Source organism: Acomys minous (assembly GCF_964271855.1).
Source record: "Acomys minous genome assembly, chromosome: 1".
Taxonomy (NCBI): domain Eukaryota; kingdom Metazoa; phylum Chordata; class Mammalia; order Rodentia; family Muridae; genus Acomys; species Acomys minous.
Genome location: NC_140483.1, coordinates 28444527 through 28505474, shown reverse-complemented (window position 1 = coordinate 28505474; position 60948 = coordinate 28444527). Strand labels below are relative to the sequence as shown.

Here is a 60948-nt window from a genome sequence, read left to right as displayed (position 1 = left end):
AATAAAAGCATTGAAAATGCAGCTACTGTATAAAAGTAAGAAAGGCCTTGTTATACTTCATATCAACAGCAGTGTAATAAACAATGGGTTAAGGCCTCAGTTGCAGTTGACATTTGACATTTGTCCATGGGGTCTCCTGGGTAAATCCTAAAGGATCTGCCTAGCATTGCATGCACTCATTTTTCCTAGCTTGTGACTAAAACATTTCAATATCTGTCTGTCACATATCTGTCTGTCAGTCCCACCTCCAGCATTGGCTGCCTATATCTTTCCATTCAGCTCTGTGGTTTTCATGAGATAGTTTACAGGTGTTCTGACCACACTTTATGATCACTCAGTGCTTTATACATTATGAGACACTGTCTACTTTGAGCCCACTACTAAGAGTCTTTGCAGAATGCCAATGGCAGCCTCAACCTAGAGTGGTCAGGCCAGCACCGCAGCAATGTATGGAGTCAAAGTCATGAGTTTTACAGGGATCAGTTTAATGTAGAAGATTAAAAATTATACATGTACATGAACATGTGAGTACTCATACGCAGAGAAACACATGTGCACAGACAGACACATATACACTCATGTGTACACATGCGTGCATGTTTGTGTGCGCGTACGCACACGCACGCACACACACACACACACACACACACACACACACACACACACACATGCACTTCTGTCCAAGTATGATAGAAAAGAAAGCAGCTAAGGCCTATCTTACATGGGGGAGTACCAAAACATACCGAATGGTATTAAATCCAGGGAAACACTGTGTACGCAAAGGCAGACCATCTGAAAAGACTTTAACTCATAGCCTTTGGTTCCAAGTTCACATTTTTTTCTCTCACCCTTTGCTGTAATTTTACGGTTTGCCCATTCAAAGCAGGCATGGCTCGTGTAATATTTAACCATAGTCCAATGACTTTCCTCTGCTCCAAAGGCATTTAATTGGGGTGACAGAGACACGTGATTACCCGAATAGCTCTAAAGTTCACAGAATCACAGGCTTCTGCAACAATAGCCTTATGTTATCAGGATAAGCAGCTAAGAAGAGGAAGGTAGGCTTTTCCCTCACGTCTCTAGAAACTTTCAGAAGTCCCTAGCTTTTCTGAGCCTCAATGTGGTAAAGTAACCAGCATTGCCTGATCCTTTTCCCAGGCCTCTTCTTAAATTATCCATCAACACCGGCCAACCATTGTCTCACAAAGATACGTATACGTCACAAGGGATTCTGGTGTGAGCATGTTGCAAAGATGTGATGTTTAAGTCGTAATTGTTCACAGTGGCTCAATGGAGGTAAATTTTAGTCCCTTAGGCACAGAGTTTACAAAAACTGCAATCTTCTGATTCATAAAGATGACCTCTATATTGTAATTTGAAGTGTTCTGCTGCCCAGGAGAGGAGAGAGACATCCTTGTTGTCAGTGGAGGTTTAGGCAGCAGCTGTTCCATCCAGTGTGGTGCCACGGTGATGCTGACTCACCTACTGGCTGATTGATTGACCTGCTGGTGGTGATTGGCTGTTTGGGCTGGGAGGAAGCGGTGACCGTTTTGTTTTTGTAAGTCAGGAAAGCAACACATGGCGCTTCTGCATGAGGTGTTTGCCCCTATTGGGTCTGAGTCTTTTCCACCCTGCGGCAGGGAGGAATCAGCCTGCCGGTTGAGGATGTAGATAGGACCACCTCTGGTTTTCTTTTTCTCCTGTATGCCACAGTGGTAGGCAGAGGGCAGGTGGCAGGGGCCAGTGCTTGCTGCCAGGGAAAGGGTAGCTTCCAGAACTCAATACGGGTCTAGGAACTAGGACAAAGCTTGTCCTTGAATATGTCCTGTTTGTTTTATCCAAGAAACATGGTTATTCAGAGGACAAGAGTTCCAAGGCCCTGCAAAGTGAGCACTCAGTCAACAACTTCATGACCAAGAAGGAAAGGGACAAAGTGAGTGGCAGTGGGCAGTTTTTGCCAGGAGTCCCCATAACAAGCCCTTTTATTTCTGAGCCTTCACATTGCCATGGTAACCAACATGGGCAGCCTCTGTGTGTACTGTTTACCCCTCTTTACAGGGCTCAGCACAGTGCCAACACATAACAGAAAATCGATGAACACGGTCGAATGACCTTTGTAACTATCTATTTGTGGTGAAATCTCATTAAACCATTTCTTTCTCTACATCCCCCCCCAAATCATTCAGACTTAACACTTGAGTAAACAAACAGTGGGTGAACAGGCAAAAGGACAGATCAAAATCCCAAGCATTTTTGAGAAATGGGAATATATTCATTTCTCTCTATTATGCTATTGTTTAACTTTCTGTTATTCCTAAGTTTCTTTTGTTTGTCTGTTTTTTTCTCTTATGTAAGACAAGTTCTCACTATGTAGTTGAAGTTACCCTAGGACTTACTATGTAGCCCAGGCTGACCCCAATTCAAAACTTCCCCATCTTAATCTCCCCAGTGCTGGAATTAAAGGCATGTGTCTCTGTGCTCAGCTTTATTTAACTTTCTATAATTAAAAACGTGTGCTGACTTTTATAGCGAAGAAACCATAGCAAACTTTCCAAAGATGTAAAATCCTGTTTAAAAAAAAAATCATCTGTCTCCTAAAGCAGCACCAAGTATCTCCTGATTTTGGAATGTTTGGTTGAGGGGTGGGCAGGGGCAGACTCACATGCATGTGTATGTGTCTAGCTGAGGTACATCATTCTTTAACAGGAAGGGGGTGTACCTGCTAAGTTTTTCAACATAAAATCATGACGCGGTTCTTACCTGAACATCCAGAGGAGTGATTTTTTCTATCCAATTAATTCCATCGCTTCATCTCTGTCTGGGCTCATCTCCTCATATCCCCTGGGCCTTAGCCTATTTTCTGTTACTATAACTGAATATTCCTGGTTGAGTCTTTTTTGTGTGTGTGTGCATTTTGAGACAGGGTTTCTCTGTTTAGCCTTGACTGTCCTGGACTTGCTGTATAGACCAGGCTGGCCTTGAACTCACAGCGATCTGCCTGTCTTTGCCTCCTGAATGCTGGCATTAAAGGCATTCACCACCAAAGCATAGAGATTTACTTAGCTCTGGTTCTGAGGGCTAGGAAATCCATAGGGAGGGTCTTCTCATTTGGGCATCACCGCATGGTTGAGAGCAGCCAGCAGTAAGATAGAAGCAGTGTCCTGGCTGGTCCCTTTCTCTTCTTTGACAAGTGTTAGCGCTATCACAGGGCTGTCAGTCTGTGACCTCATCTAAACGTAATCACCTCCCAAAGGCTTCACCTTCAAATGCTAGTGACATGAACTTGGGAACTGAGTTTCCACATGTGAACTTTGGGAGAGAGCATTCAGAAAATAGCACCCTGGGTCCTCCAAGTTACTCCCTGATGAGGGGGTGGGGTTGGTCTGTTGCTGTGTCTTTGTGCTTTGTCATTCCACAGCTATTCCTCTCTTGTTCTTCTGGCCCCTGAGGACGTACAGCCCCAACCACTCCTTGGCACCTTGAAAGGCTTCAAAATGTATTTGATGTATGACTCAAAGAAGAAAACTGGACACTTTTGGTTAGTTCTGATAATGAGCTCAGGGAAACTGATGACACAGTGGAAAAGAAAGCATGGGGAAATGGGTACTAAAATTTTAATGGAAGCCAGAGAAAAAAATGACAGCTCATTGCAACCAACTTTAGAGGTGTAAACTACTTTTCCATTTCCTTGGTGTCTCCAGAGCATTCTTTTGCTGTTTTGTTTTTTGTTTTTTGTTTTGGTCTGGAAATGTCATCTGAGGTGATTTTGTTTATATCTTCTCTGCCACATTTTATTTTTGCTTCAAAAGCAAAAACACATAAACCAGTTTCTATGCTGCTATTTGAATCTTTGTCTGCAAAATACAACATGAAACAACTTTTCCCTTGAATTTATAAAAAAAAAAAACCAAAAACAAAAAACTTGGAGGTGTTGCTGTTATGCCCAAAATTTGAGAGATTACCTGAACAGATCATCCAAGAGCTGAATCCAAATGCAATTGCAAGGAAGTCTTTATTACAGGTTCGAATCAGGGCCATAGCTCCAATGCGTTGACACAGCAGTTGCAAGGAAGCAGCCTCAAGTCTCAATTGAGAGGGTTTTCTTTTTATAGGTTTAGACAAAGAAATGGGTTTTTACAGTATATGATTGGATGGCATTTGGACAGAAATGTTGCAAGCAGGGAGTTACTAGCCTTGGCATTTCATGGTTGGGTAATAGGTGTTAGGGCAAGTTGACCTATAGAAAAAATTGGTTGGAGCAGTCACAGGGGCGTTAGGAACTTTGGCCTGGCTTTTCTTAACTGGTTGTTGCTATGTGCCAGATCACCTGCTGGTCAGCTTGACCAGCAGAGAGTATATTTGGACTTTTCCAAGGTGAGCTGATTATGTTGCTAGGGGAACATTTTTCTATGTAGACTACTTTGTGGTTTTTCCTGGAATCTTGGTTCAGCCCTTGACCAGGTTTAACATGAAATGGAGTTTCTTTTTCAAAATGTAGTTTGTCTGGTCCTTACAATGCCTAACGTAGGTGTGAGTATTTCACTCCAAAGTCCCCAAGATAGCTACGAAAATGACATTCATGGCGTTCACAAACTCTTGCAAAGCATCGTCCATGTGTCAGACATTGTGTAGATCCTGACATGCCTCTTAGTATGGAGACAAGGAATCTTTTCCACCATGGCACTGCTGGAGTGGAGCATCATTCCATCACTCCATCATTCATGCAGTGCCATAATTGGCTCCAGCCCAGGAGGGTAGGGCATTTAGTTCCTTCCTGACTGTGTGGGAGAGGTACCTCTTCCCTCGGCTGGGTGAGTAGGGTACACTACTAACCATATCCTTTTGAGAATGGGGCGACCAGAACCAGAGGAAGGCACAAGGGTCAGAGGATTTCATTTTCTTTAGGGAATGAGAAGGAAGTGAGATAAAAGATGAAACAATGAAAACCGCAGGGAGAAGAGATCAAGGCGAGGGATATGTCAAAGGGAAGAAACAGAAGAAAGAGGGGGGGAATGTACAGATGAGAGTGGGGAAGGAGCAAGGAATGAGAGACCAGGCACTGGAGTAAGTCCAGTGGGAGGAGGATCTGTGTGACCTCGTTTCTGGCATGTTTATTTCTGTGGGGAAATCTAGTAACTTCTTGTATAGTCAAGTGGTCTCTCTCTCTCTCTCTCTCTCTCTCTCTCTCTCTCTCTCTCTCTCTCTCTCTCTCTCTCTCTCTCTCTCTCTCTCTCCCTCCTCTGTCACACGCCTGCACACACACTTCAATCATTTGGTTAATTCTCTTCCCAAAATGCAACCTATCTAACTTAAATCTGAAGAAAATTCTTTTCTTGAAATTCCAGGACCTCTCTGGGTTGGGGACATCATCTAGTTTGTGCCTTGTTCTCCAACTTCCTTTCTTCCTGTTTATCTGCCAGCTCCCTCTGTACAAGGAGCCTCGTTTATTGCATCAACACACCCAACATCCTTCTCAGGCATTCGAGCTGAACACGATTTGTTCTTTCATGGTAGGATGCTATTCAGCAGATATTTATATGGTTCTGTCCCTTAGTTTGCTCGGATCTCTGTTCAAATGTTATTTTTTTCCCTCCAAAAGACAAGTCAAGCAAATACTCTGAAATCTGTATCTGTAGATCTTTATGTCCCTTTCTGATTGATTCAATCAGTTGCTGTCTAATTCCATGCATCCACCATCTATCCATTTACCCATGCAATTGGCTATATGGGCTGGCCAGCGAGTCCCCAGGAAACTCCCGCCTCTGCCTCCCAACACTTGGGTTACAGGCACATGTTGGCGTGCCTCTCTTTCTATATAGATGTCAGGGATCTGAACTTGGGTCTTCATGCCTGTGCAGAAAATATTCTCCACTCCCTGCCCATGGCCATTTTTAAAGAGCTAACACTCAGCTAAGTTTTTATATCTGTCCCCAGTGAAACACCCCAAAGGCCTAATCAGGCCTTGGCATATAATGGCGGAGGGACTTCCCCAACCAATGGATCTGATCTCTGATCTCCCCTATCCCCAGCTCTGCGCACGAAAAGCCAGTTTAGGTAACTCCCTGACTTTCTCTCATGCCTCACAGAACTTGGATTTTTGTCTGTCACAGTTATTTATAGAGCTGAGAATTTATAAGGCTGTTTTTGGTACCTCACTGATCCTCAGCTGTTTTCAGAATCTTTGATTCATAGGGCCATGTTGTGGCTAATGCTACTGGGTTTGTTTATTTTGCTTTACTTATCCTATGTTTTTAAAGAGATAAAATTTATTATTCACAGTAGTAATAGAGGCACAGGCATTAAACATTATCCCCAAAGGTCTTGTGCAATTTTATCTTTATAGATCAATTTGTATTTTTTCATTCAATTACATTATGGTTTTAGCGATAATAGTATTTGTTATTGCTTAATGTCAAACAATTGGAAGTAGTTAGTGCATCTATTGTCATTCCTTAGATGTTCATTATGTATCTATTATGTCTGAAGTATGGTGTTAGGCTAGCAATATAACAGGAAAACAAGTACACCCTAATTACACTGGACCATAATGCATGCCTTAAGTACAAACAGGATGTCAAGTATTAGCATAGGAAAAGTGCTATAATGACTTCTGAAAACAGACAGACTGGGTGTTAGGTCAGTGTGTAGCATCACGTATGAGTCTGAGTCCACACCAAGTCATAAGTAAATTCTTGTTTAATCAAAAGCAGGGAAGATAATAAGGAAAGACCTTGTTGGGATGATAACTGATTTTATGAAATAAATGTTATTTCATATATATGTTGCAAAGCAGGCATGTGAATGCATACACCCGGTAGGGAGGGTAATGATTTAGAAGAGTGCAGCGGTAAGAAGGTAGCCAGGCGTGATGGTGCATGTCGGTTATCCTAACAGTCAGGAGGTGGAGGAGGCAAGAGGCTCAGGAGCTCCAGGCCAGCCTGGGATACACAGTAAGACACTAACTCAGAGACATGCACGCACACACACACATGTGTACACACACGTGTACACACACACATGCACACACACATACACATGCACACATGCGTGCACACACACATACACATGCACACACAAGCAAGAGCACACAAACATACGTACACACACTCACACATAGAAACACAGAGAGGTTGAGGTTGGGGAAGGGAGGGAGGAAGAATAGGTTTTAAAACCAACTTTTAACTATCCTGTTTTCCTCTTTGCTTTAGTACTAAACAGCGTTGGGAATTATATTTCTTTCCTAGGTAACACATATTCTGGAGCGCAGTTACTTATATTCCTGGAGACCATTCCATGTCCTCAGTTCTTTCAGAGCCCATTGCTAGTCTTCAGCTAACTTGCTTTATACAAATGACCAAACAGTTGCATTGTAATCACTTGCTTTTCTCTGATTATGCATCCAGACACAGTAGCATGGGGTCAGTATGAAACTCAAAGTCTTATTTATTTATTTTTTTAAATTTAATTTTATTAATTTATTTTTATTACATCTCAATGATTATCCCATCCCTTGTATCCTCCCATTCCTCCCTCCCTCCCATATCCCCCTTACTCCCCTTCCCTTTGACTGTGACTAAGGGGGACCTCCTCCCCCTTTATATGCTCATAGGGTATCAGGTCTCTTCTTGGTAGCCTGCTGTCCTTCCTCTGAGTGCCACCAGGCCTCCTCATCCAGGGGACGTGGTCAAATATGAGGCAACTAGTCTGATGCAGTGAAGCAGGCAAGCTTCCACCATGGAGGGTTCAGTGGCTTAAGTTAGGAGCATCTATCCAGGAGTAAGGGTCCTGCATGGTCCTTTGACTCAAAAGCTCCTCTTGATGCTTTTACTTTTAGGAGCAAATAAGTGCAAAGTGAACACACTGGATCAAAGCTTTGGAGCAAAAGCCCTAGAGGCTCATGGATTTTCTGTCTGACATGTTTACTCTTCTCAGGCCACACATTAATGGTGCTGACCTTTTTAGTAATTTGATTGCAACAGTGGCACAGCAGCAACTGTGCTCGACATCTGTCTACCTGGTGTGAGTCAGGGAGGCAAGTACTGCTTTAAATCAGCGAACAAACCTGCATCCAGAACAGGGAGTTCCACAGCAGACAGGCCTTTTCCATCCTCCAGACTGTAAAACAGCCAGCATCCCTTTCTGGGCTTGTTTCTCAAAGCTCAGAGGACCTGGCTTACCATTTGCACCTCCACCTGTAACACTGTAACATGCAGGTCCATGGCTCTTTAATTCTTCAATTGCATTTTAGGTATGAAGGAGTCGTTACCTACTATCCCCTGTCCCTTCTTTCTCAGAGTAGTTAAGCACTGAAGTGGGTAACCCTATTCCGTGGATGCTTCATTGCTGGGGAACACAGTCCCTCACTCAGTCAAGGGAGGATCCAATGCTTGAATTTATGTGTGTGTGTGTGTGTGTGTGTGTGTGTGTGTGTGTGTGTGTGTGTGTGTGTGTGTACGTACAATTTTTAATGTCATTCCTCAGGCATCAACTCCTTTCTTTCTTTTTTCCTTTTCCTTTTTCTCACTGGCCTGGGAATTACCAAATAGGTAGGCTAGGCTAGCCCCAGTGATCAAGTTCCTGGGTTTGCAAACTTTCACCAACACACTGGGCTTCAAATTGAGTCATCATACTTGCAATGTGAACTCTTACCTGACTGGGTTTCTCAGCCCAGGCATCTTCAGCAGGGAACTCAAGATGACTTTACTGATCATAAAAATTACAAGCTCAGCTTCCAGAGCGTCAGTTCCTTCTTCCTTACTTTTTATGTATTACTCCAAAGTATATAATTTTCCCAATTTTCTTTAATTTTTATTTAAATTATAGTTTTACCCGTTCTTCCCTCCCTTTCTCTTTCCCCTCTAACTCCTCTCATTTTCCCTCTGTGCTCTAAGCATCCAAAACTGATTCTGTTTAGTGATGTATGCACGTGTGTATGTATGTATATGTATATTTTTAGGGGGTATATGACCCCTTGGTATTGGATAGGCAGTTAAGAGGTTTACCCATGAGGAGACTAACTCTCCCACTCTGAGCAGCTGTTAATCGCCTATAGCTCTTTTTCTAGGTAAGGGACCTATGGCATTTCCCCTGTCCATGCTGGCATGCCAACTGGTGCTACCATTGCTTGGGTTTTATGTAGGCTACCATATTGTTGATGTTCCATGGGTGCGACTTACCTGTCATATCTGCGATACACAATCCCACCGCAAAATTTCTGGTCCCCCAGCTCCTACACTCCTCTTGTCATTCCACACCGTTCCCTGAGCCTTACATGTAGGCTTGTAGATGTATTTAGCAAGAGGGAAATTATGCCTGATACTATAAGCCTAACCAATTCCCTTTGGCTAGTGAGGTCTTAGAGGTGAACCCATTAGTGCCACTTACCTAAGCAAGTACAATTTCTAACTGCCATCTCAATACTTATGCCCAGACCCTCAGTTAAGTGCGGCTCTCACTCCTCATCAAAGAAACTTCTTTTTGCAGCAGACAGAGACCACTACGGGAAACCACAACTGGCCAAAAGGCAGAGAATAAGTGATTATGGAGTGCCTAACCCCAATTAGTAAGATGCAAATTATAAAAGTATACACTGAGCATCTAACAGGAAGATTCAAAGTAACTGTAAGCTCCCATGGCTAAACAATAGTCAGGCTACACTTTGATGTAGGGATTCTTTTCAGCTTAAAAAGTGTGAGCCAACTCACGTTGGAAAAGGCTAATTCGCTTCTCTGTTTAGCCATTCCCTATTTCCCTATGGCACCCAACTTTTTCCTGGAACAATTAGATCAGGCTGGACAATTTAGCTCTTGGTATGAAAGCCGATTCATTTCCTGTCCCTCATGTGTGTTTTTTTTTTTTTAAATCAGAGTTTGCTTTCAAAACAGAGAAGGGTGGAAACCAGCTTTCCCACACTGACAGCCAAGATTTCAAACTATTTTTTCTAGTCATTGACTGGTCTAATGATCAGATTCATTTCTCGTGCACTGTACAAGTTCATTTAAAACTGTCTATCTGATTTCTGTTGATAGATCTGAAGGACAGAGTCGAGATGTGGACTTATCGCCCCTACTTACCGAACTTCCTTATTCTTGGTAATGACTTACACTTAATTTCCACCAGTATAGGACAATCATTAACCTATAAGTAACTCTTTGCTATTTTGGCAAAATATCCCATCAGAACATAGTGGTACAGCCTAGCTGACTAAGGGGTATTTTCTGAGAAGCAAAAATATCTTCCGATCTTTGAGTGACCATTGCTTCCATCCCATACTCTAGCTTTGTGCCATTTACCTGTAGTAGTAGCTGACCGGTTCTAACAAGAAGGCTCGAGGTGACCACAGAAATCACCCTGTAGGTCACACTGCAGTTAATCATCAACCTCCAATAAACATACAGAACATGGCAGAAGATGGGGGCCAACCTGCAAGTGTTTCTCAAATATGTAATTAGATTTAGATATCTATATGATCATGCCTGATAGTAAGTGACTTACCATTAAAGTTTCTGCAAACATAATTTGTTTCACATTTTAAAACTGCTTTTTAACATGCATCAAAATAATTTCTCTATGTAATTCAGACAGAAGTACAATCCTAACTTGCTAAATAAATATTATACTGCTGTGTTTCCTTTTTTTTTTTCTTTTTTTCTTTTTTTGAGACCGGGTCTTCAACTTGTAGCCCAGGCTGCCTTCCAGTTCTCAATAGTCCTCTTGAGTGCTAATATCGTTTGTACTGCTGTCACTCGACTTTTAAACCTTTGATGACTGATTTACTACCATAGAAACTAAAAATCTAGCCTGTTAATCATTCCTTACAAATTCATATCAAATATATTCGCTAGCTTTTGCTACTATGGTGAAATACTGGCTCAATTTCACAATACTTTAAGTTCCTGGTTGGTTGGCTCCATTGTCTTTGAGCCCACGTCAGGACAGTGTGACATGGTGGTAGTGTAGGTCAGAGGATGCCTATTTACCTCGCAGAAACAAGGAGGCAAAAAGGAGACTGACAGGAAGTAGTCAAGGTCTCAGTATTTTGTCAAGGACATGGCCCTGCTGAGGTAAATTCTAGTAGACTCCAAATCCTAAAGGTTCCAATAGCTCCCAATAGCACCATGGGTGTAGGACCTTACTTTCAACACATGAGCCATTGTGGGAAAGTAAGGATTGAAATCGTAGTAGTAATGTTCACATCCCAGATTTTACCTGTACCAACATGCAGGCCTGCCATTGCTCTGGTATAATAATAGACCTTACAACCAGGCCACACAGGAGTTTTCACTGCATTGACTCGCCTGGATTTTCGAATCCCACGGAATTAATAATTGTTTTTTTAATTATTTGCTCCACTTTCAATGTCTTGTAACTAATTCTCTTCCAAACCTTCTACCAGATCTCTAAGTTCCCTCTCATTGTTGTCAATCTTGTCACAAGAGCTGTACTTTTCTTTTTTGTTGTCATTTCAAATTATTTATTTTGAATAGAATCATATCATTTCTGCCCTCCCTTTCTCATCTCTAACCTGCCCCATTGTCCTTCCACTCCCTCTCAAATTCACAACCTCTTTTTCTTAGTTGTTTGTGTTACATATACATATAAACATAAATATATGAAAAGAACCCACTAAACCTGGTTAGTGTTGTCTGTATGATCTCAGAGTTGCCCACTTGGTATTGGATATCTAACGAGGAGCTCATCTCTGGGGTAGATTAAGTCTCCTACTCTGAGAGTATTCCTCAGTTGTCTGTAATTCTTCGTTTAGGGGCGGGGCCAAGTGAGACTTCCCTCTTCTGTGTTAGCATGTCTTTTGGTGTTGTCATTGTTCCGGTCTTGCTTAGGCAGCCATGTTACTTTGGTATGATGGATAAAGCTTTCCTGTCATTTCTAAGAGGTAGAATTTCACAGCTGGGTTTCTAGTCCTCTGGCTTCTACAATATTCCTAATCTTTCTCTTGTGATGTTTCCTAAGCCTTTAACGTAGAAGTTGTATTGTAGAAGCATCTATTGAGGATGGACACCTCGTGATCAGCTGCTCATTGCACTTTGGCCAAATTAGGTTTTCTGTAATTGTCTCTATCTGTGGCAAAGATGAGTATGTTTTATGAGTGAGAGCTACATTTACCTGTGGGTATGAGGATAAGTATTTAGAATTCAGCTAGAAATTATGCTGGTTTCATAATGTGGCACATGTAGGTTTTTCTCTAAGATTTATAACATCAATAGCCCCATGTACTTTGCTAGGTTTCCAGAACCAGGCATGATTTCCCTCCTGTTGATCAGGCTTTAAGTACAATTAGACAGCTCTTTGTTATGGCTATATATAAGAGCCACTATAGCACCCATAGGGATATCTTGCCATTTTAATCACTTTTGAGGCTCATAGGCATCAATATACACATATATTACCATATATGTGACTAGATAAATATTGTATCTAATTTTTAGTAAATAAAAAGAATCTAATTCTGTATGGCTATTTCAAACATCTTTAGTGCTATTTTCATATGGACATATCCTCTCTAGAACCTGCCCACTCTGCACTAGTTGTTGACTAAGTTGTTGAACAGCTAGCTATATTTTTGAACCTTCTTTTCACCAAGATTTTAAAACTGTACTTTGCCTCTTTTCTTATGTGAACTTTGCCATTTGGATTCTAAAGCTTTGCCATTAGTTTTTTTTATTCATCTCTTTTCTTTTTGGAAAACAACTTCTTAGCAACTTTCTAAGAAACGATACAATGGAAACAAATATCTTTGAGGTTTTGTACGTAAATGGAAACTTCTTCCTTTCACATTTAAACGATAATATACATACTCAAGCACAGGGTCAAAGTTTTATTTTACTCAGTATTTGAAAAGCATTTTCCATTATTTTCTGGATTCCAGCTTCGGAGCGGATAAATTCAGTAGCCTTCTCATTTCAATGCTTTTTATATTTGACTTCAGTTTTGGTTTTATTAGTTTTCTTATCATCTTGTGAAACACTGCGTGTATTTTGCAGTATTTTGAAGCTCCCTAAAGCCTTGCTATGATATGTGCTCTCTTTCATTGTTACTAATGCATTTACCTCTGCAAATTTTCTTTTACTTCTCTTTATACTCCCACCGTGTGTTCTGCTGTCATTACCCTCAGTGCCTAAATCTCTGAAGATTCCTGCATCTTATTATTCTACAGTACATTAGTTGCCTAAGCCCAGACGACTCTCCAGTTTTTTTTTTTGCCTTTTGACAATTTCCATCTTAAATCTTTTTTTCAAAAATCTATATGAGCCATTATTATAAGTCTTTGGAAAAAAACACATAGTTTAAGATAAAAGTAAAAAGATATTAAAAATATGTAGTCTCCTCCAAAATGGCATGCCATGCATCCACTTTTCATTCTCTACATCTGCCTCTTCATATTGTTAGGTATTATTATTGATAATAACCTGTATTTTATCAGTTAATGCAGGTACAACAAAAATATGAATATCTTATTTTCTCTTCCAAAGCAATACCTTCTTTCCATTTGATCCTTTCCCTACCTATTGTGACTTTCCGCATGTAAAGTAATATCTATTTTCCTCCACTCCCACCAGTGTCTCTTTATGTTGCCCTGGCAGTTCTTGAATTCACTATGTAGACCAGCCTGGCTTTGAACGCACAGAGGTCCATCTGCCTCTGCTGTCTGTTGTCTATATGTGCACAGGTGTGGGGCCATCCAACCTACCAGAGAGAAGACTTTACAAGAAGAGTGATTGTCCCTCCCAAGAAGCCATCAATTACAATAGTTCCTCATCAAAGAAAGGGTCCTGGAGAGCACCTCACCACCTGTGCTGGAATTTAGGCTCATCTGATTTTGTTCAGGTAATCACAGCTTTTGTGAGTGCCTGTCAACTCATAATTAAAAATGCAGCATGTAACTAAATTCCATTTAGGTAGAATGGGCACAAACTTGACTATCTAATCTTTATGTCTTAGTTAGGGTTTCATTGCTGTGAATGGACACCATGACCATGTCAACTCTTAAAAATAAACCATGTAACTGGGGCTGGCTTACAGTTTCATAGGTTCAGTCTATTACCATCATGGTGAGAAGCAGCGTAGAGCCTCCTCCTGTCCTGGGAGTAGTTTCCTAAATCCACGGTTATTTTAATTCAACTTCTCTTGAGAGGAAATGCTATAGTTTTTCAGGTTATATTAAAGGTTTCCAGCTGTCTGTGAAGGATGAAAGGAGAATGTGTGGGTCCAAATTCTGTTTAGAAACATAATCACTCTTTCTCAGCCTTCCCAACCTATATCCGCCCCCCCCATAAAAAAGCCCTGTAACTCCCAAGCCAATGTGAGGGCCTAAAGTTGAGCTGGCTTGGTCTTCTCTTGGCTTTCTCCCTACATGCTCAGCTCTCAACTTTTTAGTTCTATTTGGTCAGTTGCTACTGGTGTTTTCCTTGCCCATCTTCCAAAATTTTGTTGGCATTGCTTCTTGTCTCTATTTACCATTCCCTTAGCATCTTTCTTATACCCTTAATAATCCTTTCATATAACCTTTGTATTGTTCCAGAGAAAGGGTCTGGTGTACTGAACTTAATCTCTGGTCCATCGTCATCTTTTTTTCCATTCACCATGTAAGGGAAACCTAACTTGTAGTGAGAAGACCTCGGTGTGAGATCGTTAGTTCTCTGCTTCCATGGCTGCAGGTATGCAATACCAGAACAACAATAAGCCATTTTTAATAACTCTGTGATGCAACTGTTAACACAAGTTATTCTCGTTCCATCCCACCTACATTTCCATGTAAAATGATTATTAATAATTAATATTGATTCATATTATTAATAATGTAGCAGTTGCCCTTTAACCAGCTATTTTCCCAAATAACCACACAATGAGACTATTATTTATTTAACTAGCCTAAAGCATAATACTGAGCGATGATTGCTCCATAGTAAACCTCCAAGCTAGTCTAACTTCTCCTAGCCAAATTCCCCAGTCATACTTGTTTTTAAATCATCTCCTAACCCTGGTCATTCCTACTGATGTCTCCTGGTCCTCTTCTCATACCTAAATCTCTACTTCCTTTCTTCTTTCTCCACACTTGTTGGTCCCAGATGTCCCACCCTATTCTTCTATCACTCAGCATTGGCTACTCAGCATTTAATTGGCAGAACAGAGAACAATTGGTGACATGTTTACAAAGCTTGAGACAGGAGATACTTAGAATAAACATCACAATGCCATTTCCAGATTGAAACCAGACAGTGGGGTAGAAAATCACCATTTGACTCAACAAGGGCAAACTATACACAGTGCACAAAACATTATGCTAACATCTCCACATCTTGGCTTGACCAAGTCATATGATACTGTGGAAGAATTAAGAAATGTCCAGAATTCAGCCATGAATTCTTTTTCATTCATCTGCCCATCCATCTAATCATTTATTCATCACCATCTTTTCTTTCATTTATTTTTCAAGATAGAGTTTTACTTTGTATCTGGCTTGTGTGATAGAGGGAATCAACCTTTAGCAGTTGAAGTTTGGACACTCCTTTTACTGTTACATTTTCTAGGCAAATAGCTTGTTCATTTGGACAGCTTCAGCCTGTCCAAGACTGACATGGATGATGCACACACATCATATGCCTTTTAACAGTACCAGATGTAACTTCTTACTCAAGTTTGTTGAACCAGTAGATAGTGGAGCACAGCTCCCAAGCACGCTGCACTGCACACTGAGTGCCATTTTCCTCTTGTTTTAAAATTCAGTGGGGCAGTCTATGGTATCTGATATCCTCCTTGGCTTTGTTTTCTACTTCTTATGTTTGCAATTTTAACAGTTGGACAATTAATAACACAATATATTAATCCATTCAAAGAACCAAACAATGATGGCATATCAGTGTTAATGCCACAAAAGAAATATATTTGTGTGTTTTCTCAGGTCTTTAATCTCAATCCCAAAGAAATTCTTATGAGGGCTATCAACCATTGTCAGAAGAGTGGATAGGTATCTGCAGAGGGGACTTCTATCACATGTTTTTCTGATCTAACCATATGACCAGTTCCATATAGTCTCTTTATGGTGAGTTAGAATCACTAAGTCCCCCATGTTAGAATGAGTGGATAGTTCTGAAGAAGCTCAGGGATGTGGTATGCAATGGAGAAGATACTGAAGAGATCTCTAATGAACCTAAATATTTACTCTATTCAATTGATCATTCATAGCTTAGTTTCTCATATATGAGTTGTTTGGTAAGCATATGCTGATACCCAGGATATGAGAATATTGCATTCATTTCCAGTTGTTTATGTAAGCTCATAATGTTTAAAGTGGTCATGAATGATTTCAGAAAAGGTAAGTTACAATGTAAAAAAATTAATGGCACCACTCAATAGACATTTAGTGTATTTCCCATTGGTACTGTTTTTATTTATATAAAATCACTACAAGTGTTATCACTGTGTTAGAAGTGTAAATTAGGGTACCCTTGATGGACGGAGAAAAGATGTGTACTGAATAAAGCTGAACAGAATAAAAAGCATTCAGACCTCTAAGCACTAGAGAGCGAAGGCTTGGAAAGTACCAGGACTTCCTAATTTACTAGTATATTTACTGATACCAGAATATAGGATAATTTACATCAACCCACTAAGCATTTTCATGTAAAACTTCCTAATTTTTAAATTCTAAGAATTGCTTGCCAGCCAAAGTGAATAGATACTCGTATTTTATAACATAGGCATTTAGATTATAAAACTTCCTAGTGTTTCTTAAGTGTAATCAAAGTTGTAAGCCACCAACCTAAATTACCCTTCAATCATGATGACAGCATTCTTAGTGACTTTCTATGAACACTAACACTATCAGTGTGTAATACACTCAATGTCCATTAAGTGGCACCATCAATATCTTTACCTTGTAAAATTTGTAGTCCTCATAACAAAATGAGAGTCATGTCTATTTATGCCATGCCATTTAACAATAGGGAAAGCAATGCTCCTTAAGTTGCCTAAGGTCACTCTGACAGCAAATGGCAGAGGGGGATGTTGGCTCAGGCTGGGTGGGCTACCTGAGCCTGGGATGACTTATATCTGTGGCTCACGGTCTCAAGACTCCTCACACTAAGATTCTTTCTACTTTGTAAGCCTCTTGAGGTACACACGGAGAACTGGGAAGGCTGTGAATAATGTTTCCATAATACTAAGATACCATTTGTGTTTTTCTGAGAATTGTATCTTTGAAAGATCTTGCCTTGGAGCTGCTCAAACACATCCAAGTCTGGGGCATCACCTCTCTTGTACATCCAAGGCCATCTTGAATTTTGAAGTTTTTTGTTTTGTTTTGTTTTTTCTGCAAAGATCTGTTTAGTGATTTTTTTTCTTTACAAGATCAAAGGGGAAAGAAATGTGTCAGTGTTACTGGTCTTGTCATATCTCACCAACCTCTGTGTGTTATCAGTAATTTGGAAAAATGAATCTCCTGTACCCTAGTGGTTTTGATCCTGGTGTACTCCATGCTTCGCCTCCATATCACCCAATGAAAATGGGGAAGTAAAGTGTAAGGGAAACATTGTGACTTAACAGCTATCACGGGACAAAACTGTGTCCCTTAAAATAAACCAGAAGATTGAAATTCTAATCTGCACTATAATGGGCCTTAAAGGCCTATGTGAACGCTATTCTTGTAAGAAGGGACAAAATTGGGTACAGAAACAGACAAAATCGGAAGCTATGTAAAAATCTAACAAGAAATCAGCTATCTACAAACCAGAGAGGAGCCCGGAGCCCAGGAAGGAAGAAGCAACCTGCTGACATTTGATTTTAGACTCTGACCTTCAGAACTGTAAGACAATACATTTCTGTTGTTGGAGGCACCCAGGGTCTGATACTTTGTGATAGAACCTCAGGGTAGCTGTCACAGTGGGTGAGTGTGAAGGAAGTCAGCCTGTAGGAGAGCATCCTGATGGAGCCAGGACTGACTGTGCCATGCTGAGGAAGCAGGCAGCAGGGAGGGAGGGCCTCCAGGGAGCCACCCACAGAGCTGTGTATGCTCTGAAACTCCCTCCTGGGATCTCAGAAGGAGAGATGCTGAGCTGCCAGCATCTGGTTCTTTATCCAGCCTGTGGGGGGGCTGGGGGGGGGGCTAGTCTCTCTGTTGCCATGCCAACAGAGGATGTCAGAGAATTTGGGAGTTTTTCTTTCCTGCTAAAAGGCCATCAGGTTTAATGCATTTAATCTAGCACTTATGAATTATTTCACCTTCTTGAAATGTTCACTCTAATCTGGGCTAGTCAAAGTGTTCTTCTCTCCCATACGTTGAAGGTAATAATCTATTTCTATCAGTAAGAACATCTTTATGTATCTTGAAACATTTACTGCAGTGTGTAAGCTCAGTAACCAGTAAGTTTTTGTTCTTTCTTGAGCCAGGAATAATACTTTCTCAGGCTGTGGGTCAAAGATTACCTTCTGCCTACTCCACCCTCCTTATCACCTGCCACACCTTCAAAGTCAGCCCCATAGGAGCTCTGGTAGCTATTTCATCATCAGTGGTTTTTTTTTTTTTTTAACCAATGATGAAATAATCACCTTTTTGCCACTGGCTGCCCGAGTGAAGGAAATGCACAGAGACCCTTTGTCCCTGTGTTTATGATACAGAGGATATTAAAAGAAGGATAGAGAATTAGAAGAGGATATTAGAGAAACTTCTAAGGGTTGTGGTTGACGCTTTCTAAGGCCCCACCACTGAGGAGAGGGAACACTATTGATCAACCCACACTGACTATGAATTCAGATCATGTTCAGGAAGCTCTCCAAGAAGCGTGCATGTGTAGTGTTTCTTTAGCTGAAGGCCCAGTGGGAGGCAGGCAGACAGCGGAAGGCCAGCAACAAGCACCACCACTGCTGGCAGAACACTGAAGGCTGTAGTGGTGACACCCTCTGGAAAGTGAGAGAAGAAACTACATCCCCCGTGGCCTTGACTGGAGAGCAAGCCAAGCTCTGACCAAATTTTGTTCAGTATAATTAGACATTTATACTAAATACAATAGAGGTCACCCCGCCCCCATTATTCAGTTACTGTTGGAGGGAAGAGTGGAATGACAGGGACACTCCCAAGAAGAACACAGTTTCGTACATCAAAGAGCCGAATGGTGAGTCCTGGCTCCTGCATGTACTTTGCTTTATTAGACCCAGTGGACTTGGGCACCTTCACCCCATGTTTTTTAATTGAAAAATTCATATGTGGATCCATGTTTGATTAAATCCATATCCCATTCTAATTTGTCTCCTATCCTTTCCACCACTTTTCTTCCCAACATCCTGCTTTCTTGCGCTCTCTCTCTCCCTCCCTCCCTCTCTCTCTCTCTCTTCCCCCCTCCCCACTGAGTCCCTTTAGTGCTGCCTCTATGTACTTGGGTATTGTAGCCAGTGAGGGGCCACTTCTCTGAAGAAAACATAATCTTTCCCAAGAGCCATGAGCTCCTCAGGTAGGGGTGGGCTTCATGAGCCCCCTTCTCACCCAGGCTGGGATTTTGGCTGGTGTGCTCTTGTGCAGATCCTGGGTGTGTAGTCACAGCTTGTTCTCCTGATGTTCCTAGTGAACTGATAGATTTGTAAACTGTAAAGTCAAGCTCCCTTTCCTCTTCCTGTCCCCAGACTTCCTCTCTGTACACCACAGCTCTGTGCACACTGCCTGAAGACATGCACACAGCCAAGCCAAGCAGACAATGTTCTGTTTAAGAAAAAAAAAAAGGCTTCAGAAGGCAATTCTGTCAGTTTCTAAATGCTGGACTGGTGGACAGATGCAACATGCAGCAGTGCTGCTGTGACGTCTGTCTCCAGCCTTTCTTCCCTTCAGTGCTCATTATCTTCGAATACACCATGTGCTCATATGTAGTTATTCGCTTTCATCATTTCATGTCTTATCCTAATCTCTTTGAAGACAAGATTTTTGTTGTTGCTGCTACTGTTGCTCTCTCCACCCACTCTGGCAAGTCTTGGGCCAAGTCAGTTGCTACCATGTACGTCGAAGAGGATGGCCCTCAACTTACCATGTCCAGACTTAGGGTTTTCAACTTAACTATGGTGTAACAGTGGGTATAAATCTGTCAAGCTTTTGGTCTCTGGTCTTTTTTTCTGGCTATGGATATATCACACAGATGCTGGGCAGTGGCAGGGAGTTGACATTCCCATTTCCATAATACTATGAAGATAAATGACAAGGGTTCTTGTGTGCTGTGTCACCAAAGTATGTCATTTGGTAGGTGTGATGATTAGAGTTGATTATCAACTTGACAGAATCTACACTCACCTAGAAAATGGGCCTCTGGGCATGCCAATGTGGGATTATCTTGATTATGCTAATTAATTGTGGGAGAGACCACACCCATTTTATACACTGTCCTGGAGTGTATAAAATGAAGACAGCAAACTAGCATGAATTCATTTTTCCTCTGTTTCCTGGTTGTGAATGTAATGCCACCAGCTACTTCCAGCTCTTGCTGTCTTGACTTTCACACCAGGATGGACGTTACCCTGAAACCGTGGGCCAGAATAAACCCTATCTCCCTTAAGTTGCTTTTGTGCAAACATTTTATCACAGCAACAGGAAAAGAAATGAAAGCAGTAGACTAGGTACAGTAAATGTGTTTTGATTTACTGATATGCTTGGCTTACTGTGAGTTTATTGGGACACAATCCTGTCAGAAGTCAAGGATCTTCTGTTTGTAAAAACTCTGTTATTCATTCTGAATCTTCACAGAGCAAGGTGAGAAGTAGGTACGAACTGTACTCTGAGACTCTGAGGAGGAATAGCAAGTTTGTGCTTTCTGTTGCTTGAGCAAGAACAGTGGCAAGGTGAACTCTGGAGGATTCTAGGTTAGTAAGGTGGGCATCTGAAGAGGCTTTACTTTTGGTACAGGATTTTTGAATAACAGTATAAAGCTATGAAGCTCTGAGCTCCAGTTACCACTATTTCTGATAATGTCTACGTGTAACAGAAAGCCTCATGATGCCTGCAGACCATACTGCAGCATGAAGACTTGGCGTATAATTGTGATGTATGTGTGTTTTACTTGAAGCTCCTCCTTTTAACACCATTCCCCTTCTAATGCCATGTGCCTATTACTTCTCTTGGAATAGACACGTGTCTACATGTGTGATCAAATCATCTTGGGTCACAGCACTCACGGTCATCAGGTTTGTGTAGACCTTACACTTCCAGAGTAGTGAGCAGTAAACAAGCCGGTGGGAGTTAACTAAAAAGTAAGCAAACATGTAGATGGGTGAGCAGAATCTCTCAGAGAGGTGAATGTGGGTAGCATCTTGAATTTTGGATCTGTGCTTCTGTACTTTATGGCATTTTCTTTCTTTTTTTATTATCAAAATACACTATGCTTATTCCTTCTCTCCATCTCTCCTTCTTATAGGAAAACTTGGACTTCTCTGACAGTAGAAAGCATAAGGAACAAATGTGCCTAAATGTGTTGCCTCCTCGGTGCCATTTGCATTTCAAGAGGCTCTGAGCATCCAAAATGTAAGTCAAATGAACAAATCGCTAGGCATTCAAGAGGAATCATTATGGACCTCTAAAGAAATCATCTAGGGAAAAATGTTTAATCAATGCAGTGAGGTAGCTCTTTCTATAACACTGAATATGTTATGAAAATGTCAAATTTTATAGATTCTATTTATTGCAATGGTAAAGATCAATCAAGGCGTTGACCATTTAACACCACCATGTTTGAACTCCTATATACACCCCCACTTCCACAAAATACAGGTATTGAAGCCTTTGGTTACATATCTCATTATGTATTATCCTTGCAAATGTAATGCACCTATTGTATACCAGGCACTGCTATGGGCTCTTAGGGTTCATTAGAGAACAATTCAGATAATAAGTTCCATACTCATGGTGCTTGTATTCCAGCTAAAGCAGCAGGCAATGCTTGAGACACACAGATATAAATACATGTATTCTGTACCACGTAAGTATAAAATCATAGTGAACAGGGAAGACAGATTAGATGTTGGTAGATTCAGGTTGGATAGTGGGGGTATCACATTGTAGTATCAGTGAGATGGCCAAATCATGTCATTCAGTGAAGCCAAGCAGTAAGATCGGTAGACATGCTGGGAAAGAAGGTTACAGCAGGGTCTCTGTGGACAACAGGTATGTGTGGTTTGAGTGGGGAAAGCCAAGAAGTGATGGCTTTGGAGTAGGGGCATCAAGGGAAGTGTAACAAGAGCAAAGCAAGAAAGGTGATGGTGTATGTTTAGCCATGGTTCGATAAAGAAACAGAGCTACTGGAGCAGTATGTTACATTAATATATTGTAATTACTTAAATATATGAAATTATACTGTATTACACATCTCATATTCTACCACATACTAATACACACCACATGGTAAGCATTATATGGATATCATGTTATAAAATTATGTGTTATATATGACATAGAATACATGTGGTATGACACACACATATTATTATAAATGGAGAGTCATTAATTAGCTCAAAATATTGGAGGCTGGATAGTCATTGTGGCTATCAGCATGCCAGAGAGCTAATGAGGCAGTAGCTGCTTAGTCCTAGATGAGAGAAGACCAAACAAGAGTCCATGTCAGAGTCTGTAAACTGTGGTCTGGTGTTCATTACTGATGGTGATGGCAGTAGGCACGCCTGCTCAGAAAGGACAGAACTTGCAAGCCCTGGATGCCTTCCCCCTTCTTCCTCTTTGGTACCAGCTGGGACCTCAGTCTACTGAATGATGCTGTCCCCATCCTGGCTAGGTCTTCTCAGTTATGTCCCACATGCCAATCATCTCGGGAAACTCTATTACAGACACACAGTGGTATGTTTTTACCAACCTCCAAGGTCTCTCTTAGCCTTGTTGAGTTGACAGTTGTAGTTAACTCCACTGTGTAAGCGGTTGGGATGAAAAATGTTCCCCACAGGCCCATATTTTTGAACTCTTGACCCCCAGTTGATGGCACTATTTGGGAAGGTTATGGAACCTTTAGGAAGTGAAACCCTTCTAGAGGATGTATGCCACTGTAGGCAGGCTTTGAGGGCTTATATCTTTGATCTGATTCCTGTAACCTCTTCTGTAGTGGATATAAATATGATTTTGTTTTGATCCCAAGTGGGATGTGAAACTGCCTCGAGCGAAAGCATGTGATATTTGTTCACTGGAAACATGCTCCTGAGAGGGCATGTGATGATTATCTGCTAGAAAGGGAACTGCCTCATGTGGGAGCGTGGCCTTTGCCAGTTGAAAGCATCCTGGTATAGACTCTGAGAGGAGATAATAGAAGCCAAAACAAAACAAAACCCAGAGACTTCGCTTTGCATACTTTGCATCACTTCTTATTGCTTGGCTGCTCATTGTTCCTGCTTCAAGATGCTTCTAGAGAGAAATGCTCCAGAGAACACTTCAAGGTTTTCGCTGCTGAAATTGTGGCTGTTTTTTGCTGAATTGCTTGTTTGCTGTTTAATGGATCTGCTGGGATCCTGACGACAAAGAGTGAAATCACCCCAAGGAATTGAGTCTAAAAAGGTCTACCTCTCCTGTCCTACAACCTTCTTTCTCTCCCAAGTAGGGTAAGTGGGTTGGAAGGGAGGTAGAGGTATTAAAGAACCCCAAATAAAGTAAGTTTTAAACACATCAAAGCCTACATTCCCCCAAACCCCACACTCCTGTGAGAAGTTAGAAGTGATATTAGCAGCTTCCTGATTCTCCCACTATATTTTCCCTAGTTGTTGCTTTGCCTTTCTCACCATGACGGACTTGTTCCCTGTAAACCATAAAACAAATTCCTCCCTAAGCTGCTTTGGTCAGGATATTTTATCACAGAAACAAAACACTAACGGATAGAGAATGATAGACCGTGTGTGTGGGGGTCTATGTGCCTTATGGACAGGGGAGCCAATGCAAGTTTTGATCAAGGGAGTAATTTGCATTGTTAAGGCATTAGCACTGTGCAGAGACAAAGGAGGGACCCATTCGAACTGTCTGGAGGCAATTTCAGTATTCCAGGCTGATGATTGTGACGCACATGGGCAGTACTCCTCAAAGGGAAGACATTGGGATGTTTTGACACTTGAATTCACAGCATTTCCCAGTGAATTCTTTAAATGTGAGGGGGAAATGGGACTGACTTCAAGGTTTTGCCACATAAATCTTAGAGGAGAAAGATTATGAATCCAATAGGTTTTGAGACAGGGAGTAGGGAAGATTAGATATTGACATATTAAGCTTGAGACATCTTTTGATATTGAGATATAAGATATTGAGCCCACCACCCTAAGACAGTTCTCAGAGCGTCCCAGTGTATTCCTGCCTCACATGTTGGGTGCCAACTGTTTGCTAGAAAGCCAGGGCTTACTATAGATGAAAGGTGATAAGCGTTCCCTAGTTCTACATCTAGCCAGTTTCTGGTTTCTTTCTCACAAGAAGTCTCTGTAAGAACAAGTAGTAAGGGACTTGTTATTTCTCCAAATATGTAAATATGTAGAACTTATAATGACTTTAGAGATTTACAGAGAGCATTAAACTGACCTAATTATAGTAAGGGTGTATCTTCCTTCTGTTAGGATTAAACTCACACCTACATATTAACTGACCATCAGATTACTATATTTCATATTTCAGTGACCTAAAATGTACTTACATTTTATATTTGGCTCAACTACTATGACATCACATTGAAAGAGATGAATAAAATACGTATTCTTATTCTATTAAAAGAAGATAGTTTGGTTTCCTGTTTCTCCTAATTCTTTTGAACTTTATATAAAGGCATTGCTTAGGACATTTTGTAACTGCATGACTCTAAGCACTGGGAACCCATAGGGAGGATGTTTAGTAGGATACAGAACACGGTGGCAGAACCACTAGAGTAGAGAGAAGTGGAATGCTTCCACTGAAATGTTATGTTCTGTTTTAGTAGTTTCTCAAAGAAAGAAAGAAAGAAGGAAAGAGAGAAGGAAGGAAGGAAAGAAAGAAAGAAAGAAAGAAAGAGGAATGCTTCCACTGAAATGTTATGTTCTGTTTTAGTAGTGTTTGAAAGAAAGAAAAAAAAAAGAAAGAAAAGATGCTGATCATCACGTTGGATGCAATAGCACCTGATCTTTGGATAATTTCATTTTGTTTTCACTGTTAAGTGTTTGTTTTTAAGATCTATGGACAACCGAATATTTAACTCATACACACATTCCCTCTTTATTCTTTTTTATTTTATTTTTTAAGCTTTTTCTATATGTACACCGCGTCTGTTGTGGGTATGTGCATGTGAGTACGGGTACTTGTGGAGATTAGACCATGGTATCAGATTCTCTGATACTGGGGTTACAGGCAGCTGTGAGTCATCTGACATGGGTTCTCAGAAATGAAACTCATCAGCTCTCTGCAAGAGCAGCAGCTATTCTTAATCACTGATCTATCTCTCCAGTCCTCCAATCCACTCATTCCTAATGCAATATTTTCTAATGATGAGAACAGGAAATAAAAGATGGTGAGCAGGCCTTAGGGTCAGGGACCCAGACGATGGGCAATTTAATGGATTCTTGTCCTTGGCTAACAACAGGAAGTGTTCTTGGTTCTGGACTGGGTGGAGGCCAGAGATGGCAGAGATGATGCCAGGCTAGATGCCTCTCTGCTTTCTTTCTTCTCCACTCAAAATGATCACCTCTGCCTGGAAGCTATGCTTGAGGGTGTGGCTAAAACTCCAGCTCCAGATGCTAATCCTTTCTGGTGAGCTTTTTAGAATTGGATCTCCAGGGTTTCATGGTCAAACTAGGTTATTCTCCGATTATAACCCATCTCTCCTAAGTGACTTTAGTGTCTCAGCTCTTGAAGGAGGTTCATTAGATAACTAGACAGGGATTAATGTCACTGAGGACATTGAGGATGGACCTATTTTTTATTGTTTGGCTTTTGTCCCAGTTTCCTATTTTCTTGGTAACAGTAGACAGATAAACATTAGCTTTGCCACTCCTTAGGCCTCTTGGCCAACGGAATAAAATACCTGTGTTCCTGAGTAGAAACATGATATTTTGATCTGATTCGAAGATTAGAACCGTATATATTATTATCTCCTCCTTTAAGCATTAATCCCCTCTGGGCCCACCAATCACCTAAGCCAAGAGACCGCCCCCCAGGAAGACTGATCACCTAAAGTTAAGGAGATGGGAGGAATAGTTATTTCTTTAATGAGTTAATGTTCTTATCATTCCCAGAAACCCCTACTTCATGCAGCTGCTTATGATGTCTTTTATGTCTTTTACCACGTGGTTTGCCCACTTTTCCTGAGTCCTAACTCAGAAAAATATAACCTTTTCTGTTTCTTCTTTCTATTTCTTTTCTTTTCTTTTTTCAATACTGGCCAAAAAGTTAAGCAGACTTTCTTCGGCCCTCTAGGCTTTCTTGCTTCTTGTCTGACTCTACTTTCTCTTGTGCCATACAGCTGTTTGCTTGCCTAACTGCAGTGTTAAAAACATGGCTTCTCCTCCTGTTCATGTCCATCTCTCTCCTCTCATAGCTATCGAGACTTACAGTTCGCCTGCCTGCCCTGCTGCTTTTCCTTTTAATTCTAATAAAATTCTCTTCAGTCTTCCTTTGAAATCTATTTAAGACTTTTATTAATAAGATTAAGAACCCTAAAGAGGAAACTCCAAGTTGCCTAATTTCTACAATTTCTTGAAGAGAAACAATAGTCCATGTCATGTGACATAAGGTCTCATTTACACTTCAGCATAGAGGAGAATCATGTAATGGCCTAAGCTAGTCCCTGAGTTGTCACCAGGTTTCACCAAAGCACGGTGCATTCAATCTACTTCTACTGCCTGCAGTGGAATTTGTTCTTTTATATATGTATGTATATTTAAAAATTTATATATTTACTCTGCAGCCCAATCATAGCCTCCTCCCTCCTCTCTTCCAGGTCCCTCCCTCACACCCTCTTCCTCTTATCCCCCTCTGCCTTGTCCTCAGAAAATGGGAGTCCCCCCCCAACCCATCCCAACACATCAAGTCACATCAGGACTGAGCTCCTTCTCATCCACTGAGGACAAACAAGGCATCATATTAGGGCAAAGTGATCAAAAGCAGGCAACAGAGTTCATGTTCATAAACAGCACACACTCAACTTACTAGGGGACCCACATGAAGATCAAACTCCCCTTTGGTTACATATGTGCAGGAGTCCTAGGTCCAGTCCATGCATGCTCTTTGGTTGATGTTTCTGTCTTGGTAAGCCCTCCTCCCTGGGTCTGTGTTAGTTGATTCTGTGGGTCTTATTGCAACATTCTTCTCCCCTCCAGGTCCTTCTATTGTTCCCTCCCACTCTTCCACAGGACTCCACAAGCTCTGCCTAATTCTAGGCTGTGAATATCAGCATCTGATTTGACCAGCTGCTGGGTAGGGCCTCTCAGAGAACGGTTAAGTTAGGCTCCTGTCTGTAAACACAGCAGAGTATTGTTAACAATGTCAGGGATTGGCTCTCTCTCATGGGGAGGGTCTCAGGTCGGTCATTTCCCTCAGTCTCTAGTCTGTCTTTATCCCTGCACGTCTTGCAGACAGGGTAAATTTTGGGTTGAAGGTTTTGTAGGTTCATTGGTGTTCCCCTCCCACCACTACAGGTCCTGCCTGGCTAGAAGGTGGCCTCCTCAGTCTGATGTCCCCAGCTGCTGGGACCTCAGTAAGAGAGATCCCCGTATCTTCCCTATAGCCTACTTTGCCGCAGGTCTCCAGTTTGTCTCAGTGATGCCCCCACCTTCTGTTTCCCTTTTCTCTTCAGGTCCTCAAACCTCCCCTCCCCACTCTCCCCACCTCTGATGCTCCTCCTCATTTCCCTCTCCACACCCTCTCCTACCCAGTTGCCTCTCTCCTTCCTCCTCCACTGTCTATTCTATTTCCCCATCTCAGCGAGATTTGAGGAGGGCTTTTCTTGGGCCCTCCTTGTTACTCAGCTTTTTCTTCAATGGAATTTGTAATGATAACATCAGATAGAGTGGAGCACAGAGACATGATAGCAATGACCACATACTTTCCACCTTAATAGAATGTGTCTGGGGCTCGAGAGATGGTTCAGTGATTAAGAGCATTGTCTGCTACCAGAAGTCCTGAGTTCAATTCCCAGCAACCACATGGTGGCTCACAACCATTTATAATCTGATCTAATACCCTCTTCTGGTATATAGGTGTACACATATGCAGAACACTATAGATAATAAATAAAATAAATATTTAAAAAACAGAATGTGTCTGCAAATGTTATTGACAGTATAAATGCTAATTTTAGTTTTTTCAAAATTGTTGTCTTGATGAAAGCCTTTATCCAATTTTTATTTTCTTCAAAAAAAAAAAAACAAAAACAAACAAGCAAACAAACAAAAATAAATGCAGATGCAATCAGAGCTACTCCAGGAAAAATAAAAAATAAAGTCAAATTTTCTTTCAAAGTTAAGAAAACTAAACTCACTACGTTGGCACAAAAATTGTCCTCTGCTTGGTTTAGTATTCTGGCATATACAGAAATGCACTATGTACTATTTAGTATGAGAACCGTATGTGTGTTTAAATCTACAGTGTTCATGTTACAGATCTGCAGAGCTTAATTATCATACATATTCATATTACTTGACAACTCAAAAACACTGAGAGAAGTTCTGATACTTTTGTATGTGTCTCCAGTTTCCTTTGAAGACTAAAAATAATGTTAACAAGAATAGAAGTTGCTTCACAGAGCCTTCATAGTCAGACAAAACTCAAGCACCATCTATTCCGATCCATTTTGCTTATGGTTGAGGAATCCAAAGCTTGTCCAGTGAGCCACCGCCAGTCAATGGCCAGAATGAGGCTGGAAAAGAAGATTCCTCAACCCTCCCCCTGCCCCCAACTCCCTTGACTTTCAAGAGACAGATCTGATCACGGTTCCCTAGAAATAAGTGGTAAAGGTGGAAAATTTAAAATTAAATGAAGGTTAATCTATTAAGAATTCCTTGATAGAGTGGCTTCCAATCTTAGGGCACTTAACAGAAGAGTGCTCCAGACATTTGTTACAATGTGAACACACTGTGCTGAGGTTCCCAGTTCCAGTGGTAGAGGACTCCGAACTGTTGCACACTTCTCACCATGCTCCACCTCCCTCACTTCTAGATCATCTAAGCCACATGAAATAGAGAACCATGAGCCAACGCGTTCCCTTGATTACAATTCTCCAGTGAAGTCGCCTTATCTACACAGGTTGAAGACTTTATTTAGCCCTGTCCGCATCTTCTCCTCATCTCTTACACTGTCTCCACCTTTTAACTTTATGGTGATGGCTTCTACTGTGCACTTTGGTTTTACTGTCCCTTGCACGCAAGTGTCTTTGTTACGTAACAGCCTCATCCCACTTTCCTGGCTCAATTATGAGGCTTCCGGTGACATTTTCAGTAGGCTCTCCTTGGTACCTCTAGCACTCCCCAACTTCCTGGATTTTATTCTTCCTCCCCGATTAGGCATTCCTCTCTGCCTAATTAATCACTGCACCTAAACAGATAATGACAGAACACTGCTAGGTGTCCACCTAATTTACTGTGGGTTCCTTGCAGGTTCAGTTTGCCCCAAGCATAAGATCTGACATTGTCGGAGCTTGATATGAACTCAATGTATGTCACTGGGATCTGTAAATGATGACTAATTGGATTAGCTAATACATACAAAATGCGTAGAGCAGTAGCTGTCATACTGAACATAGAGCACGCCAAGGGATAAGAGAACAACCCGAAGGCCTTTCCCTCTTGTGTGCTTTTCTAAGTGGCGGGCATTCTGCTTCAACAGGAGTAGGCAGCAAATCAGCAAATGGCCATTCATTGGAATTTGTGGAGAGGACTGTGGAAAATTCCAATTTGGTTAACTCTCATGAAGAAATGGGGCATATCTTATATATCGGTCCTTCAAAGATTATAAAAGTGAACTGGGTAAACAAAGAAACAAACACACAAACCACACGCTCTGATAGCTTCGCGGGAGCTCTCTCAGTGTGCAGAGATTGTGGCCTGCTGTTATTGTTACAAGAATGACTTCCTCACTCCAAAGTATTCATCGTTCATCCCTGACAGTTTTATGCCTGGTGCATCCACTAGGGGTCTAACTTTTAGACAGAGTGCTCTCATTGCAGTATTGGAATCCTGGGGTGGGGGGGGGGGGGACGACTGTCCCATTCCTTCTTGGCTGCAGTGAAAGCTGTTAAGTTCTGTGTGCAGAACTCCCAGCATGCTCCACAGAGTAGGAATAATTAGATTTCTTAAAGATAGTTCTTTTCTCCTGGTCTGTGTCACTCTTTCACTCTTACTAAAAATCGGTGACTAGCATTGGCAATTTAAATGTCGTATCCACTTGTGGAATTGTTTATGTAGATTGCCATCTGAAAGTAGCAGCCGGACCCAGTCCTTTCTAGTACTGATGTTTTTTATATTTTGTTTTTATTATAGATCTCTTGTAGGCTATAAATTTGGATTTTTGAAATTCCTTCTTTTTTCTCCATCCACCAGCTGCCATTCTAAGAGTATCACAAATTCTGGAGTTTTTCTCATCCCCGTTCAAAGTACAGCACATTGCTGATAAGCTCATTTCACACCGTGACATTAGTCTACTTATGAGCCCTCAGCTCCCCTTTAGGATATGTTGTTAATTTATATTGGAAAAATGAAAATTAATATTTTCATAGTCCTCTGAGTTTGATAATATTTTCACAAACACTTTGGTGTCTAGTCTTTGTAATACTCTGATTTATTGATAGGAATTAATTTATTACATTCATTTTTCAGTTTCAGTGACTCTTCAAGGTCACACAGAAAAGAAATATAAGGGGTAGAATGGTAATCCTGTCTTGGGGTATAAGGCATGTGCTAGAAATTAACATATGATATCAGCCATTAAAATACCTTAAGAAATACTTTCCACGTGTGTTTGTTTTCTTGGAGTGATGGATTCTTAGAGAAAAGAATCAAAGACATAATCTGAGAGTAAGCCACGCTCTGTGGGAAGGTAAATGTTCGCAACCAACAGAGCTGAGTTATTTTCCTTTTGGAAGGTGTAAGTATCATGGTATTGTTAATGTTCTGGCTGCATGCTGGTTATTCTCTATGTAAGCATGCCTTGGCTTGTTGCCACCTTTTCATCCATGCTTCTAACACAATAGAAAAATGGAAATCATATCTAGAAAGCACCCTTTATTTTCCTTTCAGTGACTTATTTTTTCTTTAAAAAAAGTCTTTATTAACAACTTATTATTAGACAAACACTTTAAACTTTCCTGAGGATATAGACAAAAATTCTTGCTCCTGGATATACTTAGATACAAGTATTTCCACACAGGTTACATAAAGTCACTCATTTTGTGTGTGTATGTGTGTGTGTGTGTACATGTATCCAAAATCTTGGTGTTTTCACATATTATTCATAAGAATATCCTTAAAAACTTAAGTGAAATTTTTTTCTCATTTTAGTATTAAAATATTTGGACTCTCCTAGTGGTTGAAAGTAGTGTAGTTAAAGGAGTTTTGGACCAGCTGTCAGCATAAAGGTAGTGCTTCTGACACCTTGGAATGGGCTGTGCAAAGGGCAATGTAACAGGAGGTCTAAGAAAGACTTCTTTCTTCTATTGTTTAAATGTGAGCCCTTTAGACATATATACATGGTGATGTAAATATTATTGGTATCCTTCTTATTCCTCTGCCATCTCTTATCCCAAATCATCACTGGCAGCAGCGTTTTCCCTCTTATTTCATTTTGAATCCCATGTTCTTCTCTGTGCCACCTGTAAACTTCACCATGAGCGGGGTCTTGTCAGTTACTCCTGACATCCCTTCTACAGGTCATAATCAAATTTCTGCAAGCTCGTTACGCAGAGGAGAGTGTAGAAGTAGCCATGCAGAGACAGAAGCAATGAGCTGGCAAGCATCCCCTTGGAAACTTGTGATGGCTGAGTAAAAACAAGTCTTGGTGTGAAAATTAGAACAGTGCAAAGATCAGAAAGGGAAAGGCAAGGTGGTTACTAATGTGATTATTTATGTCTACGTGAAAAGATACAATACTTGAACATACACATTACTTGCTTAATATATGGATTTTAAAGTAACCAAAGGAAAAATAGCATGAATTTAGTTAGTAAGCCAGCACAGAAGGATAAAATAGAATAGTAAAACGTTAAACTGAAGAAAGGCAGGAAAAGAAAGGAAAGAGGAGAAGAAACAGATGAGACATAAAGAACCAAATCCATTATGTTAGAATTACAACCAACAATGTCAGTAATCATATTCAATGTAGAGGCAAGTGACACCCTGCTAAGGAAGCAGTACTGTTCAGGTTGGATTAAAGAACAGCAATCCAATGGTGTATTTTTAATAAGAAAAGAACTTTAAATAAACACAAATGGGTTAAAAGTAAAAGAATGTAAACATGTGCAATTAGTGAACTTTGCTCAAATAGAAACTTGAATAGGTACATTAATATTAGATTTTATAATAAAAATTACTAGAAACAAAAGTTACATTTAATGAAACAGGAGTCGATTTTTCAGGAGTATATACATTTAATAAACATTTATATAGAGAAAAAAGTTTCATAATGCAGACAGAGCTTCAAGGCTGGTAAGAGTTGTAAATAAATATAGACGCATCCACAAGCATAGTGGAGGTTTTCAATAACTCATAGAACGAGTGAGTCGGGAAGCAGTAGGTATACGGAAGGCCTGAGCACGGTTACCAACTGGCCTGCCATGACTAGCATTTATACAGTGTTCCACCTACATGAGCTGTCACCCAAAGTATCATCTTCCAGGGAAAACTATTCTGAACAAATTAGAAAGTATTTACATCATACAAAGCATACATTCTGACTCTACTGCACTAAGTTAAAACAGCAAAAGATGAGGAAAAGGTTTTTCAAGTCAGCAGCCTCAGGTTCCAACTGTAAGAAACTAGGAAAAACAAGATGTTAAAGGAAAAGCAAGGAGAAGAAAAGGAATGAGATGAAAACAGAAATCCACTGAAATAAATTCCCTGGAATAAAAAATAGTGGAGGAAAAACAGTAAATGAAAATGCACTTACTTTAGGAAGATAATAAAATTATCTGACCGGTTAGGAGAAGAAGCAACCAATTCTAAGTAGGGGTGGGAGGGGTTGTGTATCTAGAGCTAAGAGACATTCAAATAGCAAACAAGGGAAATTTGTCAGCAACTTTAAGTCAACAAGTTTGAAAATTGAGATGAGATGGTATAAATTCTAGAAAACATGTAGACCACCAAAGCTCATCAAGAACTAACATGTACACAGAACTGCTGTCTGTCCACTGCGCAAATCTTTATTAAAGAAAACTTTTGAAGAGAACAAGGTAGCAGCTCATGACAAAACAGAGCTGCTAACCTTGTGGAGGACAGATGGCAGAGATGTTGAGAGAAAGGTGCCTTTTAGAGCTATACACCATGGCCTATTTCCCCACCCACTAGTTTTTACTGCTTCCTGACAATGTCTCCAAATCACGAACCCATCGGTGTATCCACTCATGAAGCTAGAGCTCTCACAAGCCAGACACATCCCAGGAACCCAGAGGCTGACAACCAAGCCACACAAAACCTCTTCAGGGGATAAGATGCTAATACCCAAGCCATGGCAATCTCCCAATCAATCAAAGGAGTATATCTTCATAGCTCTTTTTACAGTGCTGTTAGGAATGTTTGCATAGTTTCCAGTATGCAGGATTTGAGCATCTTCTGTTTTCTTTAGTACTCGGCATTCTACATTTTATTGCCACAATAATTGCCAATTGTAGGATGTACAATTGCTTGTGGCTAGTATGTATAAACATAATTGATTTTTATATATCACCTTTACATCCTTCAAATGCTATGATCAGTTATTAGATCTGGTGGTGATGGACTGACGCTGCTGGAACTAACCCAGGAGGAAGTCTTCCTCCCTGAAGCTTTTTGGTAAAGGTGTTTTTGTCATCATGGTGAAAAATGACCAACATGGATAATTAATATTAAGATGCCAACTTCCCTACACATGTACGAGCACATTTGAGAAGAGGCAGGGCTACGGGAGAGATATGAGAGTCAAGGGGGAAGGCTAACAGCTCAGTCTTGCCATTTATTTACTTGACAAAAGACTTTGGGCAAGGCTTTTGGTCATTCTGGGTGCCAAATTTTTAAAAATACATTCAAAATTTTATCTGACAGATGATTTCAAGAATCCATGTTATAAGCCAGCTATGGAGGATGCTGGGGGAAACAGTGGTAAATCTTTGCAAACTTCCTAAGTTCGGTTTAGCACATCTGCCGCACTAGGTAACTAATTAATTTAAGAAACGTGGACAAAAGGATCACCATTTTTAATTATTTAATTTTATTCCTTGACAACTTCATACATGTAGATAATGACTTCTGGTTGCTTTCACCCCCATCTCTTTCTCTTACTCCCTTTCTTTGTTGAGTTGAATAAGATGTCCCACGCAAGCCTCGGGGATTTCAGTTTTCCATCCCCAGTTATTGGCTGTTTGGGGAAAATTAGGAGATGTGGTGATGCTGGAGGAAGTCTGTCACCAGGGGGAGTGCTTTGCAGTTTCAAAAGACTAGTCATCATCTTTCTCTGCTGTTTGTGGATCAAGATGTGATCTCTCAGCTGCTGCTCCAGGGCCATACGTGCCTACCCACTGTTATGTTGCCTGCCATTATGGTGAAGGACTCTGGACTGTCAGCCCCAAATAAATCCTTCCTTCAATAGGTTGCCTTGGTCCTGTTGTCTTATCACAGCAATAGGAAAGTAACTATATACCCTTCTCCTGCTGAAACACTTACTGCCGTCTCCTACGCCCATGCCATTTAATGTGTGCGAGAGACCCACTAAGTTTAATTAGGGGTGCTGGCATGAACATGGGCCCAAGGATATTTCCTGGAGCATGAGCAACTTCTTTCTGGCTACACTGCTGAAGAAAAGGGCATTTCTGAGACTTTATTAAATATCAGTAGTCCCCCCCAGGGAGAGTAGGGCCTCCTGAGCCCCTCCCCGATCCATGGTGAATGGCTGACCAGGCCGATCTTACTCAGATCATGTGGAGGAAAGCACAGCTGCAGTGAGCTCATGAATGCAACGGCCATGTCACTATCAGAAGACAATGACTGAGGTACATCCTCCCCATCCTCTGACTCTTAATGTTCTTCCTATCTTCTCCTATCTCCTCTGAGCCTTTGATGGGGGAGATAATAGACGCTCCATGTAAGCCTGAGCATGCCACTGTCAATTATTTGTAGTACTCTGACCATTTCTGAGTCTCTATATTAAAATGCTTAACTCCTTTAATGCAAAGTTGCCATAGATTTAGAGATTGGATAGGTTTCGTTTCCAGTTTTGGCCTTGCCAGAGGCTGACAGTATGTCTTCAAGTAGGTTGTTTAACTCCTTGAAGACCTCTGACTACCTATAAATGTACTTGTGGTATGTTCGCTCTGTTCAAAGCCCGGTGTCAGGCTTGGGTGACATCATGTGTGTATGTGTGCCAGTCTCTTGCCAGGAACGCATTAGATTCAATCAACATCCAGTTGCTGTACTCGTGCTTGCCTTGGCTCTAGCAGCAGCATCTGCCTCCACAGCCTGCCTGCCTTCTTCCACGGGGGTTGTTGGTTTGTTTCAAAATGGGATGAGTCATCACAGCTCAGCGCCTCACACAGAGAGCTCACTTCATTTTCCTTAAACCCCTTGATCCTTGGCAGCTCGGTGCACCACACACCCACCTGAGTACACTGACTGGACAAAAGCAAGGTGTTCCTGCTCACTCTGAACGTTTCAACACACTGTCAGGGACTAACTCCATGTCTACTGCCCTTGAAAACCTTGGTTTCTGTAGAGCAGTTTTGGTCCCCACAATGCAGAGCTGACTTCCCTGAAGCCACTTGATATATCAATGAAAATATAAGGAAATCAAAATAAAACCCTAGTCCTCTAGCACTTGCATGGCCCTCATAGTATGACTATTATTTAAGACACCCTTTTTAGTCTGACTTATTTTGTGTTTAGGTTTTCTTCAAGATCGGTAGTCAGTAAGAACAAGAATAAGTTTCAATCATATAAATTACTTAAGACAGGGCAGGGTCCTTATTGGATGCGTTGGTTTTGATGACATAAAATTAGTGGCCACACCAACCATGCTACTTACAGTTCTCTCACCAGCTCAGATTTCTTTACTCAGGCATTTTCCCTCAGAGATTCCTTCCATTTGTGCCTCTACTCATCTGGAAGGTAGAACCACAACTGAAGTCACATGTCTTCAATGAAACATGAAGTTTAGGGTATCTGTTTAAGCTCTCAGGCCTCCCTCCCATGAGCTTCGGCTGTGAGGCTGGGCTCTTAGACCTTGGTACCAGACTCACGATGTGGAAAGTTGAGTGAGGTATTAATCTTCTGATCCTCCATTATCTACAACTTAAAAATGAAGATAATAGCATGTATTGTGAGGACTAAATGGGGCAATGCATATGGAAGTTCTTTGCAAATTAACCCAGGATAAACAAATGAAAGGGGTGATTATGCCTACAGGAGACCCAATCACAGCTTGCCTTGAATTGCACCTTCTCGTGTGTGGATGTGGCTCCTGATTGCATTTGAGAAATGCAGTGAGAGCCAAGCTGCTTTATCCGTCCTATAGCTCCTACTGTACTTTACACACTCAGGCATGCATTAGGATGTGGAACTGAGAGTGCTCAGTGCACAGTAGAGACAATCTCCTCTTCCTTCAGAGAAGCAAATGTCCATCGCAATATTGTGCCTGTGTATAACCAGTGACCAACGCACACATTTGCCTTTATAAAGTTTCACTAGAAGACTATCTGCACAGGATGGGGTTGGGGGGGGGGCAGGGAGAGTCAGCAGCTTCCCTGTCCCCAATAAGTACCACATGTTCAGAGCCTGCAGAGCAAGTCACCAGCACGATCCATCAAATGATTATAGGAATTCAGGAAACAGCAAGTCCTCATTAAACCAAAATAACAATCCACAGCAGATGCACACTCTATTTTCAAGCTATGCGCTTGTGTTTTATTATCCCAGAGCTGTGGAGTCAGAGGAATGGAGCTGGAAGCCGAAATAGGACGACTGTGCAGCTCTCATGGAGAGGTCTGAATTGGAATGGCAGGTGTTTATAGCCGAAGGCAAGAACATCTTCCACCCGCGGAGGGAACACAGCTCTCAACTGACGGCTGACGTCCTAGAGAAGAAGAAAACCGTTGGGATTTCTACTGTAAATCCTTTTATGTAACCACTTCAGGAGTTTTTCTCCCATCCTCCTGGTAGAGCTGGGCCCTTTTTTTTTTTTTTTTTTTTTTTTTTGTATTCCCAGCATCCTATGCTCATCTCTGGCTAGCACATAGCACACTGTTTGTGAACAAGATCTGGTTGCGAGTCAGTCAAGTCAGACTTTCTCTTTTGGTATGCATTGTATGTGTGTATACACATGTGTGTACACATATGTGTATGTGGAAGCCAGAGATAGGCATTGGGTCTTCTTCCTTTATTACTTCTCCACATTTTTGTTTTTAATTCAGGGTCTTACTATGCCATTCTGGCCTGGAATTCTCTATATAGATCAAGCTGGCCTTGAACGTACAGAGATCTGCTTGCCTTGGTCTCCAGAGTTCTGGAACTAAAAGTGTGCTGCACTATTCCTCAGCCAGTTAGATGCTCTTAAGAGACTTGGAGCCCAGAGATAGAATTAGTTAAATGGTGCTAAGTTTGGGCATATTCCTTGTAGGAAGAAATGTTGATGGAGCACTAGATGCAATTCTGCATTTCTGAAGAGTGCTATGGACTGAAAGTACACGTTTGAGAAAAGCTGGGGCTGCGGGAGAGAAATGAGAGTCAAGGAGGAAGGCTAACGGCTCAGTCTTGCCATTTATTTACTTGACAAAAGACTTTGGGCAAGGCTTTTGGTCATCCTGGGTGCCGAATTTTAAAAAATACATCAAAATTTTATCTGACAAATGATTTCAAGAATCCATGTTATAAGCCAGCTGTGCAGGATGCTGGGGGAAACAGTGATAAATGTGGTGTGGGCTTTCTTTGAAAATAAGTATTACTTAAAGCAAGACAGAGATAAATGAACACTACTTAAGGTGGGGCCAAGATGGGTATGGTTCTATTTTGAAAAACATTTGCTCTAGTCCTGGAAGATTGGGACAGATTTCTGACAATGGCATCTAAGACATGGCAACTATTCATGTGGAGACTAGGAACGAGAGGAAGTGAGCCAGACAGAGGGGCAAGAGTCCTAAGTAACTTTGAGGACCTGTAAGCATTTTAGGATGAGCTAAGAGAGTATACAATGAGGAGAGATGAGTAGGCAGGGTCTAAATTATGAACCGTCTTGGTGGTTGATTGTAGGAGGCTGGCTTCCATCTCAAAGGAAGTGAAAAGCCATGGAGATGTTGTTAGCCTTGGAAACCAATCAGTGAAATGGTATTTTAGAGATGTGATTCTTATTGTAGGGTGCAAACTGCATTAGAAATAGGAAGGCAAGTTAGGAAGCCAGTAGGGTCTAGAAGCAGAACACAGATGCCGTGAGTCAAGACAGTGGTTTCAGAGATAAAAGCAAAACAAAATGGTGGATTCCAGAGGCAATAAGAATGCTGAGCGTAGCAGCAGCCTGAGCTCTTGGAATGAGCAGATGTCTAGAGAAAGTGGATTTGGTACAAGGTGGGGAGGGTGCCAAGTACTGTTTGTCACAGACTCATTATACATTGTGCACATGTGTTGAAATGTCACACTACCACCATGAATGTGTACAATGACCCTGTGCCAATTAAAACATGCTAGCTAACCTTTTATATAAGTAGATAATAAATTGGACTTCAGTAGAGAAGTGGACTTAGCTCAGCCACCTTTGTGGCCCATAAGTTTGTTACACTTGTGCATCTTCGGACACTTCAGATGCCATCAACTAGAACATTCTCACTCAGTCTAGCTGTGCACCCCCTGCTTCTACAGAAAGAGAGGGTGCTTGTCCGAGCAATGCCAATCCCTTTTATTTCGCGAAGTAAAACATTGCTGCTGCTAATACTCTCAGTCTCGTGCCCTTTCTTCTCTTTCCATGGGATGAGCATACTCAAGAAGAGACCACACAACAAACATCCTGTTCACGTTCCACATGCCGTTGAATGCTAGGGCTCTACATACCTGTCATGTATGGTGTGTGCTCACTAAATAGTGCTGAACACACGAATTAATAAGAAAAGAAGAAAATCTAGATTTAAGTGTTTTGGGGACCAGGAGGACTATAGGTTCATGGGACTATGTTGGGTAATAGAAGTCACCTAAGGGTGCCTGGGAAAATAAGCAGAGCCCTGGGCTTTGAGAGCTATGTTGGCAGTAGGTTTTTGTTGGTGTTTTAAATAAAGCGTTAGAAAGCCCAAGTTTCATGGAATATAACACCAGCGGCCCGTGATATACTTCATAAAGAAATCATCCTATTTCCGTATTTCTTGCTCATAGAAAGGATTATTATTTTTTTTTACCTTGGGATCACTTGTTCTAGCACGGGGTGGGGGGGGGGAGGTTTATTACTATAGCAACCACTGCATTTAGCACATGTCGAGCTGGAACACAGAAAGGGTTTCTGCTTCTTTTAAAAATGGTGACATGATTCAAGGATGGCAAGCTTCATAATATTCCCGTGACACAGTGGATACCATGGACAGGAGAAGGGAGAAAAGGAAAAGGGAGGAGGCAGACATGCACTCAGAGAGATGTGGATAAAATACGCTCCTCTCGATGACAGTGAGCAGTAAAGCTTGTTCCACATGGAGGGGAGGAAGGAAAACGCGGAAGTATGTAAGTGAGTCACTTTTGAGGCTCCACATCTGCTGGTTGCTATGGAAATTCCTCCATGTGTATGTGGTCCCACAAGGATGACACCCAATAACACAAGTAGCACAGGGACTTAAAGGGCCAGGAAAGCAGGGTGGCGCTATATGACTTCATCACAAGTTAGTGTTACATACTCAGGGAGTTCTGGTAACCACGAGAATAGGCTTGTCACCACTGGGTAAGTGAGAGGCAACCAGAATACCAGTTTATATAGGAAACCCATTACTATATGCTCAGCAGGCTGAGGAGTCTTGGAGACAGGATGCTCCAGGAGATGGAAGCCTGTCTTCTCATGGCAAATCTGCATCTGTTTGACTGTGAGCATGTCAGTTTCCCGCTCTGTGCCCTATTTTCTCCTTATCAAGGAGGGGGTGGGGAACCAGGGCTACATCACCTGGAAGGTAGTAATGACAGGCTGTGAGTGATGAGCAAGTTTCATTTCAAACCAGCTTAAAAATAAGGAAATCTACTGGACCATGAAATGGAAAGTTTCAGACAGGCATGGCGGCAAATTCAAGAGAGCCACTGTAGGCTGGAGGTCAGCCTAGAATATACTGTGAGCTCCAGGCAAGCTTGGATTACAGAGTGAGACCCTGTCCCCAACATAAAAAACTGCATGCATGTTTGTGTATATACGTGCATGTATGCATAACTGTATGCATGGCTATGTACTTGTATGAATGTGTGTCCATGTGTAAGTGTGCTTATGTGTTTGTCAGTATGTGGGTGCATGTGTGCATATTTTTGTGTGAGTGGTGCACATGTATGCATGTATGTGCCTGAGTGTATGTATGTTTCTGACCATGCGATACATTTGTTTGTGTGTGTGTGCATGTGAGTACATGTGTGAGCATGAGTGCACACAGAAGTGTTAAAGTGTCAGTGAATCTGCAGTTGATATAGGAAAGGCTGGTGGGAGAATTAGCTTCTGACCAAGATTTTGAAGGATGATAAAAAATGTGATGGTAGAGGAGAGAGATGCAGGACAGGTTGAGGAAAAATAGTTACATTTATGAGACTCTGGGTGGTAAATGGGACATGGAAAGCTTGTCGGGAAGTACTTGATAAAGTTTATGCAGAGACAAAGATACTTCGCAGCTCTCAACCCTGAGTGGGGCTTTATATCGTATCCTGTCCTGTCAAAACTTAGCAATCACACACGAGAGGAGGGGAATGGCTCCAATGAGACTGGGTTCTTGATTTGGCTTTTTTCCAGTCACAACAGGGCAGTTGCACATGGGAACACACAGCAGTTGTGACAGCATGCACAAAATCTGTGCAAGATCAAGCCAGATGAAACTCTAAGTATGGGGGGGGGGACGCTATTACGTTAGAACCTCAAAGGTTCCATGTGATGGTTGGAAAGACGTTGGGTCAAACACAGTGGTGGGCAGCACGTGGCCAGCAGCATGTGGTGGGCAGCACGTGGTGGGCAGCACGTGGCTGTTAAGGAGCTAATGATAGCCTAAAGATTGACCATGGGCTTGCAAAAATCCCGCACTCCACAATCACCAAGATCAAATCAGTCAACCAGACCTATACAGTTTAACGTATATATGAGTCCACTCCTTGGGGGAGTATTTAGTTTATAAAGCTATACGGTTAATACAGTTAAATAAGCATGCCCCCCCAAATTTCCAAGAACTAAATATGTTATATTAAAGTTTCTAAAGATGTGAGTATTGCCAAGGAACAGGGAAACAACATCAGAATCGTAAGAAAGGGGCTGTTGCTGTAGCTCAGGAATAGAGCACTTGCCTAGCATGTGTGGGGCCTTGAGCTTCAAGCTCAGCATTAAAAAAGAAATTATACTGAGGACTTAGGAATGTTCCCTGGAGAAAGAGATGGCTATAGCTGATGAGAAAGAGCGGGGTGGTGGTGTGGGGGGAGCGACAGAGATGCAGAGACAGATGGGGGAGGGAAAGAAGAGAAGAGGAGAGAAGAGAAGAGGAGAGGGAGAGAGATGAGAGACAGACAGAGACAGAGAGAGAGAGGGAGAGAAGAGAAGAGGAGAGGGGGAGAGAGAGAGAGAAATAGAGAGAGACAGAGACAGAGATAGAGAGACACAGAGAGAGACAGAGAGAAGGGGAGAGAGAGACAGAGAGGAGAGAGAGAGAGAGAGAAGGAGAGAGAGAGAGAGAGAGAGAGAGAGAGAGAGAGAGAGAGAGAGAGAGAGAGAGAGAGAGAGAGGGAGAGCTTAAGAAGCTGGTGAGGCCGAATGAGAGGGAAATGCAGCACAGGGGAGGCAGATGGGGGTGAGCGAAAGCACACATGTCTGAGTAAGCTTGAGTGGAGGGTGCAGGGGACACTGTGGGCAGGACAGGATGAGTCCATGGAGGAGAAAGCTATGGGGGGGAAGCAGGGAAGAAGATGACAAACTTTTACCCCAACTCCCTCATGGCCTCTGCAGTTCCTATAGAACTATAGTGTCTGTAGGACAATGAACTCATCAGCAGAACGTACCACAGATGCTACTGAAGCTTACAGAAATGAGTGATCATTTGATCCACGCTCTTCCCCTTCACCAGACTCCAAATCCACTGTGCTTCTGCTTATCCAGCCCATGAACCTCTGTTTGTTATGTTCTATTTCAAGCTTTGGGAGAACAGGGCCTCTTTCTGCTCGGTCCACAGTTGTATTTCCAGATGGCACAACAGTGCCTGGATCATGGTGGATGTCCAATTAAGTGCTGCCTTACTGCCTGGATGTATGAACAAATGCCTGCCATTGGGAGTATTGAGGTCCACTACCAAGTGAACGGTTTTGTAGATTATGTTTACATTATGACTAGATCCCACCAATGCAACACTGAAAAGGTGGATTGGAAGCTGGGACTCTTGGAACCAAAGAGATCATAGGAAAGTCTAGAGGAGTAAAAGGCTGGGAGATGGTAGGAGATTGAATGTCTCAGAGGGAGTAGTGCAAGAAAACACACACTGAGGTGAGAAATACACGGACAGATCCATAGATACCAAAAAGCTTAGGTTGGAGCTAGGTATATTATTGGATGACAAGAAAAAAGCCAGGACATCTAGGATGATTCTTACATATTGGGTTTTCAAGGAGAACAAGACCACGGAGGCAGAAAATTAACATGGAGAAGGTTTGTGAAGGAATATTCCTGGCATTAATACCTGTGGGCTTCACTCCTGACCCTAAGAAATAAGACAATGTGGCACGTGATTAGAGGAAAATTTAACCCAAAGAGATCTAGATATGAAAGAAATGTCCAAGCTGGTTAAGGAGACACTGGAATGGCATCTTTCATGTACTCAAACATTACCGTAAGAGGCGAGCATAGTGAAAATATAAACAGAAAAAAAAATCTGAAGAAGAATCAGATGAGGATTCTAAAGAGGGAAGACAGTGTTCTATGTAGGGATTTAACTGATGGAATTATCAGTTACGAATTAGAGACTAGGGATGGCATCACTCAGTGGACTTGAAGGCAGAAAACTCTCCCAAGTCAACTGTAGGCTGTAGGAAGGGAAGCCATGGGCTCACATGAGGAGAGAGAAGGACTCCACAGGCACCAGCATAGCATCTGTTGGGAAGCCTTTGGGAGCATAAACTTTGAACAGATTTCAGCCTAACAAGGTGGAGATGGGCGTGAAGGGGAAGTCAATCTGAAAAGATGTGATAGATTGTGACTTTATAACAATGACTACATCATTCATTGGTGTATTTTAAAACTGTTTACCAAAACATATTGCTATGAGCCATACTTTGTCCTAAGCCCTGGAGATATAAGAATGTAGAAGGCAGGGCATGTGTTCCATACAGGGATGCAGACAACTTCAGGAAGGGGACTATGTGGGCCATTTAAGGAAGTCTCACCTTTCAAGGTCTGGAGGCTTCTTGCTGAAGCCTCTCCTCTACAAACCTTCCTTAACAAGAACCATCATTGACTGAACAACAGAACGTTAGGCCAAGTTTTCATGGCTGGGATGCAGCTCAGTGTCGTGTGTTTGCCAGTGTTTTCAAATCCTGAGTTAGAACCCTAGAAGCCCCCCAGACTAGCTCAGTTCACAGCTCCCTCCCTTCCATCCCTACAGACTTCCGTCCTCTCACTGACAACACTGTCCTCTCTCTGCCTGCATCTAGCATTTCAAATTAACTTTGAGCGTCACAAAGAGCAGAACATTTTCTGTAAGCATATTTGTAATTGGCATAAAGTATAGGTAAAGTAAATACTTTAATTTTAAAAATTTGCAAACAATGGCGTGAACTATATTCATAAAGAGGAGTCACTATATTCATTTGTATTTTCATGGTGTACGACGTGTGTGAATTTAACTAACATTTATTTACTTAATTGTTTAGTAGGTGAATGAATTGATACAACTCTCTAGAGACTGGTTATAAATATATATCAATTCGGAAATTTTTAATACAAAAAATAAAGACACGGAAAGCTGTGAAATTGAAATAGGCTGTCACCACTGGATGAAGCTACATCAAAGGGAATACTTTCAGAGAGAGAGGGTCCGTGTCAACAAGGAGCCAAGAGATAAGCTTTTGATGAAAAGCACGTGGTGTATCCCAGCAGCCCCTATGTGCAGAAGGCAACTTCCCTTGGCAATAGAAAATCTCCAAGGAAGGCAGGTCGGAAGGCCTTCTACAGTTGGCCAGACTTCTGGAAGTATTTAGCAAGTATTCGAAAATGGTTTTGATGCATAATAAGCTATTTTCCTTTCCTCTTCGTTTAAAGGAGAACATGTTGGTCCTAACATGTTCTTTGAGGCTTAAAAAAAAAAAAAAGAAACCAACAGTGACAATTTTCCTGTTCTTCATTAATGTACAAGCTTTGGACCCTAAGTATAGGATGAAAGTCACTACTAATTAGATTTTACAGGGATGATGGAATGATAGGTGTTTTTTTTTTTTTTTGCTTTGTTTTGTTTTGTTGTTGGTTTTGTTTGTTTGTTTGTTTGTTGTTGTTTGGTCAAAACAGTGTAAGATGGGTAGAAAAACAACCAGGAATTATAAGTTATGTAGAAAAATCAACAAATGTTTGCTTTATGCTAGTGTCTTTTTTCATTTGTTGCACACCCTGGCTAACTTGCTACCCTTGCTTGCTTCACTCTACCCTGTGAAAAACTAGTCAATTCCCTGCTGTCCAGCAGGAGGACGGGATGTGGCCCAGCTCAAAAGGCCTCTGCAATTAATGGAAGTCACCATGAAGAGAATATATGTCAGGTGGGAAGAAACAACATTTATAGAATTTGCCTCAGGATTTATGTAAACTAAAGTGACAAATTGCATTAACAATTCCCTCAAGAGATGCTTAGCAAAACTCAGCCTTCCACTAGTTCTTTCCTTTTGTATAGTTCCTCAGCCCCCTTTAAATAAACCCATGTGTTTAGAATAATCACAATCAGAGATCCAGACAAAGCTATGTGTGCACAAATATCAGTTCAAAGATATTGCAGTGGTATTTAATGTGGATTTTATTTATAAATTTATAAACCTATCTTTATTGAGCATTTGGGAAGAAGCTTTATAATTTCTTCATTACTAAATTATCTTAAACCCCAAGATGATCCTTGAGAAGACACAGTGACCTTTAGAAGAAAACTTTGCTTAGACTCAGGACTTACACCAGGCCACATTAGACGTAGAGGTAGGAAGGGTAAGGAGCGTCATTTGAAATTCTAACTTCATCCCCCTAAAAAAAGTATAGATAGATAAATAGACAGTCAAAGTGACAAAGATTTGGGGGACAAGTTCTCACTATGTTGCCCAGGTTAATCCCCTTCCTCCCCATGCCAGGTGCTGTTATTATGGGTATGTACCATTGTACCTGGCACAAATTATTTTTAGCTGAAACATATTTGTACATCTATAGAGTACAGAATACTTTGAAGCATATATTCAATCTGTAATGATCAAATTAAGATATTAGCATTTCCGTGTTCCCAAACAGTTATTATTTCTCTGTTTTGAGAATCGTTGGTTCCTTTTTTTCAGTTATTTGGAAATATACATAAAATTGCCTTGTTATGCAGTAGTTATGCCGCTGTGCTAAAGAGCACTCAAAACACCTTCTATGTTACCGCACTGTTGTGTATTGTCTTATCGCCCTGAGTCTCGTATTTCCTTGCAGTGGCAAGTGACCATCGCCCTCTCTCCTTCTATGAGATTGACTTGTTTGTTTGGCTTTGATTTTGTTTTTTTTTTAATTATTATTAATTTATTCTTGTTACATCTCAATGGTTATCCCATCCCTTGTATCCTCCCATTCTTCCCTCCCTCCCATTTCCCCCTTATTCCCCTCCCCTATGACTGTTCCTGAGGGGGACCTCCTCCCCCTGTATATGTTCATAGGGTATCAAGTCTCTTCTTGGTAACCTGCTGTCCTTCCTCTGAGTGCCACCAGGTCTCCCCCTCCAGGGGACATGGTCAAATGTGAGGCACCAGAGTACGTGAGAAAGTCATATCACACTCTCCACTCAACTGTGGAGAATGTTCTGACCATTGGCTAGATCTGGGTAGGGGTTTAAAGTTTACTGCCTGTATTGTCCTTGGCTGGTGCCTTAGTTTGAACGGGACCCCTGGGCCCAAATCTGCCTATCATAATGTTCTACTTGTAAGTTTCTAGGACCCTCTGGATCCTTCTACTTTGCTATTCTCCCATGCTTCTCTCATCTAGAGACCCAATAGGATGTCTTCCCCTCTGTCTCAGTTTCCTGGTAAGTGAAGGCTTTCGTGGGACATGTCCCTTGGGCTAATATGCAGATATAAGTGAGTATATACCATTTGAGTCTTTCTGCTTCTGGGTTAACTCACTCATTATGATCATTTCTAGCTCAATCCATTTATCCACAAATTTCGGGGATTCCTTGTTTTTAATAACTGAGTCCATAGTGTATATGTACCACATTTTCTTTATCCATTCTTCTACTGAGGGACACGTAGGCTGTTTCCATGATCTGGCTATTATGAATAAGGCTGCTATGAACATGGTTGAGCAAATTTTCTTGTTGTGTGCTGGTGCATCTTCTGGCTATATTCCAAGGAGTGGAATAGCTGGGTCTTGAGGAAGCCCTATTCCCATTTTTCTGAGATAGCACCAGATAGATTTCCAAAGTGACTGTACTAGTTTGCATTCCAACCAGCAATGAAGGATTGTTCCTCTCTCCCCACATCCTCGCCAGCATGTGGTGTCGCTTGAATTTTTGATCTTAGCCATTCTGATGGGTGTAAGATGGAATCTCAGAGTTGTTTTGATTTGCATTTCCCTGATGACTAAGGAGGTTGAGCATTTCTTTAAGTGTTTCTCAGCCATTTGATATTCCTCTGTTGAGAATTCTCTGTTTAGTTCCAAGCCCCATTTCTCAATTGGGTTATTTGGTTTGTTGGTGTTTAATTTCTTGAGTTCTTTGTATATTTTGGATATTAGACCTTTGTCAGATGTAGGGTTGGTGAAGATCTTTTCCCAGTCTGTAGGCTGTCGCTTTGTTCTCTTGACAGTGTCACCTGCCTTACAGAAGCTTCTCAGCCTCATGAGGTCCCATTTATTAATTGTTGACATTAAGTCCCGGGCTGTTGGTGTTCTGTTCAGGAAGTTGTCTCCTGTTTGGCTTTGGTTTTGTGTCTACAAGTGAGGATCTGCAAAAATGGTTTTCTATGCCCAGTTTATTTCAGTTATCACACTATCCCTACTTCTGTCCCTGTTGCCACAAATGACAAGATTTCATTTTAATTTTTGGCAGAACAGTATTACGTTGAATTACCATCCACATTTTCCTTATCTAGTCATTCATCCATGGACATAGCCATCGAGTCCCTACCTTGACTGCTGTATTATAAATACAGCATGCACAGGGCTCAAATACATTAATTCCATTTTTAAAAGTTCTATGCCTGGTACTGAAATAGCTATGTCATAGTATGGTTCTATTTTTAGAGGAACCATCACACAATTGCCCATGTTGGCTATAATATGTCACCAAATGTGGGATAGAGTTTCCTTTTTTCTTGCATCCTTGATAACATTTATTATTTTCCCTCATTTTTATAATTGCCACTTCAAAGGGGATGAGACAGTATCTCATTATAGTTTTTTTTAATGCTCCTGATAATTAGTGCTGGTGAGCATTTGGGGGAGGGGTGAATATCTATTCAAATCAAAATTCTATTGCTTAAGTAGATTATTTGATCTATCATTTCCTTATACATCTGTATATTAACACATCTTATCAGATGAATAATTAACCAGTATTTTCTCTAATTTGTAAGGTTTTCTGAGCTCTAGTCATTTAATTTTATATGCAAATATCTTACTTGATAAAGTTAGAGTTAATCCAATTAATTTGATAGAGTTACTTATAATTATTGTATTAATCACAAAAATATTAGCAGTGATTCTTCTTTTAGAAAAAGAAATATAACATTTAGAGAGATTGAGAAAGACAGCAAAAAGAGGCAGGGAAACTGAGAGAGAGAGAGAGAGAGAGAGAGAGAGAGAGAGAGAGAGAGAGAGAGAGAGAGACAGGGACAGGGACAGAGACAGAGACAGAGACAGAGACAGAGACAGAGACAGAGACAGAGACAGAGACAGAGACAGAGACAGACAGAGAGAGAGGAGTCACTCAGTGCTGCTGTCTTCTGAAGGCAGAAGACGGGAAAGTTCTAGCTCAGGGTGTGTAAGGAAATTATAGCCAGCCTGAGAGCACAGTGAAGCTCCAGAAGGGGAAGATCCCTGAGAACAAACAGGCCAGCCCTCACTCTCCTCACCCTACCTCCAGCATGGTTCCCCTCTCACCATCCCTGCCCTGTCTGCTCCCTCTCCCTGGCTTCTCTCCCGAGCTTATCTGTGTAGGAGTGGGCTCTGGTGGGGACCTCTTTGATTTGGCTGTGCTGTAGACTGTTTTCCCAGACTCTCTTTGGCTCTCTGCAGAGAGAAGGCGTGGGCAGAAAAAGCAAAGCAGAAGAAGCCCGACCTCGCTGCCATCTGGCCCAGCTTTTGCAGATATTTGTGGGGCGCCTGGGTGCTTCAAGCTGGTGATGGAGAAGCAGTCTATGCTGTGTGTTGCTTCAGATTCCTCTGAGGCTCTTGAGTAAGAGTTCTGAGGCGGAGTACTAAAGGTGGAGCGTTAGGAGAGATGGGTACTAAAAGAGGTGGACGCAAGGTTTCGGCAGTGTGGTCTGAAAAACAACGGCAGGCCCGTTCTTGCTAAAGACCATTCCTTAGCACAAGGAGAAGTTGGAGGATGAGCCTGTCTGCCGGTCTGGGGATGCTTTGAGGAAGGCATTGACAAAGGGTAAGAAGCAAAGGAGATACAGGAAGGCAGAGAGAGGAGTCCACGTGGTCATCACTGACTCGACAGCTCCAGCCCTCCCGCCGATCTCGCTCTGGGTGTTTATCCTCTTACCATTTAACAGAACTTTCTGGAGAGCTCATCAACCACAGATTGTGCATGCCTGCCATGTTTCCTTTGTGAATATTGTGTATTCTAGTATTCCAGATTAGAGAAAATGTATAGTATAGAGTGAGTGAACATAAGAATTCTTTATTGTTATAAATGTCATCTTTCACTTGGGTCTCATGGGGCTGGCAGGAGAAATAGACACATTTGGAAAGTATTTTTCAGCTTCCTCAGAAACTACTAATGCTCTTAATTTTCTTCCCTAGGTATTGAAGTGATAAAATGTATTTTTCTCACAAAAGATTCAAATTTTGTCCACAGAGGTGACTTCAAGACAGACTGAGCCTTTCGCAAAGCAGGCTCACGCATTTTTCTAAGGCTGTAGGACAAAGGGACACTCAGGCCTGAAGCTTCTGACAGCTTATCCCAAGGCACAAAAGCACACACTCACTTTTGAATAGACCACTTACCAAAACCCGAGGCACTAAATAGTCTTTCCAGGGAAAGGGAGACGGAAGGTGGGGCTGACTGGCCTGAAGCTGCAGAAAGAAAGAGAAGGCCTGATAGTGAGCACACCTGAGAGTGAACAGGCCTGAGAGTGAACAGGCCTGAGAGTGAGCAGGCCTGAGAGTGAGCAGGCCTGAGAGTGAACAGGCCTGAGAGTGAGCAGGCCTGAGAGTGAACAGGCCTGAGAGTGAGCAGGCCTGAGAGTGAGCAGGCCTGAGAGTGAGCAGGCCTGAGAGTGAGCAGGCCTGAGAGTGAACAGGCCTGAGAGTGAACAGGCCTGAGAGTGAGCAGGCCTGAGAGTGAACAGGCCTGAGAGTGAGCAGGCCTGAGAGTGAACAGACCTGAGAGTGAGCAGGCCTGAGAGTGAGCAGGCCTGAGAGTGAGCAGGCCTGAGAGTGAGCAGGCCTGAGAGTGAACAGGCCTGAGAGTGAGCAGGCCTGAGAGTGAGCAGGCCTGAGGGTGAACAGGCCTGAGAGTGAACAGGCCTGAGAGTGAACAGGTTTGAGGGTGAGCAGGCCTGAGAGTGAATAGGCCAGAGAGTGAGCGGGCCTGAGAGTGCACAAACATTCTTGTCCACTAAAAGAGGTATTTGAGCCAGGCACCGTGGTACTCATGAGCTACGGCTGTACTGAGTTTGAGGTTTTTCCACCTCTCAACATTGCCATGCTGGGGAATCCAGTCTCCACCATAAGAACTTTTGAGGCCCAAACACACCCAAATCAATAACGCATATTTTCTGTACAGGGGCCATGTACTTTAGGCTTTTCAGATGAAATGGTTTCCACTGCAAATACTCAGCTTTGCCCTGTGCTTTTCAAGCAGCCGCACACAGTGTGTAAACCATGTGCCATACATGAGTCCACGAGCACAGAGTCATGTCCTTATAACTCACACAGTGCTTCTGTCCGTCTGTTCCAGGACTTACACTCCTTTGCATAATAATGCTACATGTTGAAATGCTCTGCTTAGTTCTTTTGAACATTACATAGTACTTAATTATATTTATAAAGATGACTTGCTAAAAATTTTCCTGTTGTCAAGTATTTGGATTTTCTCCCATTTCCTCTCTTGAGCTAAATAAAGCCACTGTAAAAAAAAAAAATAATCTCTGTAAAAGTGACATGCAAGAAGGTTAAAATCCAAATGTAAAAATGATATTACTTATGCTAACTCCACTAATTATTATTTTGAAACATGGTAGCATTATACACTCCACATAGATAATTATTCTTAAAATGCAGCTAGATTGAAAATTCACTGGATGGCTCTCTCACATTGAATTATCTGTTGGGAAGTTTATCTAACACAACCTCACTGAGATACATGATTTGATCTAAATATTTTTACCTGAAGTTTTTTACACTATAGTTCCCTACAGATAGTATACCTACCTTCCCATATTCAATGTGGTGTCTCAATATTACATCACAGATTTGGTTGTGGTAACAGCATTAGCACTTCAATCTATGAGCACATAGTGCACTTTCTTACTCTAAATCATATAATTTTATCAGTATTGTAACTTCATAATTAGCCTCCAAGTACTATCATCCTCAAGCTCTATATGCTCTTTTCCCAACAGGGGAAAGTTGAATCTGAAAGCTAATTACATCTTGTTTGAATAGAAAAACCCAAAGCCAGGCCCCACCCCCACCCCTACCCCAACCAAAAAAAAACCACAAACCTTTCCCAGCTCAGAGCTCAGAGCCCTTGTGTTTCCAGGGCTGGCAGCAGATCCTTGATATTTAGACCTGTGCGGTGCTGATGTCTAAAGCAGCAGACAGACACAAGACAGCATCGGAAGGAGCTGCTCTGAGATGTTCCTTCATTTTCAGGATGAACCTTATCCAATGGAGCCTCTGGGAAACATAACACCTAATTAAAACAAGGCAGGCAGCTGCACATCCAAACACACACTGCTTCCAGCTTCTGCATTTAAGATATATGTCTCTCTCTCTCTCTCTCTCTCTCTCTCTCTCTCTCTCTCTCTCTCTCTCTCTCTCCCCCTCGCTCTCTTCCTGTGTGTGTGTGTGTGTGTGTGTGTGTGTGTGTGTGTGCGTGTGTGTGCGTGTGTGCATGTGTTCATGGAGAAGAGATGTGTGATGTCATCTAGACCAAATATTTCCAAAATTATTACGGGTAACGTACTTGATTTTTAATCTTCAAAATGTCACCAACTGATATTGCGTTTTCATAAAATACAACCAAGATTATTATCAGAAAATGAACATGAAAGATACCAGCTGTGGCTTTGCATCTAGCATCATAGGCTGTTTATGTCCTCAGCGAGAGCAAGTCTCGGATACTAAACTAAGAACAGATGTAACATTTGATGGTCAAAAGCCAAGGTGCAATCTAGGCTCTAGGAAAATTAGGGATGGAATAGGGGGGTATTCACACGGCTTTAGTGTAGCATCTAATAAATGGAGTTGGGTATGCATAGAAGAAACCTCACAGAAAATTAGCCTAGTGAAACTTGATGTGGAAGTCAGCTAGGTTGCCAAATACATTATCAGTAAGAAGTGATAATAAAAAAAGAAATACATTCATAACATGCGAAAAACCCCTAGGAATAGAAATAGCAATGAACATACAGGGAATGCACAAAATATTATATGTTAGAGTTAGAAATTCTGCTATAAGGCTCAGGAGAAGATTCGACAAGGAGTGAAGTTACTTAGTATAAACTGGTCAGTTCTTCCCTAGGCTGATCGTGTATTCATTTTATTCCAATGTAAATTTCAGCAGAAACTACTGAGAAAACTTGGCAAGTTGATTCCACAATGAACCTTACAGAGTTATGCTTCACAAATAGTTAAGTCAGTCACACACAATACACTTTTATACACTCATACATGCACTCACACACATTTGCACATATGCACATGCAAATACTCACACACACACGTGAAACCCAAAAGGAAAAGCTTCCCATAATAAATAGAAACAATAGGTATTAACACAGCAGCAGATGCACCAAACATGGACCAGGTGAAAATGAGCATCCTGCAAGGAAACTCATATGAATAAGAAGGAAACAGAAATGCTGTTTAAGGAATGTTTATAAAAGCTGATTTACTATATTGAAAATAAATATTTTAGATTACTATTTCATGCTATATAGACTTCAGACAGTTTAAGGACATAATGTAAAAGTACAACTGTAGCAAGCACGAAGAAAGTGAGTAAGTAAAGCAAATAAAGAGGAAGAGCATTTTTAAATAAGATGCCACAAGCACAGACTTAGAGCTATGACTGTAAACCAGCTGTTTTCAAGTTTCCTAATGCTGCAACCCTTTAATGTGGTTCCTCATGTTGTGATGACCCCCCCCCAATCATAAAATTATTTTTGTTGTTCCTTCATAACTATAAGTTGGCTACTGTTATGAATCCTAATGTAAACATTTTTGGAGATAGAGGCTAGCCAAAGGGTTACAACCCACAGGTTGAGGGTTGTTGCCACAATTTCTATTTAAAATGGACACAGTCATCTTAATGTATGTGTGCTGTACTCAGAGGAAATGATAGAAAAGCTGAAAATCATTGGGGTTATAAAAGAAATGCCCACTGATCACTGTGGGAAAACAGGAAGATGTGTAAAGGATATACAAAGATAATTCACAAAGGGAGAAAACTGAATGACTGAAGTTAGATTCTTAGCCTCATCAATATTCAGAGGTAATCGAGGCAGTACCAATGCGCCATTTCACATTCACTCAACTAGCAACATTAAGGAAGTTTCGGGGCTCCAAGTTATAAGCAAGTTGAAGGAACAGGAGCCCACATTGCATGGCTGGTCGGAACCGGCCCAGTCTTTCTGAAAGGCGGTCAGGCAGCTGTTAGCCTTAGCGTCTGTGCAGCCTACAGTGGAGTGTTTTTCCTGGGAGTTCTCTCTTAGGCTGAGGAGGTACCACATCGGGAAACACAGCAGCACTGTTTGCAAGCGTGTAGTTGTCTGTTGGCAGGTGGGAAGACAAGCTGCCCTGAGTAAGGTAGTGAGTGCACGCCAAGCAACATATTGGGCATGGACATACAATGCTGAGGCCAAAAGCACATTTGTATGCAAACGACCGCTGCTTATTTGCATGCATCTTTAGTGCACACTAAACTGTAAAGAGTGGTAATAGAAAACGGCAGATGAAGGAAAAATATAAAATGAAGAAAGAAAGGGAATGATGGGATCAAACATGAGAGGGTGCCATGAGTTGACATAAGAGGCTGATAGACCAAATCGCCACTTAAGTTCAAAACACAAATCCCAAGGTATACTGTATTGACCAGTCTGAGAAGGCACACAAGTTTCTCCTAAGCACATGAAAGCACAGGAGCCCATGCAGAGCAGAAAAATGCAGATTAAATTTATGGGCTGATATTAAATTTATGGACTGGGTTTCTCCTGACTGTGGAACTCTTTCAAGTTTTGCAATGTTAACAACTAGCCAAGTGGGGAGGGAAGCGAACGGTTTCTCTCCCCCGTGAAGCTAATGACAAGGATTCCCTGGCCAGCGTAGCCTAGAAACGCCTGCGTGTGTTCTTGACTGAGTCGTAGTTTCCATGTTCTCCTCGACATGCTGGCAGTAGCAAATGTCTTCAGGATGGCTGTGGTCCAGAGACTCGCAGCCAGAGCTTTGCTCCGGGAGAGCATCCAGAAGAGTCATTTGGATTCCACAGTCGAAGAGTCCCAAGCTTTAAGGAGGACCCAGAGGCTGTGCTGGTTGCCTCTTTGAGCCATCCCAAGTTGAAGAGGGGAAAAGGCAGGGTCCTTGTGCTATCCCTAATCCAGGATGCTCAAATGCTTAGGAATGCTTCAAGGGTGGGGGGCAGGGCAAGCATCACTCAGGATGGAGCTTCAGAGGAGGGAGATTATGGATTTGTGTTTTAGACTTTGCCTCACCTCCAAACAGGTGTGAAGATGTGTTGGGTGGAGTTTCCTTCATGAGAGCTGTGTTTAGGAAAAGGCCTCCGTGTGCTCCACTCACCTGTCAGTCTAGAGAAACACTGAAGTTCATAAAACGGTGAAACGCATCTGAAAGTTTTTCCAGTCTCAAGTCATACGTTTTCTGATGCATTTAGAATAGGCAATGACTCTTATAGTTTCTTTAACCACCCCCTTTATTTTTTTTTAATTTTTTGGTTGTTCGAGACAACCTTGAACTCACAGCAATCCGCCAGTGCTGAGATTAAAGCCGTGCGCCATCATACCTGGCTTTTGAGATTTTATCAAATGATAACCTGGTTATTTTTTTTTTTTAAATCTCATTTCATAGTTTTACCAAAACTGCTTAAATAGCTATTATCTTTCTGGCTTAACAATACGCGATGCTAGAGAGATAACCTGCTTTGCCCAGTGGATTGCCATTGCAGCACAGCAGAGCTTGAATACAACCAGGGCCACAGGGGTCACTGTGCAGCCTCAGACCATCCTGATACTGGAGTTAAAAGTGTCTGCTAAGATAACAGATGTTGTTTATGAGACAGATGGAAAACTGAGTTATCCTCAGAACCTCAGCGCCGTGAATGAATTGGCTCTAATTATGCAGATGTGTTCTGAATGGTGGTCTCAGTTACACAGAGCGCCAGTGACCTTGAAAAAGTAAAGCACAGTTTTTATTTTTGTGTATGTGTGTTGTTTTATTTTGTTTCCCAAGTTTTAGTTTACTTACTATTTAAAAAAAAAACATAAAACACTATCCAGCAAATAGAAGATCCAGTCAACACCAGTTTCCTTCCTATATCCTGCCATATATAAAGGCACGATAGGACTTTAGGGGGGAAAGAAATGGCTGTCAGAGACTCTAAGGCAGGGCCGAGTATAAGACTAAGAAACCACAAAGTTCAAGTTAGCTTGAAAGAATTCCAAGAGACTTTGCAAGGCAATGAAACCTATTTTCCAAAGTTTCTACTGAGAGGGAATCTGTAGTTGGTCCCTGCTGTGTTAAGTGATGAGTCCACATGTCCTGACCTTCTTTCCATGTCTTAGTTGGTTTTGTTCAGCCTTATGAGTATCACAGGCTCACTAATGGACATTTTTTTTCTCACAGTTCTTGACACTAAGGAGTCTGAGATTTCAGAAAGCACATTCGGTGAGGGCACACTTGATGTATCATAAATAGTAGATAGTATCATATACAAAGAGAAAGGAAGGAGGGAAGGATGAAAAAAGGAAAGAAGGAAGGAAGGAAGGAAGGAAGGAAGAAGGAAGGACAGGAAATTCATCCTTTTATCAAGAACTCATTCTCTGCATGTGATGACTGACTTTCTCCTGTTGTAATGACATGAATCCACTGATGAGGACAAAGCCCTCATGATCTAGTCACCTTTAAAGTCTCTTTACATTGCTGAGTTGGAAATTGCTTCCAAAATGTGATCTTTGAAGTCAACAAACCACACAGAACCACATATTTTGCTCAGACCAACAGAAGTGCAGATGCGTGTGTTTGCTTCATGTGGTTCTTCATGAAGGCAGAAAGAAGAACACTATCATGGCCAAAGAAGCTCGGCAATTGATTGCTTTCCACACGTTAAGGCTGTAGGTCCTAAAATGTTGGCTTGCCATCGAAGGCTGATGCCAGCACTCTGGCCAGAATTCACTGCATGATTGTGGGCCTATACGTCAATACCCAGAGCCTCAAATTCATCTTATCTAAAATTAACATCATGGGGCTTGATATTTGTAAAGTCTTACAATTTTAAAACTATTTCTACATCACATCTTCAGTTCTACCACTCAGAAATTGCACACATATTATTACCTTGCATTATGCATGAGAAGGCAGCTCTGAGAGGTCTGGGAAATTGCCTAGTGTTCTGGATGAATCTATGGAAGAACTGGGAATACAAAATAGATCTTTAGTCCCTTAGTAAAAATTGCCTCCCTCAACAGGAGCAGCCTCACTTTGCATACCCACAAAAGTAGTCCCTGGGCATCTCTCCATCTGCTCTTGTCATCCTTAAAGACATCCCAACTCCCCACCCCCTCAACCTGCCACCAGGATCATAAATTTCTTTCCACAATGATCCCTTTGCACTCTACTCTCTATAGATAAGTTCAGTGTCTTTTTTATATTGGTGACCTCATGCCTCTATAGTTTTGTGTGCTGTTATGCAAAGTAAATCCTGGTACAGGTATACCACATTTTAGCTGTTTGACAATGGGCAAGTTACCCAAACTTGTATAGCCTAAAGTATTATGTATTTCCTGTGTATAATTGTGGAATAACGAGGTGATGTATGACGATATGAAAATGGACAAGATGATGTATGAAGATGTTTTTATAAAACAGTAAAATGTTGTATAAGCTGTCACTTGGTGTTATCAATGACCAATACAAGGGTAGTTTGAGAGGTAGCAAGGCAGGAGAATGATTCAGACCAGAGGGCACCCTTTAGGTCTTAACTGTGGTACTTTTACTTGCTATGATGGAAAAGGGGTTCGCTGGTCCTGATCCTTAAACTTCATCTGATAGAAATACTTCTATATTCCTCTTAAGGTTTTGAAGATATAATGAAAGTATGCATTCAAGCTCTGGGACTCAACAGTTTACATTGTTGCTGCCATTGTGGCTGTCTTTTCTTTGGGAGCAGAATATTTTCTTATATGCTTCATCATCTGTTGATACTAATCACGGTGTTTTGCAAATTATAAGGGACAAAAACAATTTTTGAAAGAATGACTGCATTTTTAAAAAAAGTTCTATGAGGTAAGAGATGGAAAATACCATAAAGTTGCCCAAGTCCTACCAAAATACCATGCCTTGGTGTTTTTGTTCTAGTCGGAGACACCATGTTTTATAGCAGACTGAACAAACCTAAATACAAATTAATTGCTGAGATTTATGTCAACTATCTCCTCCACTCCTAAAAACTGAAGAATGTGTATTTGCATAACACATCTTGTTTTCATTGTACTTGTAGCTTTCTAGGTCTTGCCAAGCCATTAAGTGACAATGAGTTCTATAGGAGTGGAGTCCATGTGTACAGTTCCTGGCAGCCTCAGCATTCTAGTAAAATGCAGGCTAAGGGGAATTCTCATTGAACGTTTGCTGATGGCCACCATTGCTCCCACATCCTACTGCCCAGGCTCAGGCTCAATAGCTTCTAAGGCTTCTAACATAGAGTCCATTCTTTTTCTTCTCTTCTGAATCTTTTGAGAAGAGAAATGCAGGGGTTAACTTTGAAAACTAAAACTCCCATTGATAAGGATATTGTGATTTTTACTTTAAGATCTTAATTATCAGCTGATGAATGAGAAAGGGAAGTGTGGCTGAGCATGCAATGCTAAAGCAATTAAGTGCACAGCTGGGCACAGAACCCTCAGCCTATCAAGACTGATGAATTTAGCCACACCCCTTCAGCTTGTTAATTCTAGGATCTAGTGATATTTAATATTAAGTAATTAAGAATGGAAGGGCATTCTCTCAATTATAATATCTCTGGATATTATGTATTATGGATATCATCTTACTTTTATGTAACATCTCACATCATATAGTTTTCATTTGTATACTAGTCGGGGTTCTCTGAGGAGCAGAGCTGAGAAAATGAATATATATTAAAAGAGGATTTATTACATTGGCTGACACAATACAGTTAGAATGGGGGGGGGGGGAGGGAAGGCTGTCTCACCCTGGAGAGGCCCAGAACATGGTGGTTTCTCAGTCCATGATGTGGGTGCCTCAGAAGTACCAATGTGGTGCCCAAGGCCTTGAGGATTTTTGGGGAGTTGCTGGTTATCAGTCCATCCTAGAAGCCTAAAGAAGCTGGTTGCAACATCAGCAGAGGGATCGTCATCAGGGTCTTCAGTACACATTGGAAGCCTGAAGAAGCTGATTCTAAGATTAGTAAAGAAATGAGCTGTGGCAATGATAAGGTAGATGAACTTTCCAGAGACAGTGAGAGCCAAGCACGCAGGCAAGGAAACAAACAAACAAACACATAAGTAAATAAGAAAAATGAAAGTATTTTCTTCTCCCACTCCCCCTTTTATCTGGGATTCAGCTAGAAGATGCTGCCCACATTCAGGTTGGGCCTTTTTCTTTCCACATTGATTAAGGTAGTGCAGACAGACAACCCTCTTTAGATACACCCACGATTAACCCAGCGCAGACAGCCTCTCCAATGTACACTCTCTCTCCAAGTTATGCTAGGTAATGTCAAGCTCACGATTAACACTATCATGATTTACATCACATCACTGGCCTCTCATCATCATCTTGTGGGGAATATGACGTTATGTCCATTTTATAGATGAGGACACTTGACAACAGCAGTTAACTCACTGGTTAAGGCTGGTGCAGTCAGGTCATTGATTATCTATAGTTGTATAATAAATTAGTCTGTATCTTGGTGGCTTAAAGCATCAAACATTTGCTGTGTCACAATTTCAGAAGGTCACACATAGCCTGACTGCATCGTCTTAGCCAAAAGTACTTTAAGCCAAAGGTATCCAGCTAAGCAATCAAGCTTTTACTAAAGGTTAAATTGGGTGAGGTCCATTTCCAAGCTTCATGTAGGTCATGTGCAGAATCAGCCCCTTGTAGGCTAACAGACTAAGGGTCTCAGTTCCTGTATTAACCCTCAAACCAGAGGATTCATCAGTTCTTTGCCATGCAAGGCTCTCCACAGAATAACTCACAACAGGGTGACTGATTTTCCTTATAGTAATCAGTGAAAAAACAGAGAACCCAATAGACTGTGATCAGATTTACTATGCTCAGTTCATTAGAGGTAGGTCAGTAAACCTAGCCACACTCAAGTGCCATACATTGTAGGAGGCAGGAAAGCTGGAGACCATCTTAGAGGCTGCAACTATGGTGATGAAAGGATCTAGTCTATTTTAATGTTTTTTGGATATGCCAGGTTTTATTGTTCAGGATCCATTAATTATTCAATTCATTTATTTTCATTCCAATAACTATTCTTTACACGAAGGACACAAGCATAAAATAAGGGTCCAGAGGAGGCTCACAATACCTGGGAAAAGCATAAGTAATTTAAAAGATTTGTATTAACATGATGTTATAGAAAAGAAGGTGACACTGTGGGAAATCAAAAATTAAGCATACAGCCCATCAGGGAGAAGCTTCCTGGAGGGAGGAACTGACAATGGGGACCAGTGTTGATGGGCCTGGGGGGCTTGTGGGACCCAGTGGGTCCCTGAAATAATGGTCAGAAACTGAGAGAAGGGGTATGAGCTGGGTGAAGCATCTAAGGGTCACAGAACCAAGGCAGAAAAAAAGGCAAGGATGGTTCCCCTAGGGAGAATGGTGTTTGTGGGCTAGTTGTCTTCTGTGACTGAGAAACAACAACCTGCAACTTGATAAGAAAACTAGAAATCACAGTGATGCCTGAAGCAAAAGTCATCAAAAGGAGGTAACCAGCAAGGTCAAAATCCTAAAGTTAAGAAATTTTTAAAAATCTATTGTCTTGGGTAGGGTTTTATTGCTGTGAAGAGACACCATGACCATAGCAACATTTTAAAAAATTTGAGTTTATTCATTTTTAATTTATTCACTTTACATCTTGACCATAGCCTCCTTCTTCATCTCCTTCTGGTCCTACCCTTCCTCCCTCTTCCAACCTATCCCCCTCCCTTAGTCCTCAGAAAGATGGAGCCCTCCTCCCCTACCAATTGACCCCAACCTATCAAGTCTCATCAGGATTCCCTGCATCGTCTTCCTCTGTGACCTGGCAAGGCTACCCCACCATGGGGAAGTGATCAAAGAGCAGGCAGCAGAGTCCATGACAGAGACAGCCCTTGCTCCCCTTACTAGGGGACCAACCTGGAGATTGAGCTGCCTACCGACTACAACTGAGCAGGAGGCCTAGGTCCTCTCCACGCATGGTTTGTGCATCAGTCTCCATAAAGCCCCCTGAACTCAGATTCTTTGGCTCTGTTGATTTTTTGTAAAGCTCCTGTCCACTCACTCCATGTCCTTCTCTCCACACAGTCTTTAGAAGACTCCCTGTGCTCTGTCCAAAGTTTGCCTGTGAGTCTCAGTATCTGTTTCGATCCCCCACTGGGTGGAGTCTTTCAGAGGACATCTACAGAAGGCTCCCATCCTGTTCCCTTTCTTCAACCACTTCCAGTGTCTATTCTATTTGCCCTTTTAAATGAGAATAAAGCATCCTCCATAGGGTCCTCCTTGTTACTTAGCTTCTTTAGGTCTGTGGATTGTAATATGGCTGT

At 41.6% G+C, this 60948-nt stretch overlaps 1 long non-coding RNA gene across 1 annotated transcript; it reads left to right on the top strand.

Moving 5' to 3' along the window:
- Positions 1-1000: 1000 nt before the first annotated feature.
- On the top strand, positions 1001-38862 carry LOC311600713. The gene is made up of 3 exons (XR_014780325.1): positions 1001-1058; positions 21405-21511; positions 37072-38862. It is a non-coding gene; the product is annotated as an uncharacterized lncRNA (long non-coding RNA).
- Positions 38863-60948: the final 22086 nt, after the last annotated feature.